Source organism: Lampris incognitus, chromosome 2 (assembly GCF_029633865.1).
Source record: "Lampris incognitus isolate fLamInc1 chromosome 2, fLamInc1.hap2, whole genome shotgun sequence".
NCBI classification, from domain to species: Eukaryota; Metazoa; Chordata; class Actinopteri; order Lampriformes; family Lampridae; genus Lampris; species Lampris incognitus.
The window spans coordinates 25,980,629-26,052,717 of record NC_079212.1 but is presented as its reverse complement, the minus strand read 5'-3'; the positions used below and the strand labels follow the sequence as shown (position 1 = coordinate 26,052,717).

General features: G+C 43.5%; 1 protein-coding gene across 1 annotated transcript; it reads left to right on the top strand.

Annotated features, from left to right (window-relative positions):
- Window positions 1–18,646: 18,646 nt before the first annotated feature.
- On the top strand, window positions 18,647–68,872 carry eml1 (EMAP like 1). The gene is made up of 22 exons (XM_056272822.1): window positions 18,647–19,331; window positions 39,984–40,166; window positions 42,966–43,104; window positions 50,835–50,963; window positions 51,355–51,383; window positions 54,082–54,108; window positions 56,925–57,054; window positions 59,236–59,385; window positions 60,848–60,917; window positions 61,171–61,281; window positions 61,494–61,589; window positions 61,808–61,942; window positions 62,224–62,323; window positions 63,781–63,932; window positions 64,649–64,774; window positions 64,969–65,100; window positions 65,842–65,909; window positions 66,100–66,188; window positions 66,464–66,561; window positions 67,200–67,287; window positions 67,551–67,646; window positions 68,805–68,872. The coding sequence occupies exons 1-22, from the start codon at window positions 19,265–19,267 to the stop codon at window positions 68,846–68,848; spliced, it is 2,259 nt and encodes a 752-aa protein (XP_056128797.1). The 5' UTR covers window positions 18,647–19,264; the 3' UTR covers window positions 68,849–68,872.
- The last annotated feature ends 3,217 nt before the right edge of the window (window positions 68,873–72,089 follow it).

The window sequence follows — 72,089 nt, the reverse complement described above, 5'->3', positions numbered from 1 at the left end:
ATGGGCATCAGTGTTTCTTCAGGATCTCAAAGAGCTCAAATGGAGACACCCATACTTGTTCAAGGAATTTCTTTCAGGCTCTTTCACAGTAAACACCAGAGACAACCCATTCTCAAAGATTGCATGTGATCAAAAGCAGGAACATAACATAAAGGTCATCAAGTCTGACACTGGATATGTCGATATCATCAATCGGGAAGATCAAGAGTTCTTCAGGAAACTCGAACTTGCGCTACCCGAAATCCAGCGCTACCTAGATGAGGTCGAAGGTCAAGATCCATCACACGGGCACAAAGAAATGCTGGATTCCTTCAAGGAAACATTTTCAAGCCACACACTCAAGGTGTACCAGGGTATCCTTACCAACCCGTTCGATGAAGCTCAGTTCATGAGGTTGAACTCATCCATTCCCTTCCCAGATGTCATAAGTAAAGACTCCAGTTTTGTCTTTACAGTCGGCAAAACTCAGCATGACCAGTTTGTGCAGGAGCGAATTGTATTAAGTAAGAAGGATGTCAATGCAACCATCTCACGAAATGCCCTGAAACTCCCAAGTTCATGTGCAAAAGTCCAACTCGCTAGCCCTGCAATCAAGCCACCCAAAGGAACCTTTGCAAAGCTGAAGGAGGCCTGCAGATCAAGAGAAGAAGAGACAAGGAAGTTATTTGGTGGTGAATTCACAGGTGAAACTAATTGATATAAAGTCAGTTATTCAAATATTTTAGATGTTACTTAAGTCTTACCAGATTTTTAATACAGTGATATTCATTGATTCAATTTCACATTCAAGTTAATTGATTTGACAGTAAGCCCAAGAGTTACACTTAGCTTAACTATTCATTTCAATTTCAGGTTTACCCGACGCCTTGTCAACAAAGGATGGAGATATTTATCATAGCCAAAAGTCTCAAATTCTTAAGGACATCGGTGTACAAGTTCAATCTACATCCTCAGAAGGACTTGTGATAGATTTGTCTGTGCAAGTACGAATCATGGCAAAGTCTCTCACCAAAGGCATGACATTCCAAGACTTTGTAATCAAAGTGTCGAACAGCATTGCCAGGATCGGTCATGAGAAGAAAGCCAATCGTATTGACATTGTGGCTGACCTCTACCAGAATATGAGTATCAAGACTGCGACTAGGAAGAACCGGGGATCAGCAGGTAGTTCACAGATGGCTTTCAGTGAGAATGACACCATGCCAGAATCTAAGCAATTCTTTGAAGCTTTTCTGTCTAATGTAGACAACAAAGTAGCCCTGAATCTAATGTTCGCCAGGATTGCTAAGGCACAAGCGTGGAACTGGGACAAGGAGTTCAGCATCACCTACGGCAGAAAGGTGCTTGCAAACTTCGGCGAAAGCTTCGAGATCCAGCTTTATGACAGCATAGATATGCTTGAGGAGGCTGACAACCGCATCGTTTGCCATGTGATGCACATGCTAAACAAGGGGATCAAGTCAGTTACAGTTAGAACAGTCGACTCCGATGTGGTAGTCATCCTACTAGGGTTCACTACACAGTTCCTATCAGTATGTAATGACTTGCAACTTATAGTTGACTTTGCAGTTCCTGGCAAACGCCAATTCTACTCAATCACAGAAGCACACAAGAAGCTTGGTGGAGATGTGGCCGATGCCATGCCTGTGTTCCATTCTTTTAGTGGCTGTGATTCTGTGAGCGCCTTCTTTGGCCACTCAAAGACTGCTCAATACAAAGCCTGGATAAACCACAGTAAGTTCACAGAACTCACTGCTGCTTTGAGAGGACTAAGTTGCTGCCCTAGTATCGAGACAGTTAAGGAAAGCATGGAAGTTATTGAGCCCTGGGTAATGAGCTGGTACAACAAGACTGGACTGTACAACTGTGTCAGTATAGATGAGCTCAGATTCCAGCTGTTCAAGCACTCAGTTAATGATGAGCTGAGAGACCTACCCCCAAGTCAGGATGCGCTTCTACAGCATCTGTTGAGAGCTACATTCCAGGCAGGATGGCTGTGGGGAAACAGCCTGCTACAACTCCCTTGTCCCCCTGTCATTGAATGGGGTTGGACTACCGAAGGAGAGGAACTCTTCGTCAAGTGGAGCACAGTTTCCACAAGAGATACATTGTCTCAAGTAACAGGGGTGTGTAGTTGCAGATCTAATAAGTGTACCTCATGTTCTTGTGCTGGCAGAGGGATGAAATGTCTCATTTATTGCAAGTGCCTCAGCAAGTGTTTGAATCCAGTCTGATGGGATGTGTGAGGTTAAAATAAAGATTTTTTTGGACCTCACATGGTTTGCTTTGTTTCTTTGGTGGTTACTGGGTTCCTCCTCTTATAACAAAGAGTCAACTTGAATACTAGCACTCCATGAGTAGATGTAACACTTTTACTCAAACAAACTGTATAGCCTTCTTGCACAGATTTGGCTAAAGTTGATTGCATGCTGCTGATCAATTCAATGGAAAAAAGAACATGTTCATGAATAGCTCAAAACGTGAAGGTTTTAGGGCATACAGTATATTTGTTCAGAGCACTAATATAAATAGTTATTTCCACATCTTTTGAGCCCAATATCAACTCGGGGCAACCTCCGAGAGCTGAGCCTGAGATATAGTCCCAGGGCTAAAAAGTGGGCGTGGCCATGTATGTGACCAGTGAAAATTAGTTTTTTGTAAATACCTGAAAAAGTAAAGGTTTTGGGGTATATGTTTGTTCATAATGCTTATATAAATGTGGTGCTTCTGCTTCTTTTGAGCCCATGATCAGCTCTCTGCGACATTCAGGAGCCGAGATACTGATTTCCAGGCCTAAAAAGTGGGCGTAGCCATTTCAGAGACTTCCCCCACCTAAAATTTTGGGCTCCTTGCATTTTTTTCTTTATTGGACCCTAAATTAACAGAAAAACATTGGCTCAAATGTGAATGACTTTTTGCAGCCTTGACCCCATATTTGCCCTTAACTGACCAGACTAAGTCCACCATAGAGCGCAGCAAGTATCCGTCAACAATGTATGAAAAGCAGTCTCTCTCGCTGCTAGTTTACTTCAACGTTAGACTCACACCACAGGCTCAATAGGATAACTCGACTCTGCTTTCATATCAGAGATCAGAAGAGGAGGAGGTGCCTATGGAAGACAGGGAGGGCGAGGCAGGGAGAAACAGCACTCAGTTGCAGGTAGGTTATATGTGCTGTATAAAGGGTTGGGTGATTTTGGTTTTTTGATAATGAGAGAAAGAAGTGAACATGATTAGTAGTGAACACAGTTGAATTGAAAATAAAGTACACTAATAATAATACAACCAACATGATTTCAATATATAATAAAAATATACTGTGATGGACGGGTACATTAATGGTAAATGAGTGAACCATGTAGAGGGGTTGCTCAAGTAAGCGAGAATATGGGGAAATATAAGCTCTAATATAATAAAACAATATTGTGATGGCCTGTACATTAGTGGTAGACCACTGAAGGACTGTATTTGGGCATAGAAAATGTTGCATTGCAACAATTATCTGGCAAGAACTGAAAGAATCTTTGTAATAACTAACAAACTAAACATCACATACAGTCAGTGAACAAAGATTATGAAAACACAATGCAAATTTCTCACTAGAAATGTTTTAAAAACACATTTTAGTAAAGAAAGTAACTTAAAATATTGCATTTTCCACTGAGAATAAAAGGAATGTTAGCCATTTTTGTTTTTCCAGAACAAAACTTGATAGTCACGTGTCGTGGACACAGGCCAATAGAAAAGAATAGGCAAAAAAAATTGTAACAGTGACTGCGGATGCGCTCCATTGAATGGGCTTGTTTTGTAACCTCTACAACCTCAACCTGGGTTAGGGGATTTTTATGCAATTCCTTACCATTGAATAAAGGATCCATAGTAGATCGGTAGAAATGTCAACGAACAGTAACATTAAAACACATAAATCAAAACTCAACACTAAAATTTATCATTTCTGTTCATGAATATGAAATCAACTGTCTGTCATAAGTGAAAAGAAACATAACTGTGTTGTATATAACAGTATGTAAATCATTATCCTACTACTACTACTTTTGGCTGCTCCCGTTAGGGGTCGCCACAGCGGATCATCCGTTTCCAATGTAAATCATTATCCATTACATAAAATTCATTTTATTTTATTCCTTTTTATCAGTGCGGTGCCTGTCATAACTGTCTGTGCAATGCTGCCTGTAGCTATACTTTCCCTGTCCTCGTGACTGCAACTTCTGCTATCTTCATCTACATTAGAAAAAAAAAGGTGCACATGTGTAAATTTTAAAAATGCAATTTTCTGGAGAAATGGCAGGATTCGGGATTCGGGACAGTCCCAAATTTTTCAGTAAAGTTATGGGTTAAACAATACAGAAAGTAAGACAGCTTTTTCATTTGGATCTTAAGTTATTAGTAATTTTAAGTTGGCTGTCAGCTGGACGTAGTTTACTGGACCAACTCAACTGCTGCCGGCTAATTAGGTTTATTTTTAGTCTGGTAGCTAGGCTAGCTGGCCATTTTGATAGAGGATTTTATGCTTTTAGCACCTTTATGGAATTTTATGCCAGCTTTATTGCTTATTGCCTGACAACAAACGTGGCCATGTGTGGATTGCCATCCTACCTTTGCACAATTGAAGACTGACATTACCCAACTGTAGGCTGAACTCAGGGAGAGGAACAAGTTGATCCAGGAACTATCGTCTGTGGCCACAGTGCAGTCAAAACACCTCTCCTTCCTGGGCAATCAGAGGGGTGCCAGCCCGTTTTGCCCCCCAGACCATACAACGTTAGCCTAGGGCAATGATACAACTATTCCATGGTATGCTGGTAAAGCAATCCACTCTACGGACCTCTCTACCCTGGGAGGATGTGTGGCTCAGCCTTAGAGCAAAAACCAAGACCTAAATTTGCTCAACTCCATCCATCCCAGAGCCTTGGGTCCAGGTTAAGAACAGTAAACCCCAGCAGGGTAAACACCGCCTCCAGCCACTCTCACATGAGGCCTTCCAACTTGAAAATAAATTTCAAGTTCTGGAAAAGCTGACCTCCCCAATTCCCTCCGTAGATCCTGATCCAGTTGTCTGCCCTCCCTCTTTATCGGCTGCTCCTCCCGATTGCCAGCAAATGGATTTCACATCCTGGACAACAAAGACTTCCCTATGCTGACCAGTCCATGAAATCGAGGAGCGGAGTAGTCCCCATCAGCTACTGCTCACCATCCTGGATACCGAAAGGAAACCTCATCCTTTAGATATAGATTGTTGAAAGGAGGCAGTGTCCAGACACTGCCAGCTCTGAACCAGCCACCAGTGGCATTCCCCCTGGTGCTGTGATCTTATTGAGACTTCTTATTCTTATTGAGACTATGCCTCCTGACTTCAAATTCATCCAACTGATCTGATAAGAGAGACAGCGCAATAGCTGCTGTCTTCTCTGACATCTGTAGCTGCAAGGAAATCCCCTCTCATGGAATTTACATCATTTGAATACCTCGTTTTTTTCCCCTATACAATGCTACGATTTTAACAATTACTGTCTATTGGTCACCAAAATCTAAATATGGATTTCTTGATGAATTTCCTGAGCTACTGTCCAGGGTCTCCACTGACTATAATTGTTTAATTATCTCATGTGATTTTAATGTTCGTGTTGACAGTCAAACAGACCCCGATGCTAGCAACCTAATTAGCTTACTGGAGGCATTTGACTTCACTCAGCATGTTTCTGGACCCACCCACAATAAGTGACATACTCTGGACTTAGTCATGTCAAAATGACTTAATATTACCATACCCTGTGTCATGGATGTTGCTATTTCAGATCACTGTTCCATATTGTTTGATGTGTCTGCTTTTCCTGTACAACAGAAGACCACTCGAACAATCAAAATTGTATCATTGACAACAATACAATTGAAACCTTTAAGAAAACTGTAAATGCCTTGTGATTAATGACATCACCAACTGAGGATCTTGTGAACAACTTCAGCTCAAACATACGAACTATCGGGGTTCACCGGTTTGAATCCCCATGTTACTTCTGGCTTGGTCAGGCATCCCTAAAGACACAATTGGCCGTGTCTGTGGTGGGAAGCCGAATTTGGGTATGTGCCCTGGTTGCTGCACTAGTGCCTCCTCTGGTTGGTCGGGGCACCTGTTCGGGGGGGGGGGGGGGGACTGGGGGGAATAGCGTGATCCTCCCACACGCTACGTCCCCCTGATGAAAGTCCTCACTGTCAGATGAAAAGAAGTATCAGACATGTATCAGAGGAAGCATGTGGTAGTCTGCAGCCCTCCCTGGCTCAGCAGAAGGGGTGGAGCAGCAACCGGGATGGCTCAGAAGAGTGGGGTAATTGGCCAAGTACAATTGGGAGAAAAAGGAGGGGAAAAAAATCCAAAACCCTCCCCGAAATATCGTTGACAACATTGCATCTGTTAAAACCGAAAACGGAAAAAAAGCCCCCTGGAGAAATGAAGTGGTTGGTTGGCAGTTTAAGAGTGTCACCAGGCAGAATGACAGTAGAGAAAGATAAAACTTCAGGTTCACCATGAAATCTACAAGGATAGCTGAATAACTACAAGGACATTAAACAGGCCAGATAGTCTTTCTTCTCTAAAATCATTAATGAAAATATCAACAATAGTAAAGTGCTCTTCTCTACTGTTGATCGACTTATTAATTCACCATCTCCAGTCCCATCAGAGATGCTGTCCACTGAAAAATGTGAGCAATCCGATACATTCTTTAATAACAAAATTATTGCCATTAGACAGCACATTAGTGCCTCAAGATCCAGAAATGAACCTACCCTCCAGTTCTCCAGAAATATCACTGGTGCCATGTCTCACTTTGAACCTCTACACCTGAAAAACCTAGACAATATTGTTGGGCAGCTCAGGTCCTCCACCTGTTGCTTGGATCGTCTCCCTACCACATTTTTTTAAAACTGTTTTTAACTGCTTAGCACCTGAGGTATTAGAAATCATTAACTGCTCTCTCTTCAGTCAGGTATATTTCCTGCAGTGGTTAAAATAACTGTCATTAAACCACTTCTGAATAAGAGCAACCTTAATGTGACAGTTATGGCCAACTATAGGCCCATCTCCAATTTACCATTCCTCAGCAAAATACTTGAAAAAACATTTTATTCTCAGTTTAAAAACTATTTAGCATCAAATAACCTTATAATCATTTATCAATCAGGTTTTTGATCTCACTAGCACACAAACAGCACTTATCAAAGTTGTGAACGATCTGCATATGAACACAGACTCTAATAAATTGTCGGTTCTTGTGCTGCTGGATCTTAGTGCCGCCGGATCTTAGTGCCGCCTTCGACACTGTTGGCCATGATATTTTACTGGGGAGATTAGAAAAATGAGTCGGCCTATCTTGCCCCTACCTACAGAACAGGCAGTTGTTTGTGTCCATTGGAGACTTTTGCTCGGACAAAGTGGGAATTATGTGTGGGGTACCCCAAGGTGCGATTCGTGGACCATTACTATTTAATCTCTATATGATCCCACTTGCACGTTATACAGAAGCACAAAATAAATTACATAATTATGCAGATGATTCACAATTGTATATTTCACTATCTCCTGATGACCTAGATCCCATACATTCCCTAACTCAGTGTTTTGATGATATCAATCAATGCATGTCAGATAACTTTTTACAACTGAACAAAGACAAAATAGAAAGGCTAATTTTTGGTGCCAAGACTCATTAGAACAGAGAATTGCAGTTCATCTCTGTTCTCTGTCTTTGGAGTACAAAAGTGAAGCTAGAAATCTGGGTGTAATCATAGATGGCGATCAAAATTTTAAGAGCCATATCAACCATCTCAAAAGATCAGCTTTCTACGATCCTAAAAAACATTTCAAAACTAAGCACTTTCTATCAAAATCAGACTCAGGAGAAATTAATACATACATTTATAACAACTAGACTTCTATTCACTGGCCTCCCAAAATCAGTTTTGCGACAACTACAGGTAATTCAAAATGTGGCTGCATGTGTTCTCACTGGAACTAAAAAGTATGAACATATAACACCTGTTCTTAAATCTCTGCATTTGATCCCTGTCAAAAGTAGAATCGATCTTAAATGTCCAAATAGCCTTGCACCTCAGTATATAAAAGACATACTAATTAGATACAAACCAGTAAGAACGCTCAGCTCCAGAGGCAGTGGCCTTTTTTTTTTTTTGATTTTCCCCCCATTTTCTCCCAATTGTACTTGGCCAATTACCCCACTCTTCCAAACTGTCGCTGCTCCACCCCCTGCTGATGAGCCGGGTAGGGCTGCAGACTACCACATGCTTCCTCCGATACATGTGGAGTCACCAGCCGCTTCTTTTCACCTGACAGTGAGGAGTTTCGCCAGAGGGCCGTAGCGTGTGGGAGGATAATGCTATTCCCCCCATTCCCCCTCCCTCTCGAATAGGCGCTCTGACCAACCAGAAGAGGTGCTAGTGCAGCGATCAGGACCCATACCCACATCCGGCTTCCCACCTGCAGTCATGCCCAATTGTGTCTGCAGGGACGTCCGACCAAGCCGGAGATAACATGGGGACTCGGCTGTCCCCATGTTGGTAGGCAATGGAATAGATTGCCACTCTACCCGGACGCCAGGCAATGGTCTTTTAACGATCCCTCGTACTAACGCTAAAGCAGGGGAAGCTGCCTTTTGTATTTACGCCCCACGTAGATGGAGCATACTTCCTGAGGACCCGAGAAAGGCCTCCATGTGAAACACTTTTAAAAGCAGGTTTAAAAACCTTACTTTTCACAACAGCCGATGGCTAAATTCTTGGTGTGTGTGTGTGTGTGTGTGTGTGTGTGTGTGTGTGTGTGTGTGTGTGTGTGTGTGTGTGTGTGTGTGTGTGTTTTCTATATTTTGATATTTGTATGTTCTGCACTGATTTTTGTATAACTGCACTAATACCTGTTAATATGCATATTTATTTTCTGCATTTGCCCTTTTATGATTGTGTTGTGATTGTTTTGTCACTTTATGTATTGCACATTGTTTTGCCCTATGTATATAAATAAAACTTGACTTGACTTGACTTTTTCTTATTCATATTTAACACTATTCTGGCAGAATTTAGCATGATGACTAACCTAATTATTTCCCAGATTTGGTATTGGTTACCATAGTCCCTGAATGTATGTAGTAATGCAGGAAATGATATTCAAGTTGCAAATTCTTTTCTGTGGGGGGGGGGGCCCAGCTTTATTGTGCCCACCCCCACCCCTCCTCACACACTTCTCAAACTGAAGTTAGGCCCTTCTGCAGTAGACTTTAGATGGTTAAGGGTCTCATTTGCTATGCAGGTTTTATTTTTGGCTTTATTGACTGGAGGACTGAGTGTCTGTGACTTTGGAGATGGCAGGAAAGGAGGCTAGGGCTGCCAGGGACTGTTAAGTGCAGGAGGAGATGGCCTCTCTATGATGCAGAGAGGATTAAAAAAAAAGCGTGGAAAGAAAAGACAGCATATAACACTAGACTGGAATTTTGTGCTCGAAAAAGGAAGAGAATGATGAAACTACTTTGTCATGCTTGGATGGCTCTGGCTTGTGTACACGTAGAGAGAGAGAGAGAGAGAGAGAGAGAGAATTCCTGTTCAGGAAATGGGGGAAGGGTCTACATGGATGTTTCAGCGGCCAAGTCAGATGTGATTAATGTTGTCGTCGGTTGAGAGAACACACAGCCCTGAACACTTGGACAATTTGAGTGTGTGTGTGTGTGGGGGGGGGGGTTGTGTATGCATTAAATACTGCACAATGGTACTGTATGGAGTGGATGTTAATGATCAGGTTGATGACTGATGTACTTTAGCTATATGAACACATAAATGTAGTTATAAAGTTATAAGGACCAGCTGGATTAAATAGTCATCTTCTATCATAGGTCATTGTAGATTGTTATCTGCACTGTAGAATATTTTGGTCTTAAATGGAAGTAAAGAAATGTAGAGCTGATAGTCATGTTATAAACCAGATAAACAGGATTCATACATACATATATATATACACACACATACGTACATACATACATATATGTACAGTCATCAAGTCCATTCCACACTGCTATAGTCTCACTCTTTCTCTGCCTGTATGAATGAATGAATAAATTAATGAATCAATATTTTGTGCAGGTATTTGAGTGACACAAGGTGTCACCGTACATGTATGAAGAGAATAATCAACCATCTATGCACTTAAAACTACCTCTGAAATACAAGTCATCTACTGTACACATACACGTACCACAGACGCTGCCCTTTTGTTTTGATTTGGATCAAGGTTTTAACTTTTAAGGAAAACCACATTGAGATGTTATGCGTGACATGGTTTCATGTGTGCATGTTGAGTGCATGTTTCAAAAACTCTTCCTTTATTGCTAGTGCATGGCTAAGTGATACTGGATCCACTTATGGGACTTGAACCTACTATGTGCTCCTTGTGCTACCTTCTGCAAAGCATTACACTGCTGCATAATTCCAGTGGTGGTTTAGATGTATGATGTCATAGTCATGGTTGTTTGAGCTGTGATTGACAAGGTAGTCGTTTTTACCCCACAGTGGAGAGTTGCTGTAGCAGGACACTTAATGCTTCCCTGTTGCCCAGGATTAGGCACTATTTACAGGCCAGGAGACGAGCCTTCTCTTCTAAATAAACACACACACACACACACACACACACACACACACATGAAGACACACACCCTCTTTTTCTCTCCTTTACAAAATCTTTCTTCACAGGGCACCCAGAGAGACTCGGCATGGCACAGAACTTTGTGTGTTTGAAGCCTGAGCCACCAAAAAACAGTTCTCTCAAACCAGCATTCACCTTGAATCCCACATGGGCAGTGTTGTTCTGCTTAAAATAGCTGTGCTGTAGCTGCAGTGTTGGCTGAGAAAACACCACAGACACGAGGGCCTTTATTTATGGTTTTATAAAGAGGAACTCAGAGATAAAATGCTTTTCTTGTAACCACCTTTTATTTTGTCCAACACTGGAATGCAAAACTTACAATAATGTTATATTCTAATAAAATTATGGCCAATATTTGTTAAGTAGTTCTTACCAAGATTAAGTCTTGCCATCAATCACCAAGAATCAGGAGTATATTACTTTAATTCAGCACTCTCCGGTCAGTAACCATGCCGCCTTATAGATATTACCTAATCTGGAGGTGGATTTCTACATATATAATGCTATTGGAGACCATGACCAAAGACTGCAGTGGTGACCTAGTTTTCCTGAATCATATGGTTATTATTCAGAATCACTTACATCGGGACTCATGACAGTGCACTGCAGTGTATAGCTGTCATACACTGTTGGCTGACTGGTTGGTTTTTTGTTCTACATTTTAGAATAATTACCCAAGATTAACTCAGCATCTTAGCAATGGACAAAGAAACATTTATAGATATTTGCTTTGAGAAATTGCTTGCAGTCATATGATGATGACATTGAAAGTCATAGACATTTCCTTATACCTGCTTGGCATCCTCCTCATCATATTCTTCATATATCTTATAACTCCATTATGATTCTGTTATCCTCTTTCAATGTTGTATTCTGTAAATTATGTACACACAACATCCATTGCATATTGTCCATCTTTGGGAGAGAGATCCCTCCGCTGTTGCTCTCCCTGCGGTTTCATCCAATTTTTTCTCCCTGTTAAAGGTTTTTTTTTATGGAGTTGTTCCTTGTCCGATGTGAGGATCTAAGGACAGGATGTTATATTGCTGTAAAGCCCACAGAGGCAAATTTGTAATTTGTGATGTTGGGCTATACAAATAAAATTAACTTGACTTTACTGTAACCTCAGTAAGAATAAACACAGTCCTTGCACCATGTTACAAATTTTAGGGCTCAAATCCAGCTCATAACCTGTGCTGTCGACGTCATCCCTGGTGAACTAAACAGTACCACGTCATTGGATTGGGTGGCTCAGCTGTAAGTAGGTCACATTTCTCCTCCACATTTCATCGTGTCAAATGCTCTTTCAGTTGCGGGTCCTCTTCAAAGATGTTTCTATTTCCAAGTTAGGTTAAATGGTGTTTCCCTTTCTGTTACTCTCTTTTTTTCTTTCCCTCTCTCGCTCTCTCTCTCTCTCTCTCTCTCTCTCTCTCTCTCTCTCTCTCTCTCTCTCTCTCTCTCTCTCTCTCTCTCTCTCTCTCGCTCTCAAACACATGCACACTCACAGAGGAGACAGTGGCTGGCTTAGGGTGAGGTTAATACTTTGGGTGTCTCATAGAGGATAGCTGGGCTCAGGCTGCCATGTCCATAACCAGACTATATATAGAAGCTAGGCTCTCAACAGTTAACTGTTTCTTCTGGTGTCTATAGATACACATATGCACACATACACAGATACCACACACACATGTACCTAAACAGGACCACACACACACACACACACACACACACACACACACACACACACACACACAGCAGTTAACTGTTTCTTCTGGAGTCTATAGATACACATATGCACACACACACAGATACCACACACACATGTACCTAAACAGGACCACACACACACACACACACACACACACACACACACACACACACAAACACAGACATACATGCACACACGTTTCTTTCCATTTGCACCACAGGGGTAATTGTGTTTTTGGAAAAACTGTTATTATATCCCAGAAAGGTGAATCAGTTGCTATGGACACACAGTTTAATGGGAGAAATGTTTCATCACTCTTCTAAGTGACTCTGTCAGTCTCAGCTGACTGCAGGTATTCCCACCCTTATAAACAGCACAGCTGCATTACGACCAAAACTGGCAATCTAATACAGGCTTCATATGCAGATTGTCGTGTTCAGCTTGGACTCGACACATATTCTGATAACAATGTATTAGAAATGACAGGTTATTTTTCCCGGCAGGTGGGAAATAATGTATTTTCAACATTAATTCTAGCAATTCACCATCTCCTCTTGCATTCAGTCAATCTGTCACTCTCTCTTAGCTCACCCAGTAAGATATTAAAAAGAGCGGTCTGTCTGCCACAGACAGTATTACTTCCTAATACATTCCTCTGCATCAATCTGGTCTTCCCCAGCCACCTAGATCCATCCCTAGACCAGCAACCGTTATGAGATGTCATACCCTTCCAACCTGAGAAATTATCTAGGCTATCTTTAAAAATAGGTGAAATATGATATAATAAAATGAGAAAAAACTTTGATAATACCACTAGAAAAACGTTTTCTCCTATCAGCAACAAAGACTATTATCAACAGTCTTGATAATAGTGTCACAAATGGAAGATTGAAAAGCAGTATTATATCAGTGTGCGGATGGTATGGCGGTCTGTTCCGTTGCCTATCAACACAGGGATCGCCAGTTCGAATCCCTGTGTTACCTCCGGCTTGGTCAGGCATCCCTATAGACACAATTGGCCGTGTCTGCAGGTGGGAAGCCGGATGTGCATATGTGTCCTTGTCGCTGCACTAGCGCCTCCTCTGGTCAGCGGTCGGGGTGCCTGTTCGAGGGGGAGGGGAAACTCGGGGGAATAGCGTGATCCTCCCATGCGCTACGTCCCTCTGGCAAAACTCCTCACTGTCAGGTGAAAAGAAGCGGCTGGTGACTACATGTATTGGAGGTGGCATGTGGTAGTCTGCAGCCCTCCCCAGATTGGCAGAGCAGCAACCAGGACAGCTCGGAAGAGTGGGGTAATTAGCCGGATGAAATTGGGGAGAAAAGGGGAAAATAAAAAAAAGCGCTACTATCTCCACCTGTATCCACTCTATGGCTACTTTACATCTTAAAAAGAGAAAGGATTTCCTTCATGTTGAATTTATTCTTTTTAACTGGTATCTGAGCTCATTCACTGCCTCCATCTCTGCTCCTGTTTACAATAAACCTCATATGAAGCTTATCAGCAGGGAAGTGGACGTGAATAGGACCAATTTCAATCCAAAATTTGCACATTGTCTTGGTCTTTCCCACTGCAGAGACTTGTTTTGGTGGACGTCCATGGCCACAGGTCGTGTTTTCATTCTGTGCACCATAATGAGTTCATGTTTGACTCCAGGTACAAGAGGTTAAGGAATCTGTATATCTTGTTTTTTGAAATGTTGTTTTAAAAGACTTCATTTTTTTCATTTCTTCTTTGCTGAAATTAGCAACTGCCTTGATCTGTCACTTTAACAGACTTGAATGTTTAATTCAGTTGGTCCAAGCCTTAAACCAGGCATCAGACCATCAGACTGCTGCATCAGACCCCAATGCAGAAGGTTTTGGACCACCATTTCATCACGTGCTGTCTCAGGCGCCTGAGTCTCAAAATGGGAATGTGCCAAATGTTTACAAACCACACAGACCCAAGGTTGGACTAATTCATGGTATAAACCACAAAGCAGCCCAATAACCATGACAGACTGAGCAGATGGCAGCTGGATCATACAGAGGATTGACCTTGTTTCCTCTCCTAGATCTGGATTTGATTTTGTGTAATCCTGACCCACTGACTGACTGATCATCTGCATATAAAAAGCATGTCAGCATTTTCCCCCCTCTCTCTCTTTGGAAGAAATGAACAACCGGTTTTGTCCAAATACGATGCTCATCTATCCCATGAGAATAAATAATGCAATAGCTTTGTAGCTTTGCCAGCATCAGCATGGTGAACATGGCCAGTCTGAGGCCTGTCAAAGTTCTCTTGAGCAAGGCATTGAGCCCATCCTTGCTTCAGAGGTTTGTCTGAATTGTTCAGGTTGCACCCTGACCCCTTAGGTGATGATTGTACGTACACCATGTTTCAGGACAAGCGAAAAACACGGGGGAAAAAACATGAAGATCAGGTTCTTGACATGTCAACAGCTCAGAGGACCTCATTGAATGCTCTTCCCCAGGAGCTCCAGCAAATTCTGTCATACTTTGAAGAAGTCTGGAAGTGGCAGTTTTGAAAATTTCCATTTTCAGTTAGATTGTCATCTTCCACTAGTTGACTATCCTTGATGCTTCTCTCTGGTTGGTCCACGAGAGAGGAAGTTCCACCTTATCCTGTCTGGTGGACCAGCTACTGCTGGCTGAAGTAAAAACGCAATTTGGGATTTTTTCCACGAATGTCTCCACAGACACCCCGCTTTGTATTTTTGGTGTTACAGCAAACACAAGGGCTTTCATTATTGAGCAATAGACTGAATCATCATTGTGTTGACTCCTGTGATGAAAGAGAGTGTCTTAATAGACATTTATGAAGAAGAACATTTTTGTCAGGTATAATTTGTTCTTATAGATCGGTATTTTTGTAAACCTGTTTTGTTTTATGTCTTGTCCTCGATGTCCAGTCCCCAGTCCTTACTTGTTGACATCTTAATAGTTGCTTTTTTCCCTTCATCAATGCATGTGTTTTCGTAAAATAGTGGTTGTTTTGAAAAGTGTTCTATAAATAAAATTTTTATTATCATTATTAACATTATGGTGGCACGGTGGTGCAGTGTTTAGTGCGGTCGCCTCACAGCAAGAAGGTCCTGGGTTCGAGCCCCGGGGTAGTCCAACCCTGGGGGTCATCCCGGGTCGTCCTCTGTGGAGTTTGCATGTTCTCTCTGTGTCTGCGTGGGTTTCCTCCAGGTGCTCCAGTTTCCTACCACAGCCCAAAAACATGTAGGTCAGGTGAATCGGCCGTACTAAAGTGTGTGTGTGCGTGTGTGTGTGTGGGGGGGGGGGGGGGGCTGTGATGGCCTGGTGGCCTGTCCAGGGTGTCTCCCCTCCTGCTGCCCAATGACTGCTGGGATAGCGTGCGCGACCCTGAGAGCAGGCTAAGCAGTTTGGATGATGGATGGATGGACATTACCATTATTGTTTTTATTAGAGAGCCCTTGGGATATCCCTACACCTGGACAAGGCAGTTCTCCTCTGTTTTTATGTTAAGTTTGTGTGTGTGTGTGTGTGTGTGTGTGTGTGTGTGTGTGTGTGTGTGTGTGTGTGTGTGTGTGTGTGTGTTTGCACCCCCTGGACTGTAGCTAGGGCTGGTGGAGGGAGAACAATGGGGAGGTGTGTAAGAGAGACAGAAAAAAAAGGAGGAGGGGGTTGGGCGGTGGACCCACCAGCTGCCACCCGCTGAGTAGTAAGTAGGTGGGGTTTAGGAACATGGGGGGTGGCAGGGGTACCCCAGTTTGAGCCACTCAGCTTCATGCATGCGTGTGTGTGTGTGTGTGTGTGTGTGTGTGTGTGTGTGTGTGTGTGTGTGTGTGCGCGCGCGCACGCACGCACGCACGCACGCAGACTAACCCTAATACTCACAATCCACCCCTTTCCTACCTTCTCATCCCTAATCTAGACTACCAATCTGTTTCCAGCCCGGGCATAACTCTGGCACATAATCTGCGCCCCGTCAGACAAAACACTGAGGTGTCTTTTGAGTCTTAGGTGACCATGGGAGGATACATTAAAAAGATGGACTGAATGTTGGCTATGAGCTACATATCATTACATTCCATATCTGAATCAAAGCACTGGACGCTTTTGTTGTGATTAAAAGAATATGCAATCTGATTTCATCTTATCTGGAGAAATACCAAATACTTTTGTGCATTTTTACTGACATATTTTAAATTATCAGCAAGAATAGCCGTTGGAAATTCATGAGTGGAAAGCTCATGCAAATTGCATAGATATCAACAATTCTGCCCTACATTCAGTGTTTTAATTTGCTTTTTTGTGTGTGTGTTTCGGCAATACAAAGGTAGCGGTACATAAATGCTACAATCATCCTATACTGCATCAGAAGGGGTAACTTGTTGTCTGTCTTGCTCCGGGCTGCTATTGAAAAAATGCCATAGCTGTGTAGATCTGTTGATGGCTTGATCTCGTTGTGTAATAAGTGGAGCAGAGTGCAGTGTTTCCCCAGGGGAAACACAGGAGGGATGGTCATGTGTGTGATTGTTTGTAAGGAAGTAGACAGATAGATAGATAGATAGATAGATAGATAGATAGATAGATAGATAGATAGATAGATAGATAGATAGATAGATAGATAGATAGATAGATAGATAGATAGATAGATAGATAGATAGATAGATAGATAGATAGATAGATAGATAGATAGATAGATAGATAGATGTGTGTATATAGGATTTGGATTTGTGTGTTTGCATACAAGTTTGTGTTTGCCTTTGTGTCACTGCATGTGCATATGCTTGAGGAAGGGTCACGGAAATAGGTAGAGAGAGGAAGAGATTGAAAAAGAAAGAGCAAGAAGAGCGCATGGAAATACAGAACTGCAGTTCAGACGTTAACAATAGAGATGCCCGTAACTGAGAACTAGTTAAGGATGCTCCCAGCAAGGCCACACTCCACAACCAAACTGTTAAGAGGCACTTTCTTGTGTCCTGGTGTGATTCTCTTTCTCCAGGGAGAACCCAGTCTGCCACAAGGGATGTTATTATAACGTTATGGTATCTTCTAGAGGGTGGCCAATGCAGGTGGATTGTGGCTGCATCATAGTACACATGCTTGGCTAAACCACCAGACCAAGTGTCAGACAGGAGAGGAATCGGCTGTTTTACGTTGTCTTTCATTCCTTCCATCATCGTTGCCTCGAGTGACCCAGGAAATTGAGAGGAGTGTTTCAGACAAGAATATAGGCCACAGATATGCTATTCTCTGGGCTTGTGCTTTTTCCATGCTAGCCTGAATTCTGAATAATGCAAAGTGGTTTTCCCTTCACAACACCTGCGCCCAAGGCCCCCCGTCAAAATTAAGAAGCCTCCCCATTGGCTATCCCAAATTTTCCTCTTCATCCTACTCTTCCTCCTCACTCACTGCCAATCCTTATTCACACTCACCCTCTCCTTTACTCTCTCATTGACTCCCACTTAAATGTGCCCTTCCCTTCCCTCCCACACGTCATCCCCAAGCAATCTTTCTTTTTCCTTTTTCTATCTATCCCCTCCCCCTCGATCTCATTTCTTTCTCCCTTTTCCCAATTCACCCATTCAGTTTCTCTTTTCTCTCCCACCTCTCCCCGTCTTGTTCTTGTTTCGATGATCCCTCGGCCTCAGAGAAGCTCTGCAGCGGGGCAGATAAGGCAGACAGAGGACATAATTATAATCGTGTTTGGTTGCACCAGCAATCCCCTTGGCTGCAACTTGGCTTGAAGGTCTGACAGAGGAGGTTAAAAAATGTGTCATGACGTCTTGTGTTTGGTTTCTTACAGCGGTGACGTTCCCTCTCTGTGTGTCCCCGTGTGACTCCACGCCATGTGTGCGCGCGCATCTTTATTCTTTACACGTTTTACACTGATCTGCAGACTGTGACCGCTCCACAAGGTCTCCATTTTCCCCTTGTTACTAACAACTCGTTCAGTGTCCTTCATTTGTCTTCTTATTTCTTGCAGCTCTCAGTCATCCGAGGGCTCTCCTCCTCCTCCTCCTCCTCCTTTTTTCTCGCTACCTCTGTTCTCCTTCCTCTTCTCTTTTCACATCTCCACCCTTCTCTCCTCTCTTCCCCGGCCAGGCAGGCAATGAGAGGGGGAGGATCTGTTTGGAAGCAGGCCCCGCCCCCTTTGCTCTGACTCGTCCACATTCTGTGACAGCAAAGAGCCGGGGGAAGGCTGGGCTGTCCCAGGCATTATCTAAACACTCACACACGCACACGCGCGCACACGCACACACACACACACACACACTGGCTGCCTATGCCAGAGCCTGCTTCCTTGTGCTCTGTGCTCAAGCCCTCTTAAAGCTGTTTTTCTGCCGGAGATCACCGAGAGCGTTTGCTTTAACAACACCCAGCTGCTGCCACTGAAGACAGAGGGAGGACGGAGGAGAAAGAGGAGGGAAGAAGAGAGGAGCACGAGAGGGGGGGGGGACAAACCACCAGCCGACTTAAAACTTCTCTCTATCGTGTGGTTCAACATACTTTGTATGCCCTCTTGCTCTTTAGGGAGATCTTGCCAGTGTAGTCCAGGACTTGGGATTTTTTTGAGAGAGGGAAAACAAAAGAGAAGAAGGAAAGAAGAACAAAAAAAAGAAAGAGGGGTTGGAGTTCACATGACATAATCGGAGTGAATGGGTTGCTATGGTGACTCACACAGGGAGCCTGACCCGTGGAGACTGAATGGAGGGAGCGCCTTGGTCACCAAGTAAACGGTAAGCTGACAGTGGGGAGTCACCGGAGATAGAGACAGAGAGAGAGAGAGAGAGAGAGAGAGAAGAACGGCGGAGTGGTGGATAACAGACTCAAGCAGAGGAACGGAGCAGAGGTTGAGAATGGAGGACGGGTTTTCCAGCTACAGCAGCCTCTATGACACCTCCTCACTGCTACAGTTCTGCAACGGTAAAGCAAACTAATCCTCTGCTCCCTCTCCTTCCTCATCCCTGCACTCCTCTCTCTGCATGTTGTTTCCCTGGACTTGACATGTCAGCATAGATGACTGGTTAAACTTGACATTGTGTGCGTGCGTGTGTGAGTCTGTGTTTGTGTGTGTGTATGCTAGGCATGAGCTATCGTAAGTCCAGGGCTTTGGCAAAAGTAGATGTTAATCTCAGTGCTGAAAGCCATAGAACATTTTTAACATTTTCCCCTCATTGTTTAAGCAGCAGCACTTAAAACGCAGATTAGCCAGTAGACACAGGAGGGATTTAGCAAATGCTTAACCCCATTTTAGACTGAAACACAGAATCCACATGAACCGAGCATCAGTATAAATGCAAGGTCTTCCGTCAACAAATGTCATCGCTTCATCTGGAAAAAATGAGCAGAAGATGTTACTGTAGTCTCGCAGAGGAAGTGTCCCGTTGCTGGAAACGAGGCCAAAAAAATGTCAACAATCTAGAAAAGCCAGTGGCCACCACGAGAGGTTATAGACACAGGAAGAAGGGGGAAGAAGAGTCCTGAGTTCACTATGCTGTCCTGATTATTCTGCTTTGGCTTGACATGGAGAGTATTTCTCTGTTGGTTACTATTAGCTTGCTGAGAGAGAGAGAGAGAGAGAGAGAGAGAGAGAGAGAGAGAGAGAGAGAGAGAGAGAGAGAGAGAGAGAGAGAGTGTATTTCCTTCTGCCCTAATACAATTTATTGGCTGGAAGAGGGAGAAGACTCAAGGCCAATGTTATTGGAAGGAGTGAGTGACTCAGAGAAGGGAAGGAGCTCGACAAAACATCTCTGTCCATGTCCCATCAGACAGTGAAGGGTTTCATTTCAAGCTGTTTTATATCTATTCTGAGGGTAAAGCCTACGGGAAATCCATTACTTCATATTTTTGACACATCAGCTACCCTCAAAAATCGACACATCAGTTATCCTCAAAAAAAGAATGTTTTTTTTAAGCAAAGGTTTAATGTTGGCAGATACAGCAATTTTACGCCTGACCAGAACTTTCAAGTTGTCGATGTGTTGTCTTAGAAACTTTTAAGCTCTGCAGGGGTATCTTCACGGCCTGCATATTGACATAGTACGTAGTTACTGGTGCTCCGAACACAAAGAGGATTATTGTCGACACAATAACTTGTGTTTCCATCAGTGTTAAGATAGTCTAATAAAAGTAGTGGGAGAAGTGAACTCCAGGTTTATTGCTGCAATATACTTCCCTGAACCAACATCATGATGATCAGATGAAGGAACATGTAGAGCCAATTACAACAGCCTAACACGAATTTGTGTTTGGTCCCACTTTTGCATTTGAGAGATTTCAATAGGACATGTTTCTCATAGTGTGGATCCCCCCAATGTCTCAGTTGTACATTTGCAGCAAGTTTATGGTGCTTAAGTGAATGGGAGTATCTGTGAAGAACCTTACAGTAATTGCTGCTGGTGGGTAATGAAAAAATCATTGACATTTACCGAACCCTGTAGGCACAATCGATAAACGGGTGATGAAATACTATTGTTTAGTGGAGCAAAACATGGGAATTAGAAATAATACAGCCTTAACTCCTGCCATAGACACTCTCTGTGTAGAATATGAAGCACGGTGGCTGGTGCCCTGCTCCCATTCACTTCCCTAGGGTACATACATCCATCCAGCCATTATCCAAAATGAAATTTCTTATTAGAGTTTTTTTTTCATTTTAAACGACAATTTTATCAGATATTAGACGGTGTCGAGGAACAGAAAGATTGGGGTGGGATTTGTGTCAAAGGCCATGAGTAAGATTCGAGTCTGACATTCTCAGCCATAGTGTTAATTGATAGAATACAAGCCAAAGTCATTGAAGAAAAAGTCGTTCGGGTAATCTTTGCCTTCATGCAGCAGATGGGCATGCACACTTTCTATCTATACAGTATGTGTTCTGTTCCTGTGTCGTCAGCAAGGTGCTGACAGCTGAGACGAGCTGGTTGGACCAACCTGAAAAACCGGTGTAGCTAACAACAACGACAGACCTACTGTAAAATAGTGTACTGGCCTGCAACTGCCAAGTTACTTAGCAGTGCAAAGTGCACCTCTTCAGACAGGCATCACGTGTCACTTCCTTGTTACTCAGTGATTTGGTGACAGCAGTTTGGTGCCAGGAAAGTTTGTGAAATTAAACCCTCCTCTTAAATGATCCTGCCTCATCTCTCATGGTAGCTATACAGATTTCTTGTGGCTGTACTTTGTCAGCATTCCCCATAGGTACCAAGCATTTATGTCCTTGTTATAATGTAAAGCTGCTTCTCCTCTGGCTGACCACCCTACCACAACATGAACATTGAAGATCTTCTGTTTATTGTTTATTTACTGCTTAAATTTAGCCAGAAATTTGTCTGTATGATTCTTCTTGATTCTGTAAAGCTTCCCATGTCATGACTGACAGCATGCAGAAGGGCTGTCAGGTTGTTTGCAATACTTGACAGTGTTATGTTTCCTCGCTACAAGGCAGTCAGTGAAAAGCACATACTACTGAGTTGTTGCCAGGAATTTTTCCATCTCTCCTCGAACCTTTTTTCTACCTCGCTCTCACTCGCTCTCTCTATGTATCACTGAGTGTGCCACACACGCACACAAACACAAACACACACACAAACACACACACACACACACACACACACACACACACACACACACAAGTAAGCCCGATAACGGCATGAATTTCACAGCAAGAGAACAGCCCCTTGTACACTGTTCCAGCAGAGTGCTTAATTGGGTGAGCGTTAGTTAAAATGAAATGCACGTGTGTGTGTGTGTGTGTGTGTGTGTGTGTGTGTGTGTGTGTGTGTGTGTGTGTGTGTGTGTGTGTATGTACTTGCGTGCTATCTATTTTAGCTGTGTGTGTGTGTGTCTTATCTGAGCTATAGCTTAAGTGCAGCCTGCAATCTGTGTTGTGCTAACAAGACTAGGTCAGTACCTAGTATACAGCTGGGCCATGTATGGTCAATGTTCAAAACTGCTGCCAGTTTGTTGTAGTGTCTATAATGTGAATTCCTGCATATGTTCATCTGCAATTTTCTGTAGTAAAATTTGTTGCAGTGTACGGAAGTAGCATATCACATGACATGGTTAAGCTAGGTTCGAGTATAAAAAGGTTATAAATGCAGTTGCAAGAACAATACTTTCCACTCATATTTTGGAATGTTTGATTTGAACTAGAAGTTAATTTAATTACTATAACTATTCTAATTATCTGTTAACTCCCCCTCCTCTTTCATCTATCTGTGGATTTGTCTTTTTTCTAAGACTCACTCTGTATTGACAGGAGTTCACAAAGAATGGGTTGTGGTTGCTGATGGCACCATGAAATTGCACATCGCTTGCAACCGCTATCTGCCCCGTCTCAAGGTCCGATTCACTAAAGATGTTGCCTGAATTATATTACAGCACAAATGCCCATAGTTTTGCAGCTGAGGGCAATTTGCTCGTTATGCGTCTGATTGCAATTATCCATGTGGCAAAGTATAAATGGTGGCTTTGCACCAAAAACTCAGTAGGCAGGTTCCTCGGTGTCATCAAGTACAGCAAGAATTGTTAGACATGGCAATTATCTGGGAATGATTTCGGTCTCAATTAAATCAAAAACTATATTCTTCAAAATATCCGCTCACAAGCATGCCTGGCATGATGCTGTCTCTTCGTCTGGTTACAATCACTGCTCCCATGATCAGTGGAAAGTCTGGGCATCAGTCGCCACCAACTCTCTGAAGACGCCAATAATGTTCACTCTAACTGCGTGTGGCTATTAGCGCTGGTGTTTGTGAATTGGGCTTTTTTTTTTTGCAATGAGGCTCATTTGCATAGAAAGGGGCCAATTTTGCAGCAAATGTATGCATATTACCTAATGTAAATACATGCAAAGCACCGGAGCACCGAGACGCTATTTGCTTGTTGGCAGTGTAGTTAGGGGTGCATTTCACCCTTTGCGGGTGCTTTGAGAATTACACGGTTTCTTCTTGTCTTATTTGTGCAGATTTAGTGGCCACAAAATCCACGCAATCCTTCAGTGAATTTGCCTGTGGGTGTTTTGTCAGATTGTTATTTGGGGTGCTTTAACTGTGCGCTCTTCTTCATGCCTCTCGGCGCATGGAGACCTGTTTTCTCTCCTACTCAGCTCTATGCTGGACTGTTACAGTGCGTAACCAGATGTGGAAAGAGCAGCACAATATTCCGTTCTTAGCGTTTCAGTGGTGTTCACGAGCAGCAACATATTCCGTTCGTTAGTGTGCAATAAATGTGTAATGAACTGAAACCGCTGCGCCGATTTACAGCCAATAGGGAACCTCCCACGTCCGTGTTTATCAGGGACGTCGTTGGTCGGCCGTGCAAACGTTTAACTTCAGTGATGCCGTTGGTCACCTGATCCAGCGGCCCAATCGTATCAAACTGATCATTCAGTCAGTTACTCCAAACATGATCACCCAGTGTGTAGGCCTGGCCCCGCTGGGCGGTCCAGCCGAGAGAGAGAGAGAGAGAGAGAGAGAGAGAGAGAGAGAGAGAGAGAGAGAGAGAGAGAGAGAGAGAGAGAGAGAGAGAGAGAGAGAGAGAGAGAGAGAGAGAGAGAGAGAGAGAGAGAGAGAGAATGTGTATAGAACACATATATGTGTTCTATTCAGCTTCATTTGTGAGGACTAACTTGAATTTTTAACCATAAGACTGAGAACATTTCAGCAAAGTGTGCACATTTTGGCCAGTCTTCACCCCTTCAAGATGCTATTTTAGGGGCTAGACTTGGGTTTGGGTTTAAAGTTACAATAAGGAATAGCGTTACTTCAGGGAAAATGTTAGGCATGTGGATCTGGTGATTAAGGTCAGGGTTAGGGGCTTGGTTAGGGGTTGAATGTAGTCAGCGAGGGTCCTCACAAGTATAGAAAAACAAATGTGTGTGCGTGTGCATGTGGGTGCGTGTGTGTGTGTGTGTGTTTGTGTGTGTGTGTGTGTGTGTGTGTGTTATGGGCCTATAGGCCCCTCTGACATCATATTGTTGCTGTTGTCCAGCTGAATCCAGATCCATGGACAGAAAGCAATGATGTCATTCATTCCGGTACGCCCCCCCCCCCCCCCCATAGCCAGGTCTGTGTGTTGTGGGGCATCCAACCAGACTAATGTTCCAGGACTAGGTCAGCTAAACTGATGAAACACACACAGGCTGCATGCTTTGTTGAAGCTAACAGAAAATTAGCCTCATTCCATGCAACTTACAAACACATATGGACACATATAACACACACACACACACATATGCAACCTGACAAAAGAAAGTTTGAAACTATATTCGAATCATTCCAGCTCGTGAGATGACAGACCTTTTGATTAAATGTAGCAAGTTTAAACATTTGTAATGCTTTTGTTCTGGCCACCATGACCCAAATATGACAACGACAACATTCTTCTTTACCTTAATAAACACTTTATCAACATTCTATATCCATCGCTGACTGTAATCTATTTATTTCTAATTATGCAATATGACTGATACATAGCAGCTGCACACAAATACTTACATCCCGTTAATCTAAATGTTTGATGTCACAGGAAAAGGTAGAATTAATAATGGCTTAATGATTTATCGCTAAGCAGTTAGTAAATAAATCCTGCTCACTCACAGCACAGCACTATTGATGATTACATGTTCACGTTCCGCTCAGGGAAACAAAGCACCTGACCACTCCAGGCTAACAAATCTATTGGCTTGCACTCATTTATGTGACCGACACATTTACCTTGAGCATTAATTGGGTCTCCTCAGATTTAGATCAGAAATCCCTTTATCTCTGCATACCACACTCCTGTTGTATACCCGGAGGCGTGCTGGCACGGCTCGCACCTTACTGGCTCTGCCATGTTACCATGCTGGCACCAAAACCGCGCCAAGACGGAGGAGGGGGTGAGAAGGGAAACACCGAGGAAATAGAGGAGACGGAGAGCTAGGAGCTCCATACAGAGCAGTGGATGATCAACAGACAGAAAGACAGTGAGAGAGCTATTTGATGTTTGTGGCGTGTCTGTGTTGTGGGTGTTTTTTTGCACACAATAGAGGTTGCATGCCTCGCTTTAGTCTCCTCCCCCTTTGACTGTGTGTCTGTCCTCATCTTAATTCTCTCTGATTACACCACATGCAGATGGATATTAGGATTAAAGCCCTGTTCCCGTTACCAACCACAACACACAGACAAACAAGTGGAGGAGGAAGGATACAGGGAGCAAGGAGGCAGGATGGTAGGGGAGCATGGCCTGGCTTTGCCATCAAAGGCTTTGCTGGGCCTTCAGGGCTGCCAGACACCATGGCTGGGCTCAATTAATTTTCAATTCTCTCCATTCAAAATGTAAATCAATTGTTGCAACGGACATAGTAATAGCGAAGCCTTAATTCTCAGTAGTGTGCTTTTTGGGTCAGGTATTAGCGCCTTTCGCATGCCGAAGGATTTTGTATTTTGAGAAAACCACTCTCCAAATCGATTGCGTCAACCCGAAATGCTTTGATCCGAACTGCCGTAAAACACGGCGAGACATCTAGGGAGCCTTTAAACATTTAAACATGCAGAGTTAAGTCACGGTTTCCATTCTGTTCTGCTTGCATATCAATGCGAAACGTGCGGTGGCTTCGGGGCGCTAAACGAGCATCAGCCGACAAATCTCTGCACTCGTCTTCCCCCCCCCCCCCCCCCCCCGTCTGCCCGTTCCTCCTGTTTCATTCTCTCTCTGAAATCCCTCTCTTTCCTGGCTGAGCCATACTCTCCACCATTGTCTTATAAACCTCACTTGGAAGTTGACCTGCACTGATGTCTCAGAGTAGATGTCTCACCCTGTCTCGACTCAACTGAAGCTGCAGCTGCAGGGAGAGAACAACAGAGAGAGAGGACGAGAGACACTGATGGAGAGAAATGTTAGTGGCATGTGTCCCTTTGCCACCGATCATCTGTAACTATAAAACGTATCAGTGCAGCGGACTAATAAATATTGACCTGGCCCGAATGGGATATATCATCCACGACTGCTGATTCATTTAAAGGTTCTCATTGATTTCCTATAGCGGTGTCGGTGAGAGCACATCCTACCCCACTTTCCTTTTCTACCCATTTCTCTCCCTCGCACTTAACTGTCCATCCTCCTCTATTTTTTTGTCTTCCATACGCCATGAATTAAATTACCACTCTGTCTCTTTGGCACTCTTTCTCTTTAACCTTCTCCCAACCTTTCGGTGTCTCTGCCACACTGCCTTTTTTTTTCTGATCCTGTATGCCTGCCTTAAGCGGGACTGAGAGCAATTTCTTTTTTCTTTCATCACCAGACAGTGAGATATTGAACAGGGTGGTTTGGGCTGTTGTATAGCTGAGTCACGCTGTGTTCCTCTGACTCTTTATCTCCCTTTCTCCTCTCCCCGGTTTTCTCCTGATAACAGTTTGCTCTGCACTTTTTCTGTTATGCTGGAGTTAAGCGAGCCATTAACCGCTAACAACAACATGGGATGAGTGAGTGTGCACACGTGTGTGTGTGTGTGTGTGTGTGTGTGTGTGTGTGTGTGTGTGTGTGTGTGTGTGTGTGTGTGTGTGTGTGTGTGTGTGTGAAATGCCATACATGTACAAAGAAGTTGTACGGAGGATAATAAGCACGTGCACTACTCTACATAATAGATTATGAGTACCGTACAATACAAACTATGACACCCTGGCTCTGCTGCTCCATGGTGTTTTGTCTAAAACAGCAGATTGTGCTGCAGTAGAGTAAAGCTGTGTCTGTGTGATCCACTAGAGCCAGCAGGCTGCCTGCCCTCGATGCCATTTGAGAACTGATGCCACTTATGTAATGAAGCAGTCGAGATATCCTGTTATACCAGCCTTGCAATAACCAATCTGCTGCGTAGATTAGAGCTCTTCTAGGTTATTTTGTAAATACATGAGAAAGAAAAATGTTTATTTACATGGCACATGGTTCTTCAATAGCACATTGCAACTCTTCTATGCGGTGCAGAATCCTGGACCCTAACAAAAGCTATGGAGAAAAAAATACAAGCCTTTGAACCTAGAGCATACAGAAGAACGCTGCAAATCCCATACACAGCACACGGCACCAACATTGAAGTGCTGAACAGAGTTAAGGAAGCTGTTGGTCACCATGATAGTTTACTGACAATGGTTAAAAAAAAAACTCAGCTGTGCTCCTACGACCTCCATAGGTTACAGAACTTAGAAGAAGACATTGTTCTGTATAATGACATAATGATGTGTATAAATTTGCAAAAATGCATAAAACCCCATTACAGTCAGTACAGTCAGGTATTCTCTAACTGAATGTGTTACAGTCTACACAGAGTTCAGCGGTCTGATGAAATTGCAAGAATTGCTAGACATTGACCCGGCTGTTGTAAATTGGCCAATGTAAGTACACCTGCTTTATTCACAGCAATTTATGGTAAATCAGCATGTGGTTATGAAGTAGGAGCTGTGTTTTTGTGATGCCTCAGAGAGTATTTCTGTCTTTTTCATCACTCCCGCTTCTTTTTCATCCACTGACACATTTACGAAGGCTTATCCTGTGACCCACTAAAACAATGAGGCATGTAGAGAAGGAGTGTGTAAAGGCTGTGCTAAATATACATACCGAAGTGTGTGTGTGTGTTTGTGTGCATGTAGGTGTGTGTACACATGTGGATTTTTGTATGGATGCTTCAGGATCTCTGGCTGTTTGTGTGAGCAAGAAATACAGTCGGAAGGTCAGGAGAAGCATTCGGGCCAGTGGTATTCAACTGCGAGTCCTTGAGTACAAGGCTTTCAGGGCTGTATGAATACCATTCATACAGCCAGAAGCAGAGTGGTATGTGCCACTGGAGCTATGGATACTCCAGCTCTGCATGGCAACGCTGAATGTGTGCGTTGGAGCACTGAGTTCAAACTGTAGGGAGTGGCAACGGTAATAAATCAGACAAATCAGCAGGATCCTAAGGATATGCTGTTGTTTTTGTCACTCCTGTACTTCCGGTGTCCTGGATATTACCTGAGCTCTCCCATTCCCTCGCTCAGACAAAGAAATGGAATGAAAATATGAAGTATGAATGGAAAGTTTGGTGTAAAGGTTGGTGTAAAGTATGCAGGTAAATGCAATATGTAGAATTAGTAATCAAGAATGCAAATAATTTCGAGCATAGGTCATCTGTGAGTGACTGTGTGTCATGGGTTACTCTCTTCATGTGTGCCGTTATGTGTTTGTGTGCGTGTGTGTGCACATGAACTTCGATTTTGATATTGATATACTTTATTTATCCCCGTGGGGAAATTATGCTCTGCATTTAACCCATCCTAGCTGTGTAGCTAGGAGCAGTGGGCAGCCGCCGTGCAGCGCCCGGGGACCAACTCCAGTTCGTCTTGCCATGCCTTGGTCAGGGGCACAGACAGGAGTATTAACCCTAACATGCGTGTCTTTTTGATGGTGGGGGAAACCAGAGTGCCCGGAGAAAACCCACTGCAGACACGGGGAGAACATGCAAACTCCACACAGAAAGGATCTGGGATGACTCCCAAGGTTGGGCTACCCCGGGGTTTGAACCCAGGACCTTCTTGCTGTGAGGCGACAGCGCGAACCACTGGGCCGCCGTCTGTACATGCGCAGATATGTGGATAAATGTCTTTGTTTTCCCCACAGTAGCTTATCGGAGCATCACAGATTAATTAAACACGAATTCAATTAACTGTGACAAGGTGAGCGCTAGTCTGACAATAATTACCTGCTTTTCAATTTGCATATTCTTGATGTATTCTCCAAAGCGGCGGTCCATCAGTTTGGCCCATTCTAACCCCCTAAATCCCAGCCAGGTTTTTTATCAGACCAGCTGTAATCTGAGTAGATATAATTAACCTTTTATTGCCCGATGTGTACCTCTCAGAGGTAACCCACTGGTCTAATTGGTCTCTTACAGCTGCTGTTAATGGAGGAACCAGGAGGGAAGCCCTGCTTGCATGTCCGTATGAATGTGTGTATTTGTGTTTATGTGTGCATGTATATTTGTGCATGCATGCATGAGTGTGTGTGTGTGTGTGTGTGTGTGTGTGCAAGTGTGCCCTTTGCCTGTGTTCAGCCCAGCTGTAACAGATGGAGAGGGAAGACAGGAGATTCCCATTAGAAATTACATTAAAAATAGATTATTCAAGGAGATAAGCACAACACCTGTACAGAGTTGAAAGGAAGGGACCGGGGGACTTGCTCGTGTGGCTGGCATTGTTTTCCTCGCTTTTATGGTAGATTGACAATTTGATTGTAAAAGCTGTGATGGGCAAAGAAAGGTACTTGTGCTTGTTCTCTTGTCACTCTCAACAAAAGAGTCACCCCCTTATGTAGTATATGGCTGACATATAATTTGGCCTTTTACAAGTAATGTGACAGTCGCAGGTGTGCAGATATTCCCTCTTAGTGTCTTTGTCTTTCTCCCTCTCTGTCAGCCCTTTTTCACACCGTGGAAATCTGGCTTCCTGTGGCAAAACTGTTACTGAGATCTTGCATCACACACACTCACACGTGCATGCACACACACACACAAGCACGCACAAACACGTATACGAATATGTTGGATGGAACAAGTGTTCCGCCCCCTGTTCCTTCCCGGTTGTTTATTACTGGGGGACAAAGCCCTGTTCTATGTTGAGAAAGGTCTGGTTGAGACTGAGAGAAGGGTTGTGCTGAGGCTTGGGACTGCTGCCAAGCATGACTTGGTTCTTCTAGGACCTGCCTCTTCTTCTTAGAAGTCACGGCTGAGGGGACTTAATTGACCCTTCTATTTACAAATTTAGTATTCATTCAAAATATATTTTATTGAATATTTAAATCCTTGTTAAGTTTTATTTCAGCTGGAAAAGTTATTTAAAAAGTCACCCATCATTTTTTTCCCCTCATGAGCCATGCTTTATGTGCTCCGCTAAACCACCAGTGTTGTGTTGAATGTTGTTGCCATCACAACTGACGCCTCTCTGCCCCTCACCAGTGATGAGTCGGCAGAAAGCTTCATTTTCATTCACGGCCTCGTGTGTTTCTGTCTGCTGTGGTTTTTGATGTGCGTTTATGTTCAGAAGGCAAGTGGTGAATCGATGGAAGAGCTCAGCCAGTCTCTCTATGCTCAGTGGTTACTGATAAGACTTATACCCTTTATGTGACTATCCAATGTCATAAAATTACACCATATTCCTTTGTCCTTATTTTAATGCAGAGGAAAGGGTTACAGGGAAACTTTACATATAAACAGAAATGAAAACAATAGAAAGCATGATTTACCTCTTTCTACAGTGTCTTACTTGCCCTCATGTTACAGCTGTTTCAAGGATGGCAATTCCTTATGTTGTATATATCTCACATTGTCAGATAACAAGTTAATATGACTTCTTCAGCAGTGTTCACCAATAAATTCAAGCTCCTCTTTTGGTCGAGCAACACAGAATGGAGCAAGGAGAAGAGAATGGAAGCCCCGGAGAGAGACACGAGTGCAACAAAAAAACATTTTACCGTCAATTTGTTTCAAACTCTAGTCTTTTAGTCCATTTTACCCCTCTAGTCTTGCCAAAACTGATTCGGTTGTGTCAAGCGTTGTCCTTTGAATCTATCATACCCTTTGAGTGAGGGAGAAGGGCAGACATAGAGAGGAGGCAAAAAGAGATTGAGAGTGCAAGAGACAGAGAAAGAGAGAGACAGAGAATACAAATCCGACTTGCAACTAAGCCCAAACCCCTTGAGTTCAGGGATCACTAGCATTGAGCAAGATCTGCCTCCACATCCAGTATAATCCTTTCCAGCACGCCATGAACGTGTTTACTCCTTTACAGAGGTGTGTGCGCGTGTGTGTGTGTGTGTGTGTGCGCACGCGTGTGATCTGAACAGGGAGCTGGGGAAAACCTTTTGTTTTGGAATGTGTATGAGATCCCTCTCGGCCTAGCTAGGTGATAGCTAGTTTGTGTTTCTTTGAGGCTGTTTATACCTGGTATAAACACGCGTCTTGGATGACGGATCACAAGTGGACCCCTCTAAGTACGTCAGTTCACACCTGGCATTAGAATGCGTCTCCACATGCATCTCAGGTGACCGCTTGTGATCAGATCTCACTTTCCCGCTCTATATGCTAATAAACACATACGTCACTGTGATAGGGGTGTGGCTTAGCCTCGGCTGCAAGCAGAGAGGGGGCGTGGCTTGTGGGAGAGCCGCGTACAGGTCCGTGCGAGTGAACGAATGACATTATAAAGCCGGTGTTAATCGCCTAATACCGTGTCCACCTTCATGTTGAAGACACCCCGTGGCACGTGTCATATTCACATAAATAAACACAGAAACGCGAGGAGGAGTCGAAGCAACAGGCATTTAACAGAATGAGACATCCTTGCCTACTCGAACTTCATTTTAATGCGCCGTAAATTAGTATGATGTATTTCACATCTGTAAATTATTACTCTCAATTATTCTGCCAATTATGTTGTCAAATTTGAAGTGCTCTTAAAGAAATACAATAAATCATCCCATATCCCAGCTGCCCTTATTTTCTTTTATTTCCATTCCGCTTTGTTGTGGAGCACGACAGGTTTTAAAAAGTACTGTGTAAATAAACATTATTATTCTGATGTTGATGATGTAGATCTGTCTGAAAGCCTCAGACCTCTGACCTGACATATTGCATTTAAGAAATAGTCTGTTGTGGGTAAATAGTCTCACATTATTACAATGGCATGTTGCGCCAGATAGAGAAAAATAATGTGATGAGGAAAAGTAACTGAGTGAATTAGGACCGTCAGGCTCCAATTGTCTGCTTTCTTTAATTTTGTGCTCACAATACACAGCAAAATTTGAAATTCCTTAAAACTTGTTATGTGGGTAAATGTAAATGTCTGAACACAAGGGTTTGTAATTCTCAGCCTAAACCCTGTCACGCTTGAGCCGATCACGTCGGTTCAGGCTCAGATTATTTAATTATTCCAGTGGGTTTGAGAGGGTCGGGCTCTGCGTTGCGGTGGATAAATGAATTTGAGCCTCAAGTTGAACTTGAATGTGTAAGTGGGCGGAGGCTCTTCCACAGTTGTGGGTCAGAAATTACAGACGAAGTAAACAAAATCCCCCCAAAAAAAGAAAAGAAAAAAACGCTAAACTAAACTCAGAAGAAGCGTTGGTGACCCCCTAGTGAACTGACATTGTCCTTCAGTGTGGCCTGGCTGGGACACATGTGCGTTCACGCTTAAAATGCGATGCGTCCCAAGCCACTTCTGACCTTCCCCACCCACCTCTCTCTCTCTCTCTCTCTCTCTCTCTCTCTCTCTCTCTCTCTCTCTCTCTCTCTCTCTCTCTCTCTCTCTCTCTCTCTCTCTCTCTCTCTCTCTCTCTCTCTCTCTCTCTCTCTCTCTCTCTCTCACACACTCACACACACACACACACACACACACTCTCTCTCTCGTTTGTCCTCTCTTTCTCTTCCTTGGTGTTTCTGTCCTCCTTACTCTCCCTGTCTCTTTCTGTCCCTCCTTCAAACATCCAGCTCTACCCCAAACCTTCTCAGAATGGCCAAAAGACACTGTGCAGATAAACAGACACAAAACAGGTGATGTTTTTCTTACATCTCAGCTTTTTATCCACCCAATCCAGCGTTGTTCCCACAGCAATCTTATGACATGCACTGTGCACTTTTGACGTGCTTGTGTTTTCCCCAAGTTATTGGCGCCGGCAGCATTGTGTTCCTGTGTGTGTGTGTGTGTGTGTGTGTGTGTGTGTGTGTGTGTGTGTGTGAGAGAGAGAGAGAGAGAGAGAGAGAGAGAGAGAGAGAGAGAGAGAGAGAGAGAGAGAAAGAGAGAGAGAGAGAAAGAGAGAGACAGAATAGGAGGTTGAGGGATTTTCTCCCTATTTGACATGAGTTTGTCCTGAGGAAGGACGACACTGACGTGAGGAAGGCTATAAATTGTTCCTACGAGGATGTGAAGGGCTCTCTGGGGTGTTGTTTGGCTGATGTTCATCTCTCGTCCTCTTAGATCCATACACCTATTCTTTGTCTCCCAGCCTCCAGCCATTCGTTGTTCTCTCTCTCTCTCTCTCTCTCTCTCTCTCTCTCTCTCTCTCTCTCTCTCTCTCTCTCTCTCTCTCTCTCTCTCTCTCTCTCTCTCTCTCTCTCTCTCTCTCTCTCCTCTCCCCTATACTACACTGTGATCTGTCCACTTGTGCTCTTTGGTCCCATCCCCATGCTGTTTTCTGCTTTGCTCTTTCCTGTTTACCCGTGTCATATGTGAGGACTTCCCTCTCAGATTCCCTGATCCACCCTTCTCTATTTATAGTCCCAAAGCCCCGGTCCAGTAGAAATCACGGGCGGTTCAGGCCCATAAACCAAATGCCTCCCCTAATCCTGCCAGTTGTCTGGATAATAGACCTCTGTCAGTTCATCCAGCTTCACTACATGTGACAAATGGGATTGGAGAGGCTTAAATGAACTCCGTCTTTCTGTCTGTCCGTCCCTCGCTGTTTAATCTCTGGACTCATTCTGTATCATTCTCTCAATATGGAGACACATATAGCAATCGATGCTGAGATATCCTCATCCAACAAAAATCGTGTGTTGTTCTCATTAAAACGCCGTAATGAAAAGTGGGAGGCAGCATGCCGAAGATGTTGCATCGAGGTTATTTATCGCTCCAGAAAGTTGAATCAGTTCCTCTGGACACAATCTTTAGATGAACTGATTCAACTTTTTGGGATTTCCTTACCTGGATTATTGAGCATGTATCAAGTTATTAATCATTGTGCATTCGTTCATTTTTCAACTTTCTAACAATATTTTTTCTTCTCTCTCTCGCTCTCTCTGTCTCTCTCTCTCTCAATAGCACCTTCTTTCTCCTCCTTGACTCAATACCTTAAGACTCCCAGGTGTAAAATTAAATGGTGCCTGCCATTTTATTATGATTAAATTTAGTGTGGTGCCGCTCTGTGCTCAACCACTGTGATGTGTAATCAGAGTGAAGCCAACAGCGGTCTGAAGTCATGTTGTTTAATAGGTGTGACTCACTGAGCTTTGGAGGAATGGCTGTCCTGAAGACATAGTCTACTGCACCTGAAACCAGCACCACGGCAGCCTTCCACCCGCCTCTGTCAGCGATGTTATGAAATCAGAACCTGCTGGCCAGGTGCTGCCGAGCTGTGCCTCTTCCCCCTGCATCCGTTAACTAAATTGCGTCTGCAGGAGTAGTGGCGTCCGTGATATACAGATACGTTATGACAGATCAGTTCTCCTGTTCTCGTCATCTCTTGATCCTTTGGCTTGCTTTAATCACCGAATTTGGTTAATAACCCCCCTCCCCCCCTCCTCCACCCAGTGCTGTGCAGTTTAACTTGGCAGCTGAAGTCCCCAGTAGGTCAATTAAGGAATTTTGTTTAGCTCGTCTGTACCGTTGATAGAAAACATAGATGGCATCAGTCATTTTGGCTGTTCTGTCTGTGCAGAGAGCGATGTGTGCAGGTGAATCGGGATATAGTACATACTTAAACAGTTGGCTTAACAACATTTCCACGAGTACCCAGTGGGAGTTTTTTTTAACATCCTTTTTCAGTTACTCCTCCAGTGTGTGTATGTCAGCGCTTGTGTCGTTGCATGTATTTATACTTCATAACTTGTCCTTGTGTGCGAATTTGCATTCATAAGCACATTTTTACGTAAGCAAGAGTCTGTGCACGCACACGTGCATGCAGAATGAAGAGGTGAGTCAGCTAGAGAGATGCATAGCAAGGCGTTGTGGAGCAGCACAGGACCGTGGAGAGCTACAGGTCCAGAAGATGTTTTATAGATAAGGTTTGTGCACTGCAGACAAACATAAGAGATTCCTCTGTTTTGATCATCAACCAAACCCAGGACTCTTTTATTCCTTTTGTTGACTGTAACTTCAATTGTTGATCCTGATCAATAACGACAGCACGGAGAGGGGCACTGGATGAGTGATTCATGTGTGTGTGTGTGTGTGTGTGTGTGTGTGTGTGTGTGTGTGTGCGCGCGCGCACGCATGTGTGCATGCCCTAATATTGATGCACCATCTACCATCCATTATTGATGGCAGTGAGGTCATGTAGTGACTCCAAAAAAGGGGGGAGACAGAGGTAGGGAAACTTGTGTAATTTGAAAAGCAGGAGAAACGAAGGGAGTGCTTGATTTTAGCTTGACCTTGGATGAACCCTCGTGGATGAAGTGATGGACAAGCACTTAAGCAGGCAGGTGGTCCTGCCGGAATGACGTTGGCTGGTGGAGGAGGGTAATAGGGAGCATAATGGCAGGATGCATTAGGGAGCTGTAGTGGAGAACAGACAGAGAAGAGAGGTTTAGAACGAGTCAATGTCTCGGGTTTATGACCCAGCCTCATATTGGGTGGCTAATGGATTATAGACGTAGAGAAAGACGGATAGAGAGAAAGAAAGGGTTGTAGACTATAGAAAAATTAAGTTATCGAGGCTACCAGATGACAGGTTCAAGTGGAGTGCTGAAGCAGGGATGGAAATATTGTTGGGTGGGGTGAGATAACCTACATATGTGTATACAGGCTTGTATGTACATGTGGAGATGGATATAGTATCAGATGAAGACTGACACTTATCTGCTGCTCATCTTTTGTAAAGACAGCATGTGACCTACATCCTACAAAGGGACATCACATCATCAACGAATTTTACAGATGTCTCGCTGACCATACAGGAAAAGAGCATTTTTTAAGCAGCTGTTAACGCACATGAATGCAGTGGTTGATATTGATATACACTCCATTAAACGGAACAAAAATCTGGTTTTTTGGATATTCTTGATCTCCATGGATGTGGCTGTGAAACACAAATAGAGTGTTGTTGGCCTGACCGAGGCATAGGGAGACAGAGGGAGCACCCTTGGCCTGGGTTAACCCAGTGCAGTGGAATCAGGGCTGTGACAAGAAGCCATTGTAGTACAGCGAGTGATGGTATCATGCTGTCATTGTGTGAGTGCTATGAACAGACCCAGAACAGATGCTGAGCAAATAAAAAAAGGCTTTGTCTCTGAAGATCTTTGCTCTGCCAAACACTGGTACATGAATTTGAACAAGGAACCCTTCAAAGGAGGCATTTTACGTATAGAGAAAGGGTTTTCATTGTGTTAAAACATTGTGTTTTGTTTTGTTTTGTTTTTTCCCCTCAGGGAAATGCTTCATCATTGTATTTTTTAGGTCGAAGGACTGGCCTTGGCATTTTTAATTACAGAACAAGAAAGTGTTTTCTTTGAGCTAGAAAGCTGTCTATCAGATATAAGCATGAAAATGGAGGCATATATATATATATATATATATATATATATATATATATATATATATATATATATATATATTATATATATTCCCTGCTGGACTCGTAACATCACTGCTGAGAGTGCAATGTATTAGATTGTGCACCTGCAGTTCCCATCAAACTCTGTTTCTTCAGGAGGCATTTCTTATTATGGGATGCATTGTTCCTGGTAAACTTAAGAGTTTAGATGGACAACACGGGCAACATACAGATTATTTTCAGTGTTCTTAATATACCAATAAACAAACCTGGGTGGCACGGTGGTGCAGTGGTTAGCGTGGTCGTCTCACAGCAAGAAGGTCCTGGTTTCGAACCCTGGGGAAGTCCAACCTTGGGAGTCGTCCTTTGTGTGGGGTTTGAATGTTCTCCCCGTGTCTGCGTGGGTTTCCTCCGGGTGCTCCGGTTTCCTCCCACAGTCCAAAGACATGTAGGTCAGGTGAATTGGCTGTACTAAATTGTCCCTAGGTGTGAGTGTGTGTGTGTCGGCCCTGTAATGGCCTGGCGGCCTGTCCAGGGTGTCTCCCCACCTGCTCCCCAATGACTGCTGGGACAGGCTCCAGCATCCCCGTGACTCTGAGAGCAGGATAAGTGGTTTGGATGATGGATGGATGGATGGATGGATGGATGGATGGATGGATGGATGGATGGATGGATGGATGGATGGATGGATGGATGGATATACCGGTGAACAAACCCATCCAACTTTTTAAACCTTCAGTTCTCACCCATGTCGGCCTTTTTTAAAGACTAGTTGTTCCAGTATGACTATTGTAAAGCAGTATTCCACTTCAAATAATCTGTCTTCCCAACAGGCCAGTGGACTATTATTAATCATGAGACAGCAGTAATGGCTGTAATAATGGCTAAATGGATTCCAGCAGAATATACTATTTAATGTAGAATGGATCGCAGCACTCGTGTGTGTGTGTGTGTGTGTGTGTGTGTGTGTGTGTGTGTGTGTGTGTGTGTGTGTGTGTGTGTGTGTGTCTACATGCAAGCTTACCTAAATATTTGCCTATTTGTGCGCGCACATGAGCGAGTCTGGGCTGTCAGATCCATAATTGGTTTATTCAGCTGTTATAAATTGGTTCTCATCTACATTTTCTGCTATAAACACAAAGTATCCCATTAGCTTAATGCACCAACATACTCTACTGCCCCAATTAGGCTTGTCCCTGAATTAAACAATTAACAGTCGACTAACAGACAGGAGATGTAACTCACGGATGAAATTTATTCACTCGATAAATAAATCTGTCAAAATGGCTTTTCCCGCATATTACTCCTGGAAATGAAATGATAGGGACCTCTGTAGTTCTCGAACGATTCATGGCTAAAACATCGTTTGAGTATTGCTTTTGGGTCCCAGATGTCCTTACAACTTTCCAGGGAATGGTAGCAACAATGCTGTTACTTAATACTGGAAAAATACTCACTCAAATGACCACTGTCAAGTCTGCTGAGATCAGTATGTATCTATGGTAACCAGTGGCAAACTAACTGGTCGGATTGACCTTCTCCTACTGGCTGAGACCCAAACAATGGTCTTAACACACAGTGACCCCCTGTTCTCAGTTTGTTCACAGCGGTGTTTACTTGCTAAATCTTCTTGGAACATGTATTGCAGATTTAGCTTGGGTGAGCACACCGGGACTGCACGAGTCCCTGAGCAGATTTTGTTTATCTATGAGACGCCAGAGTTTATCACGGCCATTTGACCTCACCAGATTGCCTGAGTTCGGTATCAGTTTCGCTCATTGAGGTTGCTGTTTCGCTTGACTGTTTGAGGAACGCGGCGTTAATCTACAGACTCAAGAGCTTACTACTTCGCTTAACCTTACCAGGCTGTCTGGCTTCGCCGCAGAGCCATCAGGAGGTACATGCTGTTTAGATTTGCCTAATCACCAGATGCCTGCGCTCTAATGCATAATGTATCAGGCTGTTATTACTAGTCAGCAGGGGAAACAACACAGCCATGCACATTAATATTTCATCCAGCCAGTCTGACATCAAAAGTCTTGATAAAGGAGACCCTGTGTGTGTGTGTGTGTGTGTGTGTGTGTGTGTGTGTGTGTGTGTGTGTGTGTGTGTGTGTGTGTGTGTGTGTGTGTGTGTGTGTGTGTGTGTGTATACTAATGAATTAGACCCCAGTGGATCTATCGGGGTACCAGGTGGAGAGGTGGCAAAAGTGTGTTAAGCTAGTTTTTGAGCAAAAGACCCACACACACACATTTTCTCTATCCTTGTGGGGCCCCCTCATTGACTCCCATTCATTGACATCCCTTCCCTAACCATTAACCCTAACTTTAACCATTCACAGACAACTTTAACCATGCAAACTACACGCCTAACCTTAACCCTTACCCTAACCCTAATCCTAACCCTACTTCTAACCTTAACCCTAAAACCAAGTCCTAACCCTAAAATAGACCCTTTTCCTTGTGGGGCCCAATAAAATGGCCCCACAAGTTAGGTGGTTTCTGGTTTTTCTATCCTAACGCGGCCATATCGGCCCTATTGGGTAAGAAAAATGAGTACACACACACACTCACATATCTGTCTCTCCCATCCCCCAGATTGAAAAATATTGAAATAGGCAACTTGAGTAATACTACTGTACTGAACAAATAACTAAAATATACTAAGTCTGTTTTGTACCAGTAGCCTATGAAACACACCAAAGACAAAACAGAAGCCATTCAAATATCATCAATGCTTCATCTTCTGACCCATGCTGCCCAAACCTAGGTTTTTAATGCAGCTTCTTGTGAATACATCTGCAAAAAATACACATATCACATTTAAGTTTGGGCGGTGCAGTGGTTAGCGCGGTCACCTCACAGCAAGAAGGTCCTGGGTTCGAGCTCCGGGGTTGTCCAACCTTGGGGGTCATCCTGGGTCGTCCTCTGTGTGGAGTTTGCATATTCTCCCTGTGTCTGCGTGGGTTTCCTCCAGGTGCTCCAGATTCCTCCCACAGTCCAAGGACATGTAGGTCAGATGAATCAGCTATACTAAATTGTCCCTAGATGTGAATGTGTGTGTGCGGCCTGTCCAGGGTGTCTCCCCACCTGCCACCCAGTGATTGCTGGGATAGGCTCCAGCATCCCCACGACCCTGAGAGCAGGATACGCAGTTTGGATAGTGGATGGATGGACATTTAGGTTTTTCCTTGAGGTAAAGATGAACCTTAATGGGTTGAAAACTACCTTTCTAACCAAAGCTCTCTCTTTCTGTCTGTCTGTCTGTCTGTCTGTCTGTCCTTCTCTCTCTTTCCCTGATCAGATGACAGTGCATCAGCGGCCAGCAGCATGGAGGTGACTGACCGCATCGCCTCCCTGGAGCAGAGGGTCCAGATGCAGGAGGATGAGATTCAGCTGTTGAAGTCTGCTCTGGCGGATGTGGTCCGCAGGCTCAATCTGTCAGAGGAGCAGCAGGCCATGGGCACACGCAGGGGGCCCACCAAAGGTAACCCAACCTGCATCGGTGCTGCGTTACTGAACCCTATTATTCTTAAAATGCTTTCGGGGCGAAACAATTCTGCCATGTTGCAACACAAAACTCATCACTCTCAAGTGACAGATCGTGGCTGAATCACTTCTATTACTTGCATCCCTTTCAATTAGCTGAAAAAAGAGCAAAGCAGGACATTTTCAAACATAAACTTTCAGCATTTCCAGTAGTTGATGATGACCACTGCACAACACGCACATGTGCATGCATGAAAATCAAACTGGTGTATACAAGGGCTAGGCAAAGGTGACACAAATCATTGGTCACATGTGAAACACAAATATAGAGACATACACATCAACCTAGGCACCCCCCCCTTTTCTTTTCTTTTTTTTGCATTTTTCTCTATTTCTTTCTTGCTACATCCTGATGATGTTCCCTTCAAATCCCACTCATCCTCTTGCACTGGCAGACTGCTTATGAATCTCCTCTTCCTCTCCTCCCTCCCCCTCCCCTCCCCTCTCTCTGGGAATTTGTTCGTTATGTGGTATCCACTGTATGTGTCTGCGTGTAGACCCTGCTTTGATGAGAAAGTCCCCCCCAGCAGACAACAGTGTTGGGAAGCCAGGTAGGCCCACCGTATAGTTTGTCCCCACCAAACAGGTCTGGTGTAATGTGTGCAACCCTGCTAAGCACGTATCCCTAAATCAACTCAGTCACTGCCTGCTCGTTCAATTTGTTCCCCATATACCTCAATAGGAAGCATACAGTGGTGTCAGTAGTTTCAGTGCACTCGGTGAGATGAATGTGATGGTATCACTGTGCACTGAGTCTTAAGAGCCTGGGAACAGTAAATCTGAAGGATATTTGTGGGATACCAAACTTCTTTCGGCAGGTTTGGCAGTGATTATTAAGTACTAATAAACACATCTTCCCAGCTGATGCAGTATGCATACCAAAGGGAATTTGATTGCATCTACCTCAACCGGGGTCTGCTGCACCAGCGAAGATAATTTGAGATAATGTTAATGTGAGGTGGAGTACATTTTGTAACGGTATAAGTTGTGGTTTTTATGTCGTGCAGCTATTCTGCATGTTGGCGAGGCCGGGCTAAATTCATGGATTTCGGAGGGGTATTTGATCAGATTTGTCTTTAACCTTGTTTGTTCACTGAACTTCACTCTATAGAGTTTGATAAAAGACATTCAATGTGAAATCAAGCACACCTCAAGTGTTTCAAATCGTCAGATGTTCATCCCTTGTCGCCCAGGTCTGATTTGTCCCTGTGAGGGTGGGATGAGATTGACACAGTCTTTAATTCGGCAGCTACTTCTGGTTCTGTCTCCAGGGTAGTTGTGGCTAGATTAAGCTAAAAGTCTGAGCCTGTTTGAGACGGGAACTAGAGCATGACTCAGAACTGCACTCCCCTGCTGTGCTTCACATTCAGCTGTAGGGATGACACCGACACACTATTCATAGCCATCTAAAGCACTGGAATCTGTTTCACGGAGCACAACATGAACACCCATGCAGTGGTATTGGTGCATTCTACACACACACACACACACACACACCAAAGTACAGGCCCCCCACAGATGCACAAGTGTAAGTGCATGTACATATACAAGTGTGCACTGCAGCACAGCCAAAATGCTCACAAACACACACATAGAGAAACACTAATTCCTCTTACTGCTGCTTGCCTAGTAACACACTGATCTAATTCTGATGTATCTTCTATGTCTACACACCTTACCTTCATGTGTATGCACAGACAGACAGACACACACACACACACACACACACATATAGACACACATGTACGCACACGCACACATATAGACACACATGTACGCACACGCACACACATACACACCAGCCAGCCAGCCAGCTTGGCAAGCCCAGAGTTATAAACCCGAGCAGCTTTATCTGCAGTGATAAATTTTTAATAGATCATAGTCCAACCAGAAGGCAGGCACACACACACACACACACACACACACACACACACACACACACACACACACACACACACACACACACACACACACACACACAGACAAACACCATACTTCCTTGTCTAAAATGTAGCAATTGTATTGTTGGATACTGGGTTTGTAATCATGTTAGCATAGAATGGAGGCAATCTGTGTATGTGCACACTTGAACAAACAAAGACCGGGCAGCAGAATGACCCTTCTCAAGCAGTTAAGAATCTTGATTAAAAAAAAAGACTTTTGTGCCATAGAAAAACTTAAATAAGGAAAGAAAAATGTTCAACAAAAAGCCTTTCCTGATGAATACAGTTAGAAAGGTCTGATGTAAATCTGATGCTTTTACACTTACAAGATTTCCTTACCGGCTACCTTTCCTTTAGATTTCCTTACTAGATCAAGCTTGTGAGTTGATCACATTGATCTTTTGTAATCTTGGTCTGGCTGGGGAGGCTGACTTTGTGGCACCACTCCAGTGGGAGTCTCACTGTATTATCAATCAAGGAATGAAAAGGATGCTATGCTGCATGTGTGAAGTCACTGTCTTGCTGAGAACTATTCAGCATTTCTTTTCCCCTCAAGGTACTCTTTGCATCTCTGTAAAGCACGACCAGCTTTACCGACAACTTAAACTCAACTTCGTCTAGAATATGCACTATTCTGATCTATTTGGTGGCTCACTAATCTACTGTGTGTTATTGATGATTGCGACAGAGGTCCTCCAGCTTTATAATAAATCATAACGGCTGACATCTTTTTTTATATATTTATTGTAATGAGGCACTTTCTGAAAATGCCCCGCTTTTCTTTATTCTTCCAGCCAGACCGATGATCGCCACCCTGCCATTACGGCCCACGGTGAACAACGGGAATGTCCTACCAAAGAAAAGCAGCGGTACTCTACCTTCTCCGTCTGGATCTGGCTCCAGGAAAGACACCACCGCACCAGCCAACAAGAGGTGAGAATTGACCTGGTGGAGTGGAGAAGTTAAATCTTTATCAGCCGCCTTCAAGTCAAGTCAAGTTAATTTTATTTGTATAGTCCAAGCTCATAAATTACAAATTTACCTCAGGGGGCTTTACACCAATACAACATCCTGTCCTTAGACCCTCGCTTCAGATAAGGAACAACTCCCTAAAAAAACATCTTTAACAGGGAGAAAAAAATAGGAAGAAACCTCAGGGAGAGCAACAGAGGAGGGATCCCAAGACGGACAGACATGCAATGGATGTTGTGTATACAGAATAAAACACAGTTTACAGAATACAACATTGAAAGAGGATAGCAGAATTATAATGGAATTAGAAGATATATGAAGAATATGATAAGGAGGCCTTCACACGTAAATGTGTTGTGTTGTTTTGTGTGGTGTGGTGTGGTGTTATAATAATAATAATTATAATAATAATAATAACTTTATTTATATAGCACATTTCTAAAGCAATGTTACAAAGTGCTTTACAAAGAAATAAAACCAGACTAGGCAAAAATAAGAGTAAGACCAAATAAGTAAGAGTAAAAATAAAAACAGTATAAATAAATAAAAATAAATATCAAATATTTGTAAAAGCTTTCATGTAAAGAAAAGTTTTAAGATGAGATTTAAAAGAAGCTAGAGACTTGGTTTGTCTCAGTTCAATAGGAAGAGAGTTCCATAGTGTTGGGGCTCTAACAGCAAAAGTCCGATCACCCTTTGTAACAAATAACCAACAGGACTCCATCTGCGGATCTTAATGGTTGAGGAGGCATATACCAGATCAATAAATCAGAAATGTATGTAGGAGCAAGACCATTTAAAACCTTAAAAGTGAGCAATAAATTTTTAAAATCAATTCGAAATATAACAGGGAGCCAGTGTAGGGAAGCAAGCACAGGAGTGATATGGTCATGCCTCTTTGTCCTGGTAATGAGCTGAACAGTGGCGTTTTGCAGTCAGTGGAGAGAGCCCTTACTGATACCAGAATAAAGCACATTACAATAGTCAAGCCGAGAATAGATAAAAGCATATACAACTTTTTGCAGATCGGCAGTTGATAAAAATGACCTAATTTTGGAGATTAGCTTGAGCTGGAGAAAGCATGAATGAACAACATGTTTGATTTGATTATCAAAATCAAGGTTAGCTTCAGATATTACCCCAAGATTCCTAGCAGCCTACTTAAGATTCCCTGACAGACCACCAACATTAGTAACAAAAGGGCGATGGAATTTTTGGGACCAAACAGAATGACCTCAGACTTATCATCATTAAATTTGAGAAAATTTTCAGACATCCAGGATTTAATGTCAGAGGCAAGTTGTGAGATTTGCTAGGGCACAAGGATCTGTGGGTTTTAGTGGCATGTATAATTGAGTGTTGTCAGCATAAAAATGGTAGAGCACATCATGATTTTTGAATGACCTGGCCAAGGGACAGTATATATATAGAAAAGAGAAGCGGGCCAAGAACTGAGCCTTGAGGGACACCACAATTCAACTGAGCCATCGAGGGGGTAGAGTTACCCTAAACAACAGGAAAAGTTCTGTTGGTGAGGTAAGAGTTTAATAAGCTAAGAGCTGAGCCCTTCATGCCAAGTCAAGTCCCTAAGCAATGTAAGAGGATGTTGTGATGGACTGTGTCAAAGGCAGCGCTAAGTCTAAAAGAACTAAAATCGAGAAGTCACCTCTGTCTGCAGTCAGCAGTAGGTCATTAGTGACCTTAACTAGAGCTGTCTCGGTACTATGAAGCGCTCTGAAACCAGACTGGAAACTGTTAAAAACACTATTTGTGTTCATAAAAGAAATCAATTGAGAAGAAATTACTCTCTCCAGAATCTTAGCTAGAAAAGACAATTTGGAGATTGGTCTGTAGTTACTTAGGGACAGGGGATCTAAATTAGGTTTCTTCAGCAATGGGTGAACAATGGCATGCTTAAAACTGCTTGGAAAAGAACCAAAGGCCAGAGAATTATTAAGAATTTGCAGAATAATGGGGCTGATTGTTGAAAATACCTCCTTGAGCATCTTAGTGAGAATGATGTCTAAGATGCAGGAGGAGGAGTTCATATTGAAAACTGTACTCTCGAATGGGAATGAATGCAAGAGCCTGGTTGGATTTGGGATCTGATATTCTCCACCTTATTTACAAAATGAGCGAGAAATTTTTTGGACAACTCAACATCAGGTTCAAAAAGAGAAGTGGAGGGACCATTAATAATAGAATCAATTACCCTAAAGAGAACCTTAGGATTGTGGTTATTTCTAGATATTAGTGTTGTGTAGTGCAGTGTAGTGTAGTGTGGTGTGGTGTGGTGCGGTGCGGTGTGGTGTGGTGTCGTACTGTGCTGTGCTGTGTCATAGACCTGGGTTAGGTTAGGGTAAGGGGGGGAGGGGTTGGTTGGGGTTGACCCCAGTTGGGTGAAGGAGGAGTGAATGTCTTGATTTGTGTATGTTAGTGGTTAATTGTGACTATTCTTTTCTATACTTTAAAGGAAGATGTATACTGTATATTTGCAGGGAAAAATAGGGGTTAAAGGCACTTAGTGACAGTAAAATTTTGAGTACATTCTTATTGTCTCTGTTGTCTTTGCTGTTGTGGATAGAAAAATACATCTTGTTTTGAGAAGACTAATGGAGTGTCTTAGAAAACACGCAAGTGAAGTAAAACTTTGGAAATCCATACGACAAAGATTAGGTTTTCTCATCATCCTGGGCTATGAGGATTTGCATTGAGTCAACAAAAAAAAGATGTAAATCTCACAAGTGTGTAACATTTAAATGTTACATACCAGCCAGAGGTTTCTGTTCTTGAATGTGGATCATTTAAAAAAATTTTTTAAAAATCAGCATATCCTTCTCTTCTATTGAATGTCTTTGGAGTTTTCTCCATAACTTTAGTTATTGGCTATATCAATGTATCATCAAACACGACAATTCATTTCTTTTCAGACATTCATTACATCCGCCTATGCCTATCTGACATCCACAGTCTTCCCTTGGTGACATTTTAAAGTTATCATTGACATTTAATATAACTGATAAACAGGGAGACACCTTATTGTCATAGCTGTCTTTCTGTCTGGGCCTCCACATTCACTTCAGGCTATGGTTTAAGTTTGAGTGTATATGTCAAGTCAAGTCAACTGTATTTGTATAGCCTAATATCACAAATTACAAATTTGCCTCAGTGGGCTTTACAGCAACACAATATCCTGACCTTAGACCCTCTCATCGGATAAGGAACAACTCCCTAAAAAAAAAAACCTTTGATAGGGAGAAAAAATAGGACGAAACCTCAGGGAGAGCAACAGAGGAGGGATCGCTCTCCCAAGACGGACAACGTGCAATAGATGTCGTGTTTACACAATTTACAGAAGATAACATTGAAAGAGGATAACAGAATTATAATGGAATCATAACATTTATGAAGAATATGATGTGCAGGATGCCCAGCAGTGTCCAGACGCCACCGGAACATCCCAGGACCCAAGCCACACGACCAGCATCACCATGTAAAAAAAACAAACAAAAAAACCCCAGGATAATAAAAACTATATGGATTTATAAGATATATAAAAAGAAAATGTGATGAGTGTGTGTGTGTGTGTGTGTGTGTGTGTGTGTGTGTGTGTGTGTGTGTGTGTGTGTGTGTGTGTCTTCTCCTGGATCGCCACCTTGCCATGGTGGAGAAGCTTGCATGGACCAATAATCTCAAGAGCTATGCTGTCCGGAGCTTGACTCCTGGTAAGGTCACCTAAGGTAGACTGGTCAAAGGGGAGGTTCCAGATGAAGCACGATGCAACAAAGACATCAACAGCAGAACTGGTGGAAGATGTTTCCTGATCATAACGGCAGTGAAGACGGATGAAGGCTGCAACAGAGGGTGGTCCCCAGTCGTCCTGGTCCTCCATGCCATTGGACTCCGGCCACCCCCTGCCAAGGACCGTGTGGTGGCTGCAGGCACATCAGCCACTCCACGTAAAAAGCTGTCACGCGCAGGCATCCTCCCATTATGTTGCTTCAGCATCAGCCTCTACACCCACCTGAGGACCCAGAAGGACCCAGAGAGAGGATGGTCATACTTGACCCCGAGTGACTGCTGATGATTAGATTTGTGTGTCAGGGAAAAAATAGATTTATCTTTCTGGTTTTGGCCTTCGATATTCACATAAACATCAAGCTTTTAGGCTTTAGTTTACAGGGTTTTTTTTAAAGCTTTGGACCTTTGAACACATTTGTTCATTTCTTGACTTACTTTGTGCTTCACAGACCAGTATCAGCTTCATGGTCAGATGTGAAATAAGACCATGACATAGAGGGGCTTGGTTTGCTCTGTGTTCAGTGAAGAGTTGGCTCAATTGGAGGAGCTTAACAGTCTCCAAGCACATGTGTGTAACTCTGCACACACACAGATGCATGCATGTTCACATGCACATCTCTCTCTCTCGCTCTCCCTCTCTCTCTCTCTCTCTCTCTCTCTCTCTCTCTCTCTCTCTCTCTCTCTCTCTCTCTCTCTCTCTCTCTCTCTCTCTCTCTCTCTCTCTCACTCACACACACACACACACACACACACACACACACACTTAAATTAAGACTTAAAGGTCAACAAAACACTCCAGTTTAGCTAGACCGTGGCCCCATCTGAGATTTAATGCCTATTTAAAGGATTTAAAGCCTATGACAATCCGTGGTTGTAATAACATATTATTGTGTGTGTGTGTGTGTGTGTGTGTGTGTGTGTGTGTGTGTGTGTGTGTGTGTGTGTGTGTGTTTGAATTGTGGATAGAATGTATAGATTGCGCTAAAATGTCAGGATAAGCATCAAGGTGGATGTCTCTGACTTGGATGTGTCCAAGTACATCAGTATTCAGTGAAAATAAGTTGTTTTGTTGTTGTGTAGACCTTTAAGGATGAGTAATAACTTTTATCTTTGCACACATTGAGAACCCTCCCCCATGAAGCGATTGATGATTGATGACTCTGACACAATTTGAGCCCTGACCTGGGTAACTAAGCATCTTTCCTCTCCCATATTTATCTTTCTATGCTGTCAATGTTGCCTCTCTTTCCCACCCTCCTTCCCTTGTCTCACGTGTCTAATGTCTTTTATCAGTGTCTTTCTCTGATGTCATGTCCTTTCCGCCTGTGGTGCTATATCGTGTTCACATCCTGTCCACCTTCAATGTGATGTCCTGCCATTCTGCCCCGTTTTGTCCTCTGTGTCTGGCTGGGTCAGATTTCTGTACCTACCCCTCAGGTGAGAGGTGAACTAAATATGTTATTTACCATAGTCAAACTATTTCATCATCGTCATCATCATCATCATAATCATCATCTACATATGTGTGAACGAGAGGGAGGACAATGGAATGGTGAGGATGCAAGGAGAAGAGGTGACGAAGGCGTATGAGTTTAAATACTTGGGGTCAACTGTCCAAAGTAACGGGGAGTGCAGAAGAGCAGTGAAGAAGAGAGTGCAGGCAGGGTGGAGCGGGTGGAGAAGAGTGTCAGGAGTGATTTGTGACAGAAGGGTACCAGCAAGAGTTAAAGGGAAGGTTTACAGGATGGTTGTGAGACCAGCTATGTTATATGGTTTGGAGACAGTGGCACTGACAAAAAGACAGGAGGCGGAGCTGAAGATGCTAAGATTCTCGTTGGGAGTGACGAAGAAGGACAGGATTAAGAACGAGTATATTAGAGGGACAGCTCCGGTTGAATGGTTTGGAGACAAAGCAAGAGAGGCAAGATTGAGATGGTTTGGACATGTGTGGTGGAGGGATGCTGGGTATATTAAGAGAAGGATGCTGAATATGGAGCTGCCAGGGAAGAGGAAAAGAGGAAGGCCAAAGAGGAGGTTTATGGATGTGATGAGGGAGGACATGCAGGTGGCTGGTGTGACAGTGGAAGATGCAGAAGACAGGAAGAGATGGAAACGGATGAGCCGCTGTGGCGACCCCTAACGGGAGCAGCTGAAAGTAGTAGTAGTAGTAGATCATCATCATCATCATCACCATCACTACACTAGGTTGTGTTGATGTTCTTTGTTTGTGTTATCATGTGTGTTGTGTAATCAATATTTTATAAGGCCACTCAAGAAATGAGAAACAGAAAGTTTGATTATCACCTACATATACACAAGCACAAGCAACTGGAATCATTGAGTAACCAAGTACAATTATCATTGTTAGCAATGATGATTATGTGTCGTTTCAATCAATGTGTTTTGGGAACAGTGTGGGATTATCTCTCAAGTCTGTGACTGGAATTAGACCAAGTTTGGGTTGCTCAAAATCTCATCAATACTGCAGATTTCCCAAATGCCCTCTGGCCCAATGAAAGAGCAGAAAAAGATACTTTCCCTTTCTCTTTTTTCCTCCTCTCTCTCTCTCTCTCTCTCTCTCTCTCTCTCTCTCTCTCTCTCTCTCTCTCTCTCTCTCTCTCTCTCTCTCTCTCTCTCTCTCTATCTCTCTCTCTCTTACTTCCACACAAACACACACACACATTTACTGAAAAACCCCATAAGGGATAACACTGGCGGCCAGTTGCAGGATTTGAATGGCCTTTACTCCCCTAGGATGGATTAGGTTTGGCTGGGCCCACCAGCAGTTGGACTGCTGATGGGGCCTTTCCTTTGTGTGAATGTGCCGTCTGTCTGCGCCCCTCATCTGTACGCCTGTAAATGTTCTGTAGGATCCCCTGTTCTAATGGCGTCATTGTGGATGTCCACTATACGGGAACCTCAAAGAGAACAAGGGGGAGAAAAAGAAAGAGGACAGATGTCTCTTTTCTCTTTTACTGTCTCTGCTTAATTGGTGTTGGCTGTAATGGTGTTGGTCCTAAAGGTTATCTGCTACATTCGAGTTATGTTGTTCATATGGGTATACATACGTCTGTCTGGTTAATGCTTTAGAATGGTTCAGTCGGGCGTGTGGTTAGCGTAGCAGTCTATTCCGTTGCCTACCAACATGGGGCTCACCGGTTCAAATCTCCATGTTACCTCTGGCTTGGTCGGGCATCCCTACAGACACAATTGGCAGTCTGCGGGTGGAAAGCCAGATGTGGATATGTATCCTGGTTGCTGCACTAGCGCCTCATCTGGTCGGTCGGGGCGCCTGTTCAGGGGGGAGGGGGAACTGGGGGGAATAGTGTGATCCTCCCACGCGCTACGTCCCCCTGGTGAAACTCCTCACTGTCAGGTGAAAAGAAGCTGCTGATGACTCCACATGTATCAGAGGAGATATGTGGTAGTCTGCAGCCCTCCCCAGATCAGCAGAGGGGGTGGAGCAGTGGCCGGGATGGCTCGGAAGAGTGGGGTAATTGGCCAAGTACATTTGGAGAGAAGGGGTGGATCTAAAAAAAAAAGAAAGAAAAAAAGAATGGTTCAATCACTGTACATGTTGGGATGCTGAAGGTAGATGGACATAATGATAAATATTTCTAATGCAGGTTTTACTTTGACTGTGCTCTTTAGGTTTCGGTTGAATGCTAATAGATGTGGACAAGAAAACCTGGTGCCTGAGGTATCGGCAATGTTGGAAAAGCCGTGTCAGGTAGTCACATGACCTGTTTGTTTAACCTCTGAATTTTCCATCTGTTTCTCTCTCTCTCTGTCTCTCTCTCTCTATCTATCTATCTGTCCCTCTGTCTTTCTCTTTCTCTCTTCTCTCCTTCTGTCTCTGCCTGTACATCTGTTCATCTTCCCTGCTGCAGCACTGTGAGGAGAGCCAACTCAAATGAGCATGTGGGAACTCTCACGAGGAGAGACTCGGGCGACTCTAAGGGCAATCGAACACGTGCCGGCTCCACTGGCAGCAACTCCAGTGGCAAGAGGAGTGAAAGGTAACACAGTTAGGCAGATGCCATGAAAACTAAGTTTCCACTCGTTTGGTGGAAGACATTAATCCTAATCATTCCTGACACTGGCCGTCCACATAAGATAGAGGGCTGTTTCAAGATGTCGTTTTTGCAGCCGTTAAATGGATTTGGTTTGTGTGAAATCTCCTCTTTGACACATCAGGCAGTCAGTTTGCAAAACCCATCTCTCATCTGATCAAGCACACCTAAGGCAAAAAAAGTAGATGTCAAAGAGTCTGACTCTAAAAGAGAAAAATAGGCGGCTATGTGATGCAGATCTGTTAGTATGGGGAAGAAACTGAGGGACAGAGGCAAGATTTGTTTTATCCGGGAGGAGGAATACTATCTGACAGCTGTCTGTTCATTTATTTTCCAGCAAACAGAAGGAGCCTGTGTTCAATGCAGGTAAGAACGAGAGGATATTCCTTTCCATTTTAGCCCAGAACTGTGGCCAAATGTATACCGCACAGCCTTTTGTATAAATATAACCCAGATTCTCAGTGGTTCAGTGTTAGTAATCCTCTTACGTCATGGAGTTAAACAGATATTGTCAACTAATAGTCTTTTTGTATTGCCCGTGTGTGGTGTGTACCTCAAAACATCCATCCCTCTCCCAATACCCATGATCCATCATACCCTTTACAAGTCATTTCATCCCTCCTCATACTCACATCCATTCCTCCATTCCTTTTTCATTTTTGATCAAATCTGTGCACATTGTTTGATTTGTTCTTTTGATTTTTACTTAAAATTCAAAAATTTTATAGAAAATCCTGTAAACACCCACATGAAGCTGGTTTGATTGGTATGTGGTGCAGCAAAACTGTGCCCGCCTCGTATTTGTTTTATAATGTTTTGGATGGCTTTTTGAAAGCCATTTTAATAGTGATATTTGTTAGCGAGAGACATCGGGGGAATGAGATAAAGAGAGGTGGAAAAGCACAAGATATACTTTGATGGGCTCTCATTTGGTTGGCAGTGAGTTCTGTTTCCAGCTCCTAGACAAGTGAACCATCCCATGCACAATTCATTTGTTAAAGAACTGAAAATGGAAACTGTGTTGTATGAAAGCAGTGCTAGTGAATATCAGATGAGACGAGTATTGATTAGAGTTTCTACCTCCTGTGTGCTATTGATTTCTATGTAAATATAGCCTGTGTTCCCGTTTGGTTAAGTCACCTGACTGTGTTGCTTCAGCTAAGCCAGACTTTGCAACCTCCTGCAAAGCAACACATATAGACATTTTCAGAACCAAAGTGGTCTATTCTGTAGGCCGGCTGAGCCAAACACCCCGGTTTTTTAGCCTGTTGGGTAGTTGTAGAGGCCATAAGCCTTGCCGAAACATAGATTGATAAATGCTCCTTTTAAATTAGTATTGCACACATTTAGTTTGCAAAGCAGTGCTGTTTGTGTAAATGAAAGGTTGCGGCCAGAGTGAAAGATAACACATTATCACATTACACTTCTTGTGCTGGCTTCTCCCCTCTGCGTGCACTCAGAAATTTTAGAATGGATGGACTCGAGTTAACCCCAAAGCCAAGGCCAAGGGCAGCACGGTGGCCCAGTGGTTAGCGCTGTTGCCTCACAACAAGAAGGTCCTGGGTTCGAACCCCAGGCCGTCCCAGGTCCTTCCTGTGTGGAGTTTGCATGTTCTCCACGTGTCTGTGTGGGTTTCCTCCAGATACTCTGGTTTCCTCCCACCATCAAAGACATGTATGTTAGGGTTAATACTCCTGTCTGTGCCCCTGAGTAAGGCAATGGCAAGAAGAAGTGGAGTTGGTCCCCGGGCGCGGCACGGCGGCTGCCCACTGCTTCCAGTGTGTGCGTTGGGATGGGTTAAGTGCAGAAGTTGAATTTCCCCATGGGAATTAATAAAGTACATCTTATCTTATTACTATCTGACATGAATTGCTGACGATAAGGAGAAAGTGTACTACAGGGGTAATTAACACATCTCTTTTTAGACATTTGAATCAATTATAGACCTATTATCTCCTGCAAAGCTGCACGGTCAGGGCAGAGCTGTGGCCATAAACAACTGCCGGAGAGCAATAAACCAATTGTGCAAAAGTAATTACAACAGTTACTCCTGTCAACGCTATGCATACCTGCAAGCCACACAGTGATTGCATGCGAAGTGGTTCATTTGAAATTCCCTCCTTTATTCATTCAACAGCTTAACCTGCTTAATCCACCTAATTTGATATTGTGAAATATTTGCCCTGTAGTGCGTTAGATGTTATTCTCTTAAACGCATCACAGACCTTTGTGTTTTGGTGAAGTAACATGATACAAGACTCTCTCATCAAATAGCAATGCGTACTCTGCTCATGCCTAACAAGGAGCAGCGACTGGTTGCACTAAGTATTCAGAGGATCACATCAAAGAGAGTTGACTTCAAAAACAAAGAGGGCAAAGGGCGTCCGGGTAGCGTGGCGGTCTATTCTGTTGCCTACCAACACGGGGATCACCGGTTCGAATCCCTGTGTTGCCTCCGGCTTGGTCAGGCGTCCCTACAGACACAATTGGCCCTGTCTGCGGGTAGGAAGCTGGATGTGGGTATGTGTCCTGGTCACTGTACTAGCGCCTCCTCTTGTCGGTCGCGGTGCCTGTTCGGGGGGGAGGGGGAACTGGGGAGAATAGCGTGATCCTCCCATACGCTATGTCCCCCTGGCGAAACTCCTCACTTTCAGGTGAAAAGAAGCAACTGGCGACTGACTCCACATATATCGGAGGAGGCTTGTGGTAGTCTGCAGCCCTCCCTGGATCGGCAGAGGGGGGTGGAGCAGCACCCGGGATGTCTCGGAAGAGTGGGGTAATTGGCCAAGTACAATTAGGAAAAAAGGGGGGGAGGGAGAATAAAAAAAAAACAAAGAGGGCGTTGACATTTCTCGATTTACTAACTACATATAGAAACAGGTGAAGTGATATCGTCACACAGGAAAAAGCAATTAATCAGTTAATCTATAATGTTCAAGACGGAGGCACGCTTTTTATTGACACCAAGAAACAGGAAGTGAACTCTTATTAGGACAGACCAGGAAGTGAGGAAGCCATCTCACCCCTCACCTGGTTGTTCTGTTTCTCTCTGTGACCTCACAAGGGATGCGACGCGTGACCCACTGCAAAGGTAGGCCTCCCTTTCCTAAACCTCCTGGTTTTCACAGCTTTCAGTGCACTGCCACGTATACCGGGCACCAGAATGGTCTTTACCACTGTGTACATGGATCGCCTCTGCTCCCACCTAATCTAAGACAGATTTGGACTTAAGACATATAAACCTCTAATTCGTAGCTAAACTGATTTTCTTTTGGCGCTTGATGGGGCGTAGCGCCGAAGCCTGCTTTACAGAGCACGGAAATTCCCACTTTTGCCGTTCTGCCGAGGAGGTTTCATACCATCGCCTGAGCGATTTGTACCAGTGCAGTGCAAAGAAAGCTGTCATCAGACAGGGGAAGGACTGGGCTGACGATGTTTGTGTGTGATAGTTACCCTTCCTCCTATGTCTATGAGACTGGGCATACTAATACGTGTTGACACATGCTACCGTAACATTACACTGAGAGGTCTGTCCAAGTGTGTGTGGCTTGCAGTGCGCCTGTGTTTCACCACGCTAGTTGTTTAACTGCTGATGAAACTGCCACTTTTCTAGATGCGCGTGTGTATGTGTGTGTGTGTGTGTGTGTGTGTGTGTGTTTGCTCACAGCCCCACTTTGCACTTGGGCATTTCGTCTCTGTCACCATAGTAACAACACAAAGAATTCTGACACGCTTCCCGTCGTGAGTGTTCTCAGAGTCCTTGGAGCCTCTGCTCTGAGGTCTCCACGTCAGCACAAAACAAGTAGATTTGCTTCACTTGTTGTTGTTTTCCATTTATGTTGCCAAGCAAACAGAGCCCATATCTGTTTTGAGGAGTTATACAAACGTGTTTGATTTTGCATCTTGAATTTTATTCTTTTTTTTCTTCTTTTTTTTTTCCTTTGTTTTGTCTTCACATATCATTTTGGCATTGTAGTCGCTGCAGCTAATAATTCTCACAGCTGACCGGTAGAAGAAAAGTAAAATCCATGGTGATTTCCTCATACATCCTATGGTTGCTCCTCCTGTCTTGGTAAAAGCAGTCATTAGCTTGGGATGCAGATCAGGGAGGGAGACCTTTATCACTTGAGTTATCCACTTGGTAACCTTACAGCATGCTTTAATGCAATAAATCTGCAACATCACTTTGCTAGGGACTGTCAATAAGTAATTTGCAGTGAGATAAACCGTTACCAGTTTAATATTTTATGAAAACTGTCATCGCCCCTTAGTTCCCTCCACGTAGCTGATGTCTTGCCAGTATTATGTCGTGGTGCATACCCAAAATAGTATCTTGACACAAGATAAAATTAGCTGTTGCATCTCTCTTACTCATACTATTCTACCAACCTCTTCTTTTTACCTTCTCACTCCTTGGCCCATGTTCAACCCAATGGCTCTGTGTCCTCCCTCCCTGTTCTCCGTCTGCACTAGTCACAGTACAGATTTACCTCAGCCGTTCTTCCAAACAGACCGGAACCAGTGGCGGCCCCACGGCTTCTGCTGTGATGGCCCGTTCATCCAACAAACCCCACAGCCCAGATGGTAGCAAGGCCAGCAAGGCCTGGGCTACCAAGACCCCCATGGCCAGAAAGGCCCCAAGTTTTTCCCTCCCTCTCAGAAAGTCAGGGAGTCTGTCATCTTATTCTCCCCTTGAAACGCCTAGCTACCGCAGCCCCATCAAATCTCCCAGCCAGTATTTCCAGATTTGCTATTAACATAAGCCAAAGGGCCGGGTCTCTTGGTAGTCCTCCGGGCCTCTTGGTAGTCCGCCGGGCCACTGAGATGATGGAGTCTGTTCGCACTTAACGAATTGATTAGATCCACCACATTCACTTGCTCCAGCACAAACATCAGTTTCAAACCAGCAACCCAGATGACGTCTCAAGATTGTGTAATTCATGATTAAGTGTAGATACTGTTATTTGTACAGAAAATCATCTTGAGGAGGTACCATTGATCCTACACATTCACAGGGAAGTCACACTGATGTGGTGGTTGGATGTCTTATTCTTGAATTATCATTACATCAAGAATAAGAAAACCAAACAAGTGTCCAATCACATCAGAGGTAACCAAGAACCCTCTCATCTACACTCTGCAGGTCCAAGGGAGTAAAGGATATATATTCAGAGACATTTGTCATTTCCGTATGGACTGAAAAAGAAAATGATTCAGTAGATGTGCATGGTACATATTCGTTGTGTTTTTTTTTTTTTTAACCTCAGCATGTTTAATTTTTATTTTTATGCCTCATTCCTCATTACATTTTAATCTTGGACCTGTTTTTCTGCCTCCATAATAATCCCCATGCTCTGCTTCTGTCTGTCTTTATATTGGTTAACCTGTGCTATAAGCTGAATTTCCCCAAGGTGTGACGCTTTACAGTGTTGCAGACTGTTTGCTGTTCATTTTGCACCCTTTGCTGTTTGGAGAATGTACTTGAAATGGCTAATAAAGTCCATTGAAAAGCTAATCTTTTGTGTTTGCAGATTTATTGATATTGTCATTCTCTGTCTTCCATTAAGTTCCATTATCTCATTACTTTCGACTTTAAACATGACTCATTTGCATCCCGTTGTCCTTTGATTCTGTTACACTTAATCACCAGCCTACATTCCCACCGCCGTTACTCACTTCCTTCACCATTTCATGCATTTGCTATGTAAGAACACACTGCATTCCTCTTCATATGCCATCATATCATGTTTCTTTACCGCTTTGCACACTGCAATGCAACTTAAACATTATGAAAAGACCATACAATGAAAATGAATGATGGCACAACATAATTTCACTATTTTTTTTTTTTTTGGGTCTGGTTTGCCTTGTTCTAAAATTCCTGATGATGTCTGTTGCTTTTTCCAGAGGAAGGTTATGTGAAAATGTATTTGAAGGGCCGTCCCATTACCATGTACATGTCCAAAGACCTGGTGGAAACCTACTGCCTGGAAGCCAGAGGCGAACTGCCCAGCAACAAGCTGAAATTGGACTGGGTGTATCCTTTCTATTCAAGATGAATTTTTCATCATTCAGGTGGAGAAAGTGAAGGTATGCGTTGTATGTATTCATGCTCAGATGAGCCTGCCAGCAGATACTGTGTCCTCCAGTAATGTATACTGTAGGTTGGTTTTGTTGTTTTTTTAATCACAAAACTATAAGGGCGGCACGGTGGCACAGTGGTTAGCATGGTCGCCTCACAGCAAGAAGGTCCTGGGTTCGATCCCCGGGGTAGTCCAACTTTGGTGGGTCGTCCCGGGTCGTCCTCTGTGTGGAGTTTGCATGTTCTCCCCGTGTCTGCGTGGGTTTCCTCCCACAGTCCAAAGACATGTTAGTCAGGTGAATTGGCCAAACTAAATTGTCCCTAGCTATGAATGGGTGTGTGTGTTGGCCCTGTGATGGCCTGGCGGCCTGTTCAGTGTGTCTCCCCACCTGCTGCCCAGTGACTGCTGGAATAATCTCCAGCATCCCCACGACCCTGAGAGCAGGATAAGCGGTTCAGATGATGGATGGATGGATAGATGACAAAAATATAAATGCATTAGGGTTGTAATTGTAGCCGGCAGCACTTAAAATGTCTGAATTTTCACGGGGGGGACCTGTTGAGAAAATAAGTTCTAATGTATTCCTGATTCTGCTTCGTGAAGTGCAAAGTAATCTTTGCTCACGTTGGAGAGGATGCGATGCATGTCTCATCTCCACGCACCGCATGTCAGAAAAGATCTGTTCAGATGTTCATTTTACTGCATCGCTCTGCCGCAGTAGCAGACCGGCTCCTCTCTGCACCCTGCATCCATCCAGCCATAACCTGAACATGGCTGAACACAGCTGGCAGGATGAAGCAAACCTAACCAGTCGCTCCCCTCGTCCTATTTCATGAACTTTCACTTTTTCCATTACTGTTTTATCTTCTATCTTTCTTTCTTTCCTTCCACTACCTCTAACTCTGTCTCTCTTATTGTTTTACGCTTGTTGACTGTTGGAATCAGACTCGTCTCATATCATCATATTAGCAGAACAAAATTATCCTGTCAATGGCACCGGGGAAAGAAACAAACTTTCTCTGGAAAACAAAAATCCACAAAGAAACAATGAAAAAAAACAACAACAATGCAGTGTGATGTTCAGTCTAGAGAAGACTGAGAGGGATAACAGCATAAGGAAAATAAGGAAAAGACTAAACTGAACTGAACTGAGGAGAATAGATAGATGACCAGACACATGCGGACACACTTTCCAGACTCAAATATGTCTTGGTGAAGTTCGTTCAGAAGAAAGATGACCATACACACAGCGTTATATAAATGTTGGCTGCTATATTTTAAAATCCACTCCAGGACGTCCAGGTAGCGTAGCGGTCTATTCAGTTGCCTGCCAACACGGGGATCGGCAGTTTGAATCCCCGTGTTACCTCCGGCTTGGTCAGGCATCCCTACAGACACAATTGGCCGTGTCTGCGGGTGGGAAGCCGGATGTGGGTATGTGTCCTGATCGCTGCACTAGCGCCTCTTCTGGTCGGTCAGGGCGCCTGTTCGGGAAGGGGGAGGGGGAACTGGGGGGAATAATGTGATCCTCCCATGTGCCACGTCCCCCTGGTGAAACTCCTCACTGTCAGGTGAAAAGAAGCAGCTGGCCATTCCACATGTATCGGAGGAGACGTGTGGTAGTCTGCTGCCCTCCCCGGATCAGCGGAGGGGGTGGAGCAGCGACTGGGACAGCTCGAAAGAGTGGGGTAATTGCTCGAGTACAATTGGGGAGAAAAACGGGGGAAAAAATCCCCCCAAAAAAAGATAAGTGACCATATACTTAGCAATATAAATGTCTGCTCTATTCTAAAATCCACTGTAAATTGGATTACTCCTAAATTGGATTACATTTGGTTTCATCAATACGTTAGATTCAACATGTTTTCAATAAAATGACTTGAAAGTTGGTGAAATAAACATGACAATTGGTTGGATGTGCAAAGTTGTTTAGAAGTTAAACACTTTCCACATGTTCCCTCACGGTTGCTATTTTGACGACGGACAGTTTATCTGTTCGCTTGAGAGAGGTTATTTGTTTGACGTCTCCAGCCTTTTTGCTTTCTGGCTTGAACTCTAAATGGAGTAGAAAGATTCATCCTTGTCATCCTTCAGAGGCTGTTTTTGGGTTATTCCCTAACCGTACAAATGTCTAGGTATGGTTACCGTGGCCGAGACTGTCGTTCCAACCTTTACTTGTTGCCCACTGGAGAGACGGTGTACTTCATCGCTTCTGTGGTAGTGCTGTACAATGTGGATGAGCAGCTGCAGAGGCACTACACTGGACACACAGATGACATAAAATGGTAAGAGACACGCACCATATGCACCAAAAAAAACACACAAAGTAGTCCTTCTCACACATGCACTAGCACACAAACATGTACAGTCCACATTAATTCTTCCTTTTGCAGTCACACACAAAGCTCATCGTAACCTGGTCTCCATACCTCTTCTCCCCTGTATCATCAATGTATTCCTGGTTCTTCTCGTCTGTTGGGGTAGATGTACTTGATAACACACAGTGCTCACAAGCAGCTCATAGTGTACAACAGACTTACACTTAATGACCAAATGTTTCGGACGTCCGGGTGGTATGGCAATCTATTCCGTTGCCTGCCAACACGGGGTTGCTGGTTCGAGTCCCTGTGTTACCTCCAGCTTGATCGGGCATCCCTACAGACACAACTGGCCGTGTCTGCGGGTGGGAAGCCGGATGTGGGTATGTCCTGGTCGCTGCACTAGCGCCTCCACTGGTTGGTCGGGACACCTGTTCGGGGGGAGGGGGAACTGGGGGGAATAGTGTGATCCTCCCACATGCTACATCCCACTTATGAAACTCCTCAGTCAGGTGAAAAGAAGCGGCTGGCGACTCCACATGTATCAGAGGAGGCATGGGGTAGTCTGCAGCCCTCCCCGGTTCGGCAGAGGGGGTTGAGCAGCGACTGGGACAGCTCGGAAGAGTCGAGTAATTGGCCGGGTGCAATTGGGGAGAAAAATACCCCCCCCCCCAAAAAAAGACAAACTGCCCCCCCTCCTTTATGTTTAACAAGCTAACACACCGTCAGGAAGCGGAGCACGGTGAGATAGATTTGCCTTTTCAGTATTCCTGTCCACCGCTGCAGAATACACCTGCTTTTAATGAGGGAAGGTCCTTGGAAAACAAGGGATCCGCTCCGGTGTATGCGTGTTTGGGTGTTTGTGCATACTTGATGATGTGCATCAATATCCGTGCCTCTGTTTTTGCATCCACCAGGTATGTGTGTGTGTGTCAAAGTGTGGCTGTGGAAAACTGTATCGGGCAAGTAATTAGGTATGGGAGAGAGGGCTTGGTAAACTAACATATGCCAACACCATGATGATGATGATGATGATGATGATGACTGGCATGCCAACACATTCAGGGATGCAAAAAGATTCAAGTTATTAATAAACTGACAGAATCTCAAATATCCATGCACTTCTTTGGAGACCAGACTATATTGTTGGACTTCCTCTGGGAGCTTGTGAGTTTAGCACTGCTGCCATGCTAAGAGGAGGAATTTATCTTAAACTGTTACACTTCCCAAACATTAGCACAGAAAGCATGTGATGGTTGCAGTGAATATCCTTATTTCACAGCCTGTGAGACGCTGCTCATTAAACGCTGCCTTTCATCCTCTGTGAGCTCGTCCTCCGACCTCATCTTTATTCAAATGACCCTTTCTGATGTTTTGAGCCTTTTTAACCCAGTTCTGCTCTGTTTTTGCTGTTTTCTCTGTTCTCCAGCCTGGCTGTCCATCCGGATAAGATCACCATAGCAACTGGCCAGGTGGCGGGCACCTCCTCAGATGGCAAAGTAAGACATCCATCGTGATTGTACGACTTTAACTTTCAACATCTGAACCAATTCTATCTTAATCATTCAAAAACAGAAGCTACGATGACGGCTAGATAAGCTGGTGTGTGTGTGTGTGTGTGTGTGTGTGTGTGTGTGTGTGTGTGTGTGTGTGTGTGTGTGTGTGTGTGTGTGTGTATGTGTGTGTGTGTGTGTGTGTGTGTGTGTGTGTGTGTGTGTGTGTGTGTGTGTGTGTGTGTGTGTGTCCTCACAGCAGTTGGTTCCTCACGTGCGTGTGTGGGATTCTGTCAGTCTCAACACCCTCCATGTTCTGGGTACAGGCTACTTTGACCGTGGCTTGGTCTGCCTGGCCTTCTCGAAGTCGGTAAGACGACACGCCACGCAGCTCCACGGACACACTGAGCTTGGCTGTCAGCGCTCTTTTCTGCTCATATTTGCCTCCACTTTGTGGTTGTATTTCGTGCAGTTTGCTGTTGTGAACACTATCCAAAGTAGCTGTTAGGTTGGGGTTTTTTTTGTTCTCGTGTTCCTTTTTTTATAAACCATTTTGGATGTGTCTTTGTTTTGGCATTTTAGAATGGAGGAAACACACTGTGTGCTGTAGACGACTCCAACGACCATGTTCTCTCTGTCTGGGACTGGCAGAGAGAGGACAAGCTAGCCGATGTCAAGGTCTGTCCGGGGGGGGGTGTTTATCTTCATATGTGTGTTTTTATTACCTGTGTGTGTGTACTGTGTGTGTGTGTGTGTGTGTGTGTGTGTAAGAAAAAAGAAGAAATTACATTGCATGATTGTCAACTTATTTTCGTAAAGCACCAGAAGGGGTCTCTTGCGATCTATTCTGATCTTTTACTGAGTTGAGCTAACTAGCTTTGTGTGTCCCGTGGCAGTGCTCCAACGAGTCAGTATTTGCCATGGACTTCCACCCCACAGACAGCACTGTTATTGTAACCTGCGGCAAGTCCCATCTCTACTTCTGGAATCTGGAGAAAGGCATGCTGGTTAAGAAACAAGGACTGTTCGAGGTAGGACATAAGATTCATTTTTGTAAATCCCCTTCCCACGATACATCATAATATTTTTTCCTCTTGAACTAAAATGTTATAGGATCTGAGATCACCTGCGAGGAAGTAACTGCGATGAAAAAACATTCTTACTGCATGATGTAGAAAATAAAAACTATGTTTTATTAAGGGGCAGTCAATTCAAGATGATTACGTATCAGTTTAGTGTATTTATTCTTCAGATAATGGAGCCTGAATGTCTTCAGTTAGTAAAGCCATGGTTGTTTTCACGTTTCTTGCAGAAACAGGAGAAGCCGAAGTTTGTGCTGTGTGTGACTTTTGCAGAAAATGGAGATGCCATCACTGGAGACTCCAGTGGGAACATACTGGTGTGGGGAAAAGGTACTAACACAACAGAGTCACACTTTTATAGCAACATTACATATCAAGGAAAAGAGAAAGGGAAAGAGAGAGAGGTGACTTAGCGGGTTCAGTTACAACAGCTAATAACAATAATAATAATAATAAATTAAACTTATAGCGCTTTTCTAACACTCAAAGTCGCTTTACAATAAACGGGGTGACACAAGACAACAGATAAACATAGCACAGACATACGGGGTGGATGGGAAGGGGGCTGCGAGAGGGAGAAGCAGCAGTATTTGTCGTAATAGTATTTATCTTCTGCACATAAAGTATTGCATTTCATATATAATAAAGTTGTGGAGATTGTGTTTTTTCACCTCATTCAGGATTTAAAGGGAATGTGTAAAACAGATTAAACTACATAGAAAAACAAAAAGGTGTGTGTGTGTGTGTGTGTGTGTGTGTGTGTGTGTGTGTGTGTGTGAGACACTGCTTAATTCCAGATCCTGCAGAACAGGATCCTACACTTAGTTTTAGACCACCTTCTTTCCGCCATTTTTTTGTGTGCCAACCCTCAGAATAAAAGCCAGTTGCCTGTTTTTTCTCTCTCCGTCTTGTTCCCTGTAAAACACTCAGTGTGCTAGTCTCTCTATGAAGACAGGCGATGAACTTGAATGATTGATTTGATGAACTGATTACTAACTTGTCAAAGTGACTATGCAGCAGCTGAAATTAAATGAGTGATGGAAATTAATATGGCCAAAGGGCAATTGTAATTGTTGAGCCTCTTTGTTTTTATTTGTGTCTGAATATGTGTGAATTTACATTGTGATCATTTCACCTGCCGGGCATCCGGGCATTTGTATCACACAGCTGTGAATGTTGTACATTTTCAGTGGGCTTGTTTAATAATGTTAAAGATATGCCTGTATCATGACTATATACTATAAAACCATGATGGTGTCTGATGTTCTGGAACTTCTCCGTTTATTGTTGACTCAGTGGATCACCCCCCAGTGCCCCAAAACCTCATGATTCACATATTGAGCATCGTTTTGTGTGTGTGTGTGTGTGTGTGTGTGTGTGCGTGTGCGTGTGCGTGTGCGTGTGCGCGCAAGTGCGAGCCCACATGTGAGTGCATGCGTGTGTGTTTTTGTCTGCGCAGGTTGTGATTTTGTGTCTAAAAATTGAATTTGTGGTCAAAGCCTTGAAGACCTCCCATTGTATTGGAGTTGTCAGGAGGGACGGGGTTAGAAGAGGGGCATGGTCTACATAGAGTACATCTGGTCTTGTGAGAAAACACTCAAAACCACAAAGAAAATGTTTCACTCTGCCTTTTTCAAAGGTGTGATTTGTCTCTCTGTCCCCCTCTGTCTCTCTGTCTCTGACTTGCTTTCTCCTTCATTTCCTATGTAAAGCAGTTGCCCCTCGTGTTTAACTCAGTCTCAGAGTGAGCACTCTCTCATCAGTCTCCTTTCATTTCTTGGGCCCAGGCACCAACCGTATCAGCCATGTTATCCAGGGAGCTCATGAGGGCAGTATCTTTTCTCTGTGTATGCTGAGGAATGGCACCTTGGTGTCTGGAGGAAAGGACAGAAAGCTCATTTCCTGGGACAGCAGCTACCAGCAGATACAAATGGTGGAGGTGAGGAGAGCAGATCACCTTGACCGCCACTTTCAGGAGAGAAACAGGTTCTTTAGTCAACAAGTGTGGACATATTGCACGGTGTCTGCAAAATAAATCAGAATATTCAGCATCAAATCCGTGAAAAAACAAAGCACTGTAATATAAAAGAAAATTGTTAGTGCACCCTTGTGGCAATCTCTTAGAAAATGAAAATTTAACCACAAGGCTTATCACAAAAAAGCAGTCTTTCCAGTAGCTTTCAGTTGCAAGCTAGCATGTTGGGGTTTTTTTTTCTGTGGCTTTTTTGTTTTTGTTGATTTTGCACAGCTCCTGGAGTCACTCTTATGATCTGATAATCTACACTGCATTCTGTTAATATGGAATAGTAACAATATGATAAGCGGCATATCCAGCTTCCTCTGGAAAAGTAGGTCTCGGTCTTATGCATTAACCATAAATCGAGCTGCTACCCAAGGATGCAATCTGTGCATTTTTAACTCTGCTTCACATCTCCACTACAGAGAATTAGGCAGGTTTATGCTGCGGATGGGATTCGTTGATGTTGATCACATGCTACGAAAGAGGATATTTTAAAGCAAATTGAGTCAATTTGAGTGGTTAAGGTGGCTAGCTGTAGGCCATTCCAGAACATTAGTTTGCAAAAATAATTGGCTTTACTGATGCCAGTGTTGCAGAAAGTGACAGACTTGAAGGACCTTTTCTACCTCCCTCAGGTGCCTGAGATGTACGGCCCGATCCGGACCGTAGCTGAGGGGAGAGGCGAGTGTATGCTCATTGGCACCACCAAGAACTGTGTTTTACAAGGCAGTTTGGATGGGGAATTTCTGCCCATAACACAGGTGAGAAGTGATTGTTTGACCCAGCACACAGTGTTTCTATACTGTTTTAAGAGCCTGCTTTCTCCCTTCTTATCTCAGTGTCATGGACAAAGGGACATTGCCATTCAAGAACCTGTTAATTTCCACCAAACAAAAACAGTACCAAAAAAAAACTGGCTAGATATTGGTAAAAGTAACTTCCTTTCCTTTTCTAGGGCCATACTGACGAGCTGTGGGGTCTGGCTGTCCACCCCTTGAAGCCCCAGTTCTTAACTGGCGGTTATGACAGACAAGTTAGCTTGTGGGACTCAAGTTCCCATCAGCCCATCTGGACCAAGAACATGGACGTAAGTTTAGTCAACACTGCCCTCTGTAGACAAGTATGAGAAATAAATGGAACACGATCCACTAAAAAAGGATAGTGAATTGGCAATTCTTTTTGCCAATTACGATGTCAACAAGAACAAAAGAGTAAGACAGCAACTCTAATGTTCATTCTCTGAATGGACAAAAGAAAAAAAAAACAGGGTGATACCTCAAAATTAATTCTAATTTCAATATACCACATGTCTGACTTTAGCTTTTTGTGAATTTGGTGTTGTTAGACTTTTCTCTTTTGGATTAGAGGCAACCCATTGACCCAGAGAGGAACTCACCCCCAAATATATAGAATAGTCCATCCATCTCTCAGGGGAGAGGGAGCAAAAAACATAAAATAAATGACAGGGCTGTAAAGTTAGAGTGTGATCAGCAAAGGATGAGAGGCATGAAAACAAAGAAATTATGACAAACATTTAACAACGTCAAGCACAATGTAAAAATTAATAACTCAGTATTCAGTTCCCTGTGTCCCCCTCAGATGGAACATACAATTTATTTCCTGCTATGAGCCTTGCATCTCTTGAACTACTGAGATGTGCTCTGATGAGCCTAAAGCCTACTGGACACTCATAGGGGAAGTGTACTGAACACAAATGCATCAAGTCCGTACTTGCTTGAAGCGGAGAACAGTAGCGCTTTGCGTCCGTGACACTGTGTCCATGTGATATTTGACATTAATCGTCTCCCGCCTCATGTCTATATGACAGGATGCAGCCCAGTCAGCTGGCTTTCACCCATCTGGAGCAGTAGTCGCTGTAGGAACACAGACTGGCAGGTAGGCAAATCCCATCCATTTGGTTCAGGCAAATAAGTTATAAAGCCCTGATGACTGATGTGTTAACTGGAGAGACAAAAACTGCATCACCCTGTATGACTGGAGAGTGCTATGGTCACCATATTCAGACTAATGGTAAATCCAGTCGCTGAAATGGATAAGTACCTTGAGACTTTCTTTGTCACCACAGATGGCTGGTACTGGACACAGACTCTAAGGATCTGGTCACAGTCCACACAGATGGGAACGAACAACTGTCTGTCATGCGTTATGGGCCAGGTGTGTAGAAAACAAACTCTTAACTGGAATAGTTAAAAAAAAAAGTCTATTTGATAGTGTCACGTGAAACCATTTAGAGCATGTATCACATGACCTAAGTGGTTTTTCAGTGGTCTTGCCAGCATGCCATCAGAATCTGGGATGGACAGTGACATGAGAAGTCTGAGACTAACAGGTTATTTGTCTCAAATTACAACCAAGCGTACTTGTTTTCTTATGAGCCTTTCTGTGTACATTGTACCAATGATGTTTCAATCACCTGTCATTTTATCCAGATGGCAACTTCCTGGCCATCGGTTCACATGACAACTACATCTATATCTATGCCGTGGCGGAAAATGGCAGGAAGTACAACCGTGTGGGGAAGTGTTCGGTGAGCTCCTTTATTTATAGTCCCACCTCATCAGTAGTCCCATATTTTTAGTTCCCGTCTCGCCATCATTATATTCGGTTCCCTCCTGGCCCCTTATATTTTAGTACTCCTCTCCCTTCCTCCTGAATCTTCTCTGCAGACCTTCTTCTGAATCTGTGTGTTGTTACCGAATCATTCTCTGCATAATGTTTAAACACAACAGTCTGAGTCAGACAGTGTTTTGTAAAAACCAGAATCAGAAATACTTTATTCATCCCCCAAGGGGAAATTGGATAAAGAAAACCAATGTGTAAGAGCTGCGGCACTGAATCAAATGTGGGATTTGGGGTGTGTGTGTGTGTGTGTGTGTGTGAGAGAGAGAGAGAGAGAGAGAGAGAGAGAGAGAGAGAGAGAGAGAGAGAGAGAGAGAGAGAGAGAGAGAGAGAGAGAGAGAGAGAGAGAGAGAGAGAGAGAGAGAGAGAGAGAGAGAGAGAGAGAGAGAGAGAGAGAGAGGAGAGAGAGAGAGAGAGAGAGAGAGAGAGAGAGAGAGAGAGAGAGAGGAGAGAGAGAGAGAGAGAGAGATTGTCTCTCTGTTTGACAGTACATTTGTATAAACCTGAGATCTGACTTTCTCCCTATGCTGCTTGTCTCTCTCCCAGGGTCACTCCAGTTTCATCACCCATTTGGACTGGTCAGTGGACTCCCAGTACCTGGTGTCCAATTCAGGAGACTACGAGATACTGTACTGTGAGTATATTCATCTTTATACAGCTACAATTGCACATCTGTCACCTTTATACGACTACAGTTAACTTTTACAGAATTGTATGTGAAATCATAAAGGAGTAAGTGTACACAGAGTTTTGATATACGCATGTGACCTACTCTTAAAAATTCTGAAGGCATCATCCCTGATGCTGAAATGGCCCATAAAATGTGTGTGTGTATGTATGTGTGTGTGTGTGTGTGTGTGTGTGTGTGTGTGTGTGTGTGTGTGTGTGTGTTTCTAGGGATCCCATCAGTGTGTAAACAGGTGGTGAGTGTGGAGACTACCAGAGATATCCCTTGGGCCACATTCACTTGCACTCTGGGCTTTCAGGTTTTTGGTAAGTGGTAGTGTTCTCTCTCAATTCAATTCAATTCAATTCAATATGTGCTTTATTGGCATGACATACATTTGTGTACATATTGCCAAAGCATGTAAAACAACAACACAATACAACAATGATTATAATAATAACAAAAACAACAATGATTATAATAATAACAGCAACAACAACAATGATTATGATATTAAATAACAATAGTAGCAATAGGTGCCGTCATCCACTATCTCTCAGGTTGTGGCAAGATAATATAAATCTTGCTGCAATGTTCGCCGCTGGCCCCCCTCCCAGGACCACCCGCAGCTTACCTGCGTCGTCCATTTCCTGGTACTCTGGAATCACATGTTCCAGTTCCTTGACAAAAGCCCGGCGCTGTTTTTCAAATCTGTCACATTTAAGGAGGAAGTGCACCTCTGTCTCCACCTCATCTGTCATGCACTGACCACATGATCGTTGCTCTTTTGGCAACCACGTCTTTTTGTGTCTCCCCTTTTCAATGGCGAGACTGTGGTCACTGAGCCTGTATTTGGTGAGGATCTGTCGCTGCTTCCTGTCTCTGACAGTTAAGAGGTATTCTTCCAAATCATAGTTTGTTTTTAGGGCCCGATAGACTTCTAGTTTGTTTTGAGTTTTGATTTCAGCGTTCCAATGTTTCAGATAATTGTTCTTGCTTTGTTTTATAGCCTGATTTATCGTAAACTTTGTTTGGGATGCAGTGCTGGCCTGAGGTTGGTTGGACTTAGTATTTATTACAGGGTTAATGAGTCTCAGAGCCAGCTGCTTCAGGGGACTCTTTTCGGGGTTCAGTTCTTGGGTTTTCAGAGCTTTAAAGTGCAGTGTATTTGTTGGGCTTGTATTTAAGTGCATCCAGAAATTTAGAGATCTTTTTTGTACATTTATCAATAATGGAAACCGGCCTAATTCTGCCCTACATGCGTTGTTTGGTGTTTTCCTTTGTATTTTCAGAATCATTCTACAGAATTCAGCATGTAGGGTTTCTGCTGGATGCTTGTCCCATCTAGTGTAGCTGGAAAGACTGAGTGGACCCCATACCTCACTTCCATATAGTGCAATGGGCAGAATTACACTATCAAACAGTTTGCACCAGATGGAGATTGGTATATCAATGTTAAAGAATTTATTTTTAATTGCATATAGAGCTCTGCGAGCTTTTTGTTTTAGGTTATTCACTGCCCTACTGAAACTCCCTGATGCTGTAATAATTAGACCCAGGTAAGTATACTGCATCGTATGCTCTAAGGTGATGCTACCTAGAGTCAACTGGTATCTATTTTCCTGACATCTGGGCTTCTTCTGGAAGATCATTACTTTTGTCTTTTTTGGATTTATTGCCAGGGCCCAGTGCTGGCAATAGTCCTCAAGCAGGTCTAGTAGTTGTTGCAGCCCATCTGCGGTTGGTGACAACAAAACTAGATCATCTGCATAAAGCAAAAATTTCACTTCCATGTCATACAGGGGGAGACCTGGGGCTGCAGACTGTTCCAGCTGCACCGCCAGTTCATTAATATATATATTAAACAGTGTCGGGCTAAGTCCACAGCCCTGTCTCACCCCTCTATTCTGAGTGAAGAACTCAGTGTGTTTGTCTCCAATCTTAACTGCACATTTGTTGTCCGAATACATTGACTTTATTATGTCATACACTTTACCCCCTACACCACTTTGTAAGAGTTTATAGTATAGTCCTTCATGCCAAATAGAGTCGAAAGCTTTTTTGAAGTCAATAAAACAAGCAAATATTTTTCCATTTTTGGTTTGATTCACATTTTCATTTATGAAGGTGTGTAGGGTGTAAATATGGTCCGTAGTCCGGTGATTTGGGAGGAAGCCAATTTGACCTTTGCTCAGGACATTGTGTTCGTTAAGGAGGGTTAGAATTCGATTGTTCAAAATGCTATTAAACACCTTCCCCAGACTACTGCTCACACAAATGCCTCTGAAATTATTAGGATCCAATTTGTCTCCATTTTTATGAATAGGAGTTATAAGCCCTTTGCTCCAGATGTCAGGAAAAAATCCCGAACTTAGAACAATGTTGAACAATTTGAGTACTGCCCTTTGCAGCTCAGGTGTGCTGTTTTTAAGCATCTCGCTTCTGATGCTGTCAAGGCCACAAGCTTTATTGGGTTTTAAGGATTTGAGCTTCTGTGCTAATTCTTCTTGTGTTATTGGAAAATCCAGTGGGTTTTGGTTGTCTTTTATAGTGCATTCGAGCAACCGTAATTTTTGTTTGATCAGATTGTAATTGGAATTTGAGTGTTCTTGTTGGATTTCCGAATAGATATGTTCAAAATGACTTTTCCAAATTTCTCCATTTTGGATAGGCAGGTCTTGTGGTTTTGTAGCGCTCAAATTATTCCACATTTCCCAGAATTGGTTTTGATTCAGGGAATGTTCTATTTCCTGTAGGGTTCTATCTACATGGCTTTGTTTTTTCATTCTTAATGTGTGTTTATATAGTTTTAATGTTTCGCTATATTTCTTTCTTATATCCATATCTTGAGGTTGGTAGTGTTTCAGGTTTGACAATTTACGCAGTTCTTTTCTTATATTTTTACAATCGTTGTCAAACCATTTTTCATTTTCAGATTGTTTCTTTTTTCTGTTGTGGGTCCTTGGTAGGACCATGTTTGCTGCCGTCTGAAAGATACAATTGATTTCATTGACAGCTTGGTTGGTATTGTGCTTATTAGTTTCAAACGGTTTGTTAATGAAGTTAGTAATCATATTAAGTAATTTTGATGAATTCAGGATATTGATAAATTTTTCTGCACTGTCTGGAGCCCATCTGTAGGTCTTATTAATTTTGAACAGCTTGCTGGGCTCCTCTATAGGCATTTGAGTCAGGTTAATAGTTTTGAAGAAAATCATAATTTGGTTATGGTCAGAAAGAGGAGTTTGTTGTCTGACAGTGAATGCGTTGAAGGAGGTGGGGTCCATGTCAGTTATTGCATAGTCAACTACACTAGCTCCAAGACCTGAACAACATGTGAACCTTCCCAAAGAGTCTCCTCTGATCCTACCATTAAGTGTGTACAGGCCAGAAGCGCGACAGAGGTGCACTAGCTCCTTACCAGCCTTGTTCACAGTACAGTCGAGGGAGCTCCTTTTAATGAGGCTTGGTGAGAGGTACAGGGAATGTTGACCAAACACATGTCTGTTACCCTGAGGGTCAATGGTATCACTCATTGAACCTGTTCTTGCGTTAAAATCTCCGCACAGCAGCACATTTCCCTGGGCCTGGAAAAGGCTTACCTCTTCATGGAGATTAGTCAGGAAATCCTCATCGTAATATGGGGATTCAATTGGGGCAGAATATAGAGCACAGAGATAGATATCTTTGTTTGATATGCCAATTTTATTGCTGAGTTTCAGCCAGCAGTGGGATGTTCCAATTTTAATTTTTGAAATGTGGTTGGTTAAACATCCTCTGCACCAAATCAAAATACCTCCAGAGTCTCGTCCACGATGTACTGAGTTAAGTTTATTTGACGGAATAATTATTTCTTTGTAACCTGAGGGACAGTGGGTGGTTATGTCTTCACGACACCAGGTTTCGGTTAATATGACTATGTCGACATTTTCGATGTTTTTTAAGAAGTCAGGGTCTCTACTCTTCATCCCAAAGGAAGATGAGAAGAGACCCTGAATGTTCCAACAAGAGACAGAAAAAGAACGCATGAAAAGAAAATATACAATGAGTCTCTTTTGTGAGACAGAGAATTATCAAGTTACAGTGGAAGAAGACATATATGAAATATTCTGATAACACTTACCAAATACATCACTATCGATATAGTGGGCATTATTATACACAACCAGAGCCAAATCAACACTCAGGATTTCCCCGTGTAAGTGGTTACCCCATTAAGATCTGATGGCACGTAGAGGTTGTCTTAGACGCTGCCATGCAGGAGTCTGGAACACAAGGTGTGGAGCATCTCCTTTATCTCTCCAATCTCAGTCTTGGCTGGGGCGGTGGGTGTGGGAGGGGGCTGGGCTACTGCAGCAGCATAGCTTTGTGGCCTGTGCTGTGGGGGACAGGCTCTGTCAAGTGTTGTTGTCTTTTTGTTTTTTGGAGGGGTTGGGTGCACAGGTTTCTTGGACCTGGGGGAAGCAGCACGTAGGTGTGGGTGTGTGTAGGGCTTTCGGCCCAAAGGTGAGTATGGAGTATGGGGCTGTGGGGGGGGAGGGGTCCAGGTATTGTGTGCTCTGGGGGGGAAAGGGGGGTATCTGGGGATGTGGGAGGGTTCTGGTCTGTAGTCTCCTACTGGTGGAGGATAAGTGGGTGTGGTTGGGTTGCGGCCCAAAGCAACATCTTTTAGGGTCCTCGCAAAAATCCGCACCCTCTCCTTGTGAAGGTGCAGTCCGTCGTAGAGGTCATGGAGGCTGATGCCTGAATGGTGAGCCAGGTGGACATTG

What these genes read in the sequence shown, in the direction of transcription:
- eml1 (XM_056272822.1), top strand. Translation starts at nt 19,265, where the DNA reads ATGGAGGACGGGTTTTCCAGCTACAGCAGCCTCTATGACACCTCCTCA. An exon ending in GGAGCCTGTGTTCAATGCAG is followed by an intron (nt 51,384 to 54,081) that starts GTAAGAACGAGA and finishes TGACCTCACAAG; the next exon opens with GGATGCGACGCGTGACCCAC. An exon ending in GCACCTCCTCAGATGGCAAA is followed by an intron (nt 60,918 to 61,170) that starts GTAAGACATCCA and finishes GTGTCCTCACAG; the next exon opens with CAGTTGGTTCCTCACGTGCG.